Below are 72,089 nucleotides of genomic sequence, written 5' to 3' on the forward strand. Positions count from 1 at the left end.
GGGGATGAGGAGGAGGAGGAGAAGGAGAAAGAGGAGGAGAAAGAGGAGGAAGAGAAAGAGGAGGAGAAAGAGGAGAAGGTGAGGAGAAGGAGGAAGAGGAGGAGGAGGAGAAAAGGAGGAGGAGGAAGAAGAAGGAGGAGGAGGAGGAAGAAAAAGAAGAAGAAGAAGAAAGAAAGAAAGAAAGAAAGAAAGAAAGAAAGAAAGAAAGAAAGAAAGAAAGAAAGGAGTAGTCAGAACAACAGGTTTTAAAGATGATTCCCGACTGTAACTGCTTCTGCAAACTATGTCTTTGTTTTACTCCAGCACTTTCAATGCTCACCCAAATGCTTCTTGCATGTGTTTTCTTGCATGTAGGGTAGAATGGAAGCTAGTAAACAGAAAAAGCAGCCATTCACTATTTTCCAGTTTTAAAGAGATACACATACTCTTATTGTGTGGATCAATAATTCCATCCATCCAATGCCCTAGTCAAATCAAGTTTCATGACTCAAAGATATCGGTTGCACTTCCTTGGGTTGTGTCCCATTTTACATGTGTCCTGGTACACAGTTGGCCACAACCAACTCTGATAATCATGGTTTTAAAGTGTACAAACATACTTGTTACGAGCTCAACTAGCAGGGCTGTAATCTTAAGCAAGTGTTCTCAACTCAGATAGATAATCAGCCTGCTTCATCTCACTTCCCAGATGTCCAAAGTCACATCTTATATCATGTGCCAGACATTTAAGCCTTATGCTTTTGATACACAGGGCACACACACACACACACACACACACACACACACACACACACACACACACACACACAGAGAGGGGGGGGAAGGAGAGGGAGAGAGAGATGCAGAGAGAGATGCAGAGAGAGATGCAGAGAGAGATGCAGAGAGAGATGCAGAGAGAGGACGTAGACAGAAAAACACAGAGAAAGAAATAGAAATTTCAGAGATTCAGAAGTTCACATAATACTTTCAACATATTTTTATTTGTTTTATTTTATTTTGGCTTTTTGAAACAATGTTTCTCTATGTAGCCTTGACTGTCCTGGGACTCACTCTGTAGACCAGGCTGGCCTCAAACTCAAGATCTGTCTGCCTTTGCCTCCCAAGTGCTAGGATTAAAGGCATGCACCACCACTGCCACAGTAAAACATTTAATTTTCATTTATGTGTAATTGTATTTTTCTGAGTGTGTGTGTGTGTGTGTATAAACCTGTACACTCCAGAAGAAGGTCTGGGTTCCCTCTTCTGGATCTAGAGTTGCAGGTGGTTGTTAACCACCTGATGTAGGTGCCAGAAATTGAACTCCAATCTTCTGCAAGTGTGCAGGTGCCTTCAACTGTGGCAACATCTCTCCAGCCCTTCAATTAATACATTAATACCCTCAGAGCTGGGTTCTCCCCAGTGTGTGAGGACCATATTGCACTGCTGTGAATAGAAAGCCCTCCCTCCTGTGGGAGCTCTGCATCTCCCCGAGAGAGGCCAGTGTTTCTCTGCTGAAATCTACTGCTTTCTTTATTGCTACCCACTCCATAGTTTTTCTTTACTTTTCTCAATCCATGAGGGCCCAGTCCGTTGTAAATGGTGGCATTCCTTGGCTGCTGGTTCTGGGTGCTATAAGAAAGGAGGCTGAGCAAGCCAGAAGGAGCCTGCCATAAACAGCACCTCTCCCCCGTGGCCTCTGCATCAGCTCCTACCTCCAGGTTCCTGCCTTGATTTCCCTCAATAATGGACTGTGATGTGACTGGGCTATGTGACTGACACCATGTCACCATGTGACTGACATGGTGGCACACAACTTTAATCCAACCTCAGAACTCAGTGGCAGGTGGATCTCTGTAAGTTTGAGGCCAGTATGACCTGTATAGTGAGTCCCAGGACAGCCAGGGCTACATGTTAAGACTCTGTCTGAAAAATTAAAAACAAAGTTTCCTTGTCACAATTCCATGGTTACCACAGCACCTTAGCTTCTAGAAAGTGACTTGGGGAAGGTAAGTGACAGAATTGCTGAGAATGCTAATTCACACCCATGACATCATTATTTCCCATTTTCTTCATGTTTATGGACATCATTGGTTGGGGGAGAGTACATTACAGTAATGTGTGTGTGTGTGTGTGTGTGTGTGTGTGTGTGTGTGTGTGTGTGTGATCTAGTGTGGAATAATTGTATTCATAATGTTAATGCATACTTGGCAAATATGTAGGCTGCATTTTGTCATTGCACATGGGGACAGTTACATCCTGTTCTGTAGGTTATAAACCTGTGATAAGGTTCTGGGAAGATCTGCATGGGTCTATCCAGATAAAAATTAAGTTTCAAAGTTAGCGCTAAATATATTTGGGGCAACCTGGAAGAGTATAGGATGAGATATATATTTCACGTGAGTGGTTTCCTGTGCGCAGTCCTTTCTGTTGGTGCTGACTACAGTCACGCAGAGCCCTCTGCAGTTGTGAAGTTATCCTTGAAGTTTAATTTGCTTGATTATTTTGTGAGTGGTACACTTGCTTTTTCTTTTCCAGCACTTGGGAGGCACAGGCAGGCGAATTTCTGAGTTCGAGGCCAGCCTGGTCTACAGAGTGAGTTCCAGGACAGCCAGGGCTACACAGAGAAACCCTGTCTGGAAAAAACACAACAAACAAACAAAAACAAAAAACAAAAAACAAACCCTGTATTGCATTTAAAAATTGTGTGTGTGTTTGTGTGCATGCATGCATGGGTGCATGTTTGTGTTCGTGTATGTGTGCACATACCTGCCACTCACTTGTGTGAGGGATAGAGACATCTTAGGGGTAATTCTCTCCATCCACTGGGTGGGTCTTCAGGATCAAACCTGACTTGGCAGGTTTGGTTGCAAGCTTCTTTCTGCATGGAGCGTTCTTACAGACCTGTGGTGCATTTTGTTTGATATTCCATGTGTCTCTACTATTAAACCAATAGGTTTGTTTCTGGAGCTTAGATTTAGGTACCATCATCTTTTGAAAAAAGGACTGACTGTGTGCTTATTCACCTTCACACCCAGCTGGTCTCATACAGTGTCTGGTGTCCCACAGAGGCTCAGCCTGGCTGCCTAAGAGCCAGAATAAATGTGTCTATAACACAGATTTGCCGGCGTTTTATTCCTTTAAGCTAGGAACTCATTCATCCCAATTCCCTTTGTGGTTATTTTACAGATAGTTACACTGAGCCTCTTTAGTCATTCATCAAAGTGTTTGTAATTATGCCCTGCATCAAGGTTTGTAGCTACAGTGAAATATTCACGCATTCAAACAGTCATTGCTACATCCAAACTGCTCGTACGCAGGAGTTCTCGTGCCATTTGCTATGTCTACAGAGAGGCACAGGTGAAAATCTCGGGACTACCTTCATCTTCAATGTTCCTTCTCCCTCATCCATATACGTTACTCTGAGTCATTGCAGCAGTGCGCTGTAAAGATTGTTAATCCATGCAATGTAGCTTATTAAGGCTACCAGAACAAACGAGCCCTGTCTTTCTGAGTGCTTGCAATACACGTACTTACCGGGCATAAAGCTTTCCCCAGGTGCCACCATCCCAGAGTACGTTTTATTGAACTGACTTACAGCGTAGTCTGCTCTCTAAGAGAGTGCTGCAACAAGGCAGGGATGAGGAACACGGAGAGCGAGCTCTGTGTGCACAGTGCACGGCCCGCCAGCATTAATGAGGGTTGCGATTGTTCTGGGGGAGAAAGTACGGGATGTTTTCACTGTCCTTATTCATGGGACAGTCGGTGCCTGTGGCACTTTTAGATACGTTTCCCGTTCTGATAAGCTTGGAGTCTAGTCCTGCCAGGTGACAGCTCAGGCTTTGCTTTAGTGAGTCCACAGCTCTCGTACCTATCATCGCACCCCGAGGACAGCGGAATGTGGTCCCAGCCTCTGAGGGGTTCAATTCATTGCTGGAAAGCAAGTGATATTTTAGAGGGAGCCCGACTGCAACCACTGCGCTTACATTATGTGGGTAACACTTCTGTCTGGGAAGGGAGAAGATAAAGAAGCCTGAAGTTGGGAAAATAGTGGAAAGCAAGTGAAAGACAATGCAGGAAAGCAACACGGAGAGCTTCCAGGTGCTGGGCTCCGGCCATATGAAACTGTCCAATCTGGGACTAATCATTTCAGTCATTTATGGGTCGGCGTGCGTCTCACTTCTCATAAGCGGCTCGCCCCGCTGTAAATGACATTTTGTTTTATGAAAGCATAATGTGAAAATCCACTGATAAGCCAAATAATAAAAACGTTATAGCATGTCAGGGCTTTTTTATTATTATTATTTAACCTCAATCAAGTTATAATACTGAACACATGTATCCTCGGCCTAAATCACCTTGTCAGGTTTAACTGTATATTCAAGGTCATTTACATGACATATGATCTAACACAGGAGAACAACAATGCTATTGTAGTGTTAATTGAAAACTCCAAACTGGGAGCCAGAGGAAACCACCGGGCTGATTGCTGAGGGTCCCAGGGAAGGGATCTATTCCCACACCTGCAGTCGGTCCATAACACGGACATTGTTACACACATCTGGGTCTAATCAGTCCAGGGGCCTTGATACGCTGCTCCCGGGGCACATAAATTCAGCATTACATTTATTTTAAAAGCTCCCTCTTTCAGTTTTTTAAGGACAAGATAGATTCATGGCTCCACAGAGTCTGACAAAGTCGAAACCACAGACAAAGTAAGTTACTGCCACAAGCCTCGTAGACTTAACTTACCAGTTCTTTGCCACTTCCATAATGGAATTTTATATCCAGCCTTGGCTAGCAACCGTGCATTTCCACCAACAGTGAAGTTTGACTGAAAAGCTGCATTAAAAATGAAAGCAGATCTTCAGAACGGGAGCCAGTTTGTCTAAATCAGAGTTTCTGGGTGATATTGTAATATGGGACAGAGAGATACAAATTTAGGGATCTATCATTCCCCCCGAGAACCGGCTCCTCTCTCGCATGCTTTAGGGAGCGTTAGATCCACGGTGGCTTTTTGGAAGAAAACCTAGAGATTTTCAGATTCCTCCCTGCAGTGTGGTGAGCTGGCGACTAAGGGCAGAGGGTCAGCTTGACCCGGCAGTTACGTCATGCGATTGCCCCACAACGCATGGCTAAGAGCTCTGCTGCCATTCAGCACGCGGAAGCGCCTCCTGCGTCCTGTCCACAGGCCCCAGGTAGCCAGCGTTCCGAGAAAGGAGAGGCTGGTGCGCCTTCCACCACCACACTTACCATGAATGATATAAATATGAACAAAGTCAAAATGAAAAAAAAAAAAACCAAAACCTTTGATAGCCTTGCAATCAGATTACCTTGCGTGCCTCAGACTGATTCGTTGGAGTGCAGAATTTTTAAGAACTCTGTTGTTGTTTTGGTGGTTTTTTTTTTTCTCTATTTTTCTTTTATTCTTCTATGTTGTCCTGCAAAGAATTGGCTTACACATCTGGAGAATTACGGAGGAATTCTGTGAGTTCATGCAGCTTGTGCACACTAGCTGTACTGACTTCTTATTTATTGGCTAAACATGGTACCTGGCTTACAGGGTATTTATTAAGTGGATAAATCACCCATTAATAAACGTTCCTAAATAATCTACCTCGGGAGTGATTGAGTTTAATGTTTTCCAGATAGAAGAGAGAAGAGGGTAGGTAGGCATTGTTCCCTGCCTTTACAGGCAGTGAGAAGCCAGAGTCCCTCTCTCCCCTCGCTGCCTGGAGGAACACTTCCTGAGACAGACCCCATCTGCACACACCCTGTCTCATGAATGTAATAGTTTGTTTCATGGTCAGCCATACTGTACAGAAGTTTGCATCCAAAGGGAATTTCAGGGGGGAAAAGTCACTTTTGAGTAACAAAGAAGAGATTGTCAGAGTTCCTGGGGAGGCCCAAAGGAGGAAACTGATTGTCCCCTAGAAAGACATCAGATGAACGAACATATTTATAAGGACAGTTTACCATGAGGAAGGGTTTGAAGGAGGCTCTGCTTTGGGGTTTAAAAAACAATTCCTCTAAAAACTTCTGATTTCAGAACAATGCTTTGGGTTCCCTAGAGAGGCCAGCGATATAAGGATAAATATTTAACAAAGCTGTTCACATAACGTAAACAACACGGGCATTTGTTTCTGTGACCAGAGTATTAGTGTGTTTTGGATATGATACATTCCCCCAAGTCATATGTATTGAGGACCTGATTTTCAGTGCAGCAATATCTGGAACTGGGGCCTTGGGCAGGATTGGATCATGGGGGCTCTAACTTTACCAAGAGACACACGGGTATATTCATAGCCCATTAGTCTATTAGCAGGGGGCCAAGTTGGAGGAAAGAGGTTGCTGGGGCCATGCTGACACATCTTGTCCCAGCCCCTCGCTTTCTTCCTTCTCAGGTGCCATGAGGGAAGCAGCCCCCTTCCTCCAATGCTCCTGTTGTTATGGTGGTCTTAATTATCGCAGGACATGAAATAACAGAACCAAGGCACGGTGGATAGAAATCTCTGAGGCCACAAGCAAAATAAATCCCACTGAAGTGAATTGTTCTCAGACAGTTTGCCACACTGATGGAGAACTGGCTTTTCATGGATGGCTCTTCCTCTTTTTCAACCCGACTAGACTTGAATCACCTAGGAGACACACCTCTGGCTTCATCTGTGAGGGCTGATGCAGACAGGGTTAGCGGAGACTGGGTAGCATAGAGACTGGGGACCCGGAATGAACATAGGGGAAGTGGGAGCAGGCAGCTGAGGACCAACATTCGTTGCTTCCTGACTGTGGCTGGGACTTAAGCAGTTGCTTCATGGGCTTTTTGCCACAGCTAGAGCCAGCCTCTGCCATGCCTTTCCACACAGTAAACTGTGGCTTTAAACCGTGAGCCAACATAACCCCGTCGCTCCTGACATCGCTTTTGCTGCAGCAAGGACTGAGTAGGCAATGGGGAGATCCTTCTGAGAGAAGGGCCATGCCCATTAGACCTATAGCAGCGTCTGCTTTAGTTAGTAATGGTTAGTACTTGTGGCCTATTCTGCTTTAGTTAGTAATGGTTAGTACTTGTGGCCTGCTCTAGTTAGTAGTGGTTAAGACTTAAGGCCCATTTTCCAAACTAGCGTCATTACTTTGGTTATCTGGTTATTAGTCCCACATCCCTTTCATTGAGATGTCTGTGCTTGAATTCTCTGGTATGGCTTCTAGAAGCTGAGCTGTGCTCACAGCCAATGTGTTGTGCTTGACACGGTGTAGTCACAGTGCACACTCTGCAATTTGTACTTGAAGAGAGCTTAAAGCTGGGTCAAGGAAGCCACATCTGTTTAAATATAATGCACACTCACAGAAGTATAGAGTTCATTTCATTTGTTTAATGCAAAGTGATGGGAATCGTAGGTAATGGGAGGATTTCCCATGAGACAGATTGGAAGAGTGTTGACAATTTCCCATTTACCAAATAATGCGTGTGGGAAAGCCACGTGGAGTCTGACAAGGGCCTCTAACATTTGCTTCCGATGTGATTTTAAATACCTTGTTCCCGTAAGCTTCATTTTGTGACTCGGAACACTTTCAGGAAGCGAGTGTGTAGTGTGTTAGCAGTGCTCGTGTGCCTGGAGGTGGGGGTGTGGAGCAGAAGCTGTCAACATTAAGTTCCTTGACAAGCTCTGGGATTCCTAGAGCTGTCCACAGATCTGAGTGTGTACTCATTCCCTGGGGGTGTGCTCTTGAGGGAAGGGTGGGGTGCCTGCCCGGAAATCTGAGCTGTAGCTGGATCCCTTAACTCCTGTGTAATCTGCATTTCCACAGACAAAACCCAAGGAGGGCTCTCAGCAGCGTTCCAGAGGCAGTGTACAAAAGCCAGAGCTTCTAGATCAGCCATGGCCTCGACAACTACAGACCTCTCTTTCTTCCTCAGCATTGAGCAGGTCTATTATGAGGTACGGACATGCCAAGGAGTCTCTATACATTGTCTTACTTGATTACTATGGCAACAAGCAAGCAAGGAAGGAGGTTGTGATTCATAGAGATTAGCATGCCCAAAGGCAAACAATGCTCAGGATCGCCACATAACCGCACAGTGCTTCTTCCTACCACAGTTTGTATTTCCGCTGCCACCACGATCGATTCATAGCTTACATCTGCTCTTTGAGGGCATGGCCAAGTTCATTTCACTTCTGGGGTCTGGCAAGTGTGCCCAGCACGTACTTGGTGCTCCTACCTTCTTGTCCTCATCCTGGCCTGGCAGTGGTTACAATCTAAGTGGATATGGTGGTCTCTACTTGCCTTGATATGTTCCCGTGAGATCAGCAGTAAATGCTAAAGGAGCTTGTGGGTGTGTGTGTGTGTGTATGTGTGTGTGTGTGTGTGTGTGTGTGTGTGTGTGTGTGTGTGTCTCCTTTACTATTGATGACTATCAATCATTCTTGTGCTAACTGGATTTTGTACTTCAGCTCTTTTAATTTACCTAAGTCACCTCCCGTGCCAGCCACACCGTATCCCTGCACAGTCTCCATGGGCAGCAGGACTTGACTTTCCATACTTTAATTCTGCCTTCCCTTAGTCTTTTATAAACTAACATTGACATCTTATATTCTGTATATTAGCAGGGAGAGTCATTACCAAGTGACTGTCTGCTGCAAGTTATATCCCCATCACCATTCTGGACATATAGTTCTGTCTGGGCCTTGTGTTGAAGAATAGCTATTTCTTTCAGGCATGAACTGGCCACCAGTCACAGTGGAATTGAAGCTGTGAAGATCTGCAGACTGCTTGGTCCGTCATCACGGCAGCAGGGTAAGCAGAATAAGACACTGATGGGCAAGCTCATGGTACTGGCAACGGAGCTGGTGTCAGCTGTTAGAGCCAGACTCTCACCTCGGATTACAGCTGATGCACCCTGCTCACCCCCCAGCCCAGCTCCATGTGGTCTTGGTGGTTGCTAGAGAATATAAGAGACAAAGGTTTAGCTGAAGATAGGACTCCATGGTGCAACATCCATGAGGTAGTGTGGGATTTTATTGCAATGCCACTGTTTTGAGATCATTTATGTTCCTGTTAGTAACCCCATATATTGTATATATAGAGTTAAACACACAGAACACAGAATCCTGCCCTGTGTCTCTATAGCTAAGTCAATGGCAATAATAAACTCAATGGTTCACATAAGAAGTAAAATAACTTGGATGAAATAACTTCTATAGTCTGTTGTTGGCTCCCCGTCTGCAAGGAGGTTGTTTGCTGCTCTTGTCCTTCAGGAAATAAAATACCTTTCGAGCCTTCACTCAAGGCTGTCAAACAAGGACTGAATGCATTCTTGGCTTTGCACTGATGCTCCAAAGAGAGATAAGCAAGAAAGAGATGTTGAGCCAGCATCTGATTCTCAGGACATCTTGCTTTGTTGCTAGGGAAATGGCTTAGTGAATTGGAGCATTGGCTGTGCAAACATGAAGACCTGAGTTCAAATCCCCAGCCCCTTTGTAGAAGGTAAAGAGGGGGGCAAATGGAACAAAAATTAGAGAACTGATTGAAAAATGAAAGAGTAATATATTTTAAATCGCACCTTAGCCAGAACTAATGTCTATTTTTTACTGTTCTTTGGCCTTACTCAATGTGACCTGAGGTCTCTCTCTTGTCTTTGAGAGCTTTGTCTTTGAGTTCTTGCAGCCTAAGGAATAGTATGCAGGGCATTTCATCTGCTTGGTGACAACATGATATGGTATATATAAAATATGCAATATGCATTATATAATACACAATATGCATTATGCAAGATGCAAGGTGCAATATACAATAACCCATCCCCTTATTCTATCAAGTCTCATCAGTGAGGGAGGTGCCAAGATAGAAGCTATAGCTACTTATATGAGTAGCTGTCTTTTCTATCAAAACCGTGTCTCCCATACAGCACCTGCCGTGGTCTCTACCTTTCTAGGGTCTTGCTTGCTTATCACGAGACATGCGTTGCTCTCTCTCCAGCTTACTGGGGGTAGGGCCATGCTTGCTCTGAGGACCTTCTGGTACCATAGTGATGGGGAATAGGGACTGGAGGCTGAAACACCAAGGCTAATCCATGGAAGAAGTTCCTCTTCACCTGGGTCTGATCTGAGGTACAGAGCCTGTTCCAAAAGCCCAGGTTCTGTCATTGGGAAAGGCTTGGAAAGGGCTGGACACTGTGTGACCCATTGCTCTTTGGCTCTCCCCTCGGTTCTCTAAGCTATTCCTATTCTTGGGACTTCTTTCTCCTTCTTTTTAAAAAAATGTATTTATTTATATTTTAATTATTCACTTTACATCTCACTCACTGACCCCTTCCTGGTCACCCCTCCCATAATTCTTCACCCATCCCCTTCTCCTCTGAGCAGGTGGGAACCTCTTTGTGTATTCCCCTACGCTGGCACTTCAAATCTCTGTGAGGCTAGGTGCTTCCTTCTTAATAGCGTTCGTGCGCCCGGCCAGGAAGAACACAACAAACCAGAATCTTCTGCGGCAAAACTTTATTGCTTACATCTTCAGGAGCCAGGAGCGCAAATCCCCAGCCCCAAAAGCGAAAGCCACCCCAATAATGAAACCGAAACCCCTTCCCTATTTAGGAGAGTTATATTTCGCCTAGGACGCATCACTCCCTGATTGGCTGCAGCCCATGGCCGAGCTGACGTTCACGGGAAAGGCAGAGTACAAGTAGTCGTAAAATACCCTTGGTACATGCGCAGATTATTTGTTTACCACTTAGAACACAGGATGTCAGCGCCATCTTATGACGGCGAATGTGGGGGCGGCTCCCAACATCTCCCCCTTTTCTTTTAATAAGAGCAAATAGGCCACCCATATTAATGAGAGTGGAGATAGAGGTCAAATCCCCAGTGTGCAGGTAAAGGAGCCATGTACAGGATTAGCTCTTAGGCTCACAGGCTTTTACCCAGAGCAACCCTGACCTGCTCCCGTGTCGTTTTGCCTGGAGAGAAGGACACTTGGACACTCAACCTTCTTGAAAGATGACATGTCTCCCTAGAATAGGCTCATATATGCCGCAGAGCCTTTCTACTGCAGTGCTTAGCCGTGCAACTCTCTCGGGCTGCTGAAGCACACTCACTCTATCCCGTGCAATGAGACTAGCCTCGTGAGATGTAAGAGCTGAGTGGCCAGCGACCTATTGCCTAAGCATAGATAACCATATATCAGGGGAAGCACCATGTTCTAGAGCTGCAAGCGCCTGGGCAATAACCACCTTGTCTCTCCTAGTTTAGGCCTTAAGCTTACAGACCAACCAAAGAAGCAACACTAATCCACAGCAAAGTGTATCTCCAAATAATATCAATCCCACCCATTCTTTAAAGAAGGAAAATGTTGAGGAGATCCAATTGGGTAATCCTTTGGTCAGGGACAGGTCCAAGCGCGTGGAGTTGACCTGAAGTCTCAATTCCCGAAGGATCTGTTCAAATTCAGCCGTCCAATTCTGTAACATATACTGAAAAAGACTTTTTGACAAATTAGCTGTCCTAGTAAATTTCTCATACTGAATGGAAGTAACACACAATCTCGGAAACTTTTGTTTACATCCCAGCTGAGTTATTTGTCATAATACATCTAGTTGTATCTGGACAAGATCTATGAGTTGATTAACCAGCATGAGACCTCTCTGTATCTTGACATTAGCTGAGGCCTGTTTATCTATGACTGTAGTCACTGAGGCTGACAAAGTGTTAATGGTGTCAGTCGTCTGGACCTGTCCAGACAGAGCCAAGGCTGTCTGAATCAAGGCTAAACCCAGTTCCTAGTTAGTGGTAAAAAAGCAGGAGAATACTTGAGCATTATACATCACCGTCATTGGGAGTGGAAATGTCGACATTATCCCCCAACGCTGCTCTCTCTTTATTATTGACGCCCTGGACATCACCAAGACGAGGGACATCAGTATTCCCTTGGTCAGTCTGGATTTTTCGGGTGAGTCTTTCTGGTATCCAAAATGGGTTGTCTTCATTCTGTGGGAAAACACAAACCGCTCCCCTGGATCTTATCAAAATAGGATCCGGGCCATACCATTTATTATCAAGGACATTTTTCCATTTAACCATCTCATTGGGCCTATCTGGCTCTGAACAATGACGTTCAGCCGCAGTATGGCCATGAACATCAATATTTAAAAAATTGAGTGTAAAGAGTGCCATAGACACAGACACTCTTGGTGCTCGGAGTAAAGTCTCCTCAATTCCCCTCTTTTGCTTTATAAGATAGGCTTTGAGGGTGCGATGCGCACGCTCAACAATACCCTGTCCTTGAGGGTTGTATGGAAGTCCAGTCAGGTGGGTCACGTCCATCTGACGGCAGAACTGCTGGAATTTTTGAGATGTATAAGCTGGTCCATTATCAGTCTTAAGGAGTTTGGGTTTCCCCCAAGCACTCCATGCCTCAAGACAATGTTGAATCACATGTGAGGCTTTTTCTCCGGTTAACGGAGAAGCAAACATGATGCCAGAACATGTGTCAATGGACACATGGAGATATTGAAGTTTTCCAAAGGAAGAAACATGTGTAACATCCATTTGCCAGACCTGTAGAGGTCGAATACCGCGTGGGTTAATTCCCACATGAGGAACTGGCAAGAACTCACAGCAGCTTTGACATTGAGTAACAATGTCACGGGCTTCTTTTCTTGTCAAGGAGAAACAACTGCGTAATGTTTCAGCTGTCACATGAAAATTGTTATGAAAATTTCTTGCAGCCTCTACCGGGGATGATAGGGCAGCAGCCACCACTTTAGTGGCCTTATCTGCCAAATCATTTCCCAGAGCCATGGGGCCAGGTAGGCCTGAATGGGCTCTAACATGAGTAATATAAACAGGAAATCTTCTAGATAACAAAACTAATTGTATCTGCTGAAAAATATTGGCAACTCTACTGGAAGGCTTAATCACTCCAGCCACTTCTAAAAGATTTACTGCATTAACCACATAACAGGAATCTGACACAATATTAAGGGGTTCTAAAAAGGTTTTTAAAACTTCTAAAACCACTAAACATTCTACCACTTGAGGTGAATTTTCATTATATTGTTTGGATACCACTTTACCATTAGCCACATAGGCACCTATGCCAGTTTTTGATCCATCAGTATATACCACAATCCCATTTTTAAGTGGGTTTCTTACTGTTATTTGTGGAAACACAACAGATTGATTTTGGGCAAACTGTAAAATTGGATGTTTTGGATAATGGTTATCTATTTGTCCTGAAAAGGAGGTAACTAAAACTGCCCAATCATTAGATGTGGCTGCCAAGGTTTGAACCTGTGCAGCGGTATAAGGTACAATTAAAAGATATGGACTTTGCCCAAAGTGGGTGATTGCTGCTTTTAGGCCTCTAAGGGCAAGCTGTGCAATTGCATCAGGATACCAATCTATTATTTTAGCTGGGGATACGTTTGGATGGATCCACAACAATGGCCCATTCTGCCACAAAACTGCGGTTGGCAATTGTGCTGTCTTAAAGACACACAAACTGAAAGGCTGCGAATCCTCAATACGTTGTAATTGTGCATTCTGTAAGGCTTTTTCCACCTTTTGTAAGGCCTGGTTAGCAGCTAGAGTAAGAGTCCTAGGGGAGGAGATATGAGGATCTCCTTCTAAAATACCAAACAAAGGCCTTAACTCAGCGGAAGGAATCTTTAAAAAAGGTCTGAGCCAATTAATATCTCCCAACAGCTTTTGAAAATCATTTAAGGTATGGAGGTGATCTCTTCTTATCTCTACCTTTTGGGGCACAATCTTATTTGGGGACACCACAGAGCCCAAGAATTGTCCTGTATCAGAAATTTGGACTTTTTCTGTGGCTATCTGTAAACCCCACTGACTTAAAGTTTTAAGTAGAAAAGGATATGCCTTTTGTAGCATGGTAAGGTTTTTATGGCACAGGAGGATGTCATCCATGTAAAGGAGCAAAATTAAAGAGGGGAATTGTTCCCTCACTGGCAAAAGAGCTTCTTGCACGTAAAGTTGACACATAGTAGGACTATTGGACATTCCCTGTGGTAAGACCTTCCATTGATACCTCTTATCAGGTTCCATGTGATTAATAGAGGGGATGGTAAAGGCAAATCTGGGCCTGTCTCTTGGACACAAAGGTATAGAAAAGAAACAATCTTTAATATCTATAATAATTAAATTCCAGCCACGTGGTAAGGCGGAAAGTACAGGGAGACCCCTCTGTACTGGGCCAAATAAGTTCATTTGCTCATTAATGGCTCTGAGGTCATGGAGCAGTCTCCACTTTCCTGACTTTTTCTTAATTACAAAAATTGGAGTATTCCAAGGTGAGGTAGAGGGTTCAATATGGCCTAGTTTTAATTGTTCCTCTACCAGTTGAATCACAGCTTCTAGTTTTTCAGAGGATAGGGGCCATTGAGGAACCCACACTGGGTCCCCTGTTTTCCATGGTATGGGTCGTGCTGCCCCAATGGCCACTAAGGAAAACCCAGACCCTGTCTGTCTTGGTTTCCATTAGGTGAGATGGGCTCTATCTTTCCCTGTTCTTGATGTCCTAACCCTTTTCCTTCTTTATAACCCATCTTTGCCATGATATTTTTTGCTTTAGCTGAATACCCTCCCGATGGGGCGTTTTCATTGGACAAAATAAGGCCCAAATGCTGCATAATATCCCTTCCCCAGAGGTTAACCGGGAGTGGGAGCACATAAGGTATGAATTTCCCTTGCTGCCCTTCAGAGGATTCCCACGTCAAGGCAATGGAGCTTATAGTGGGACATGATTGATAACCTAGGCCCTGTAATGAATGAGATGACTCTGTGGTGGGCCATGCTTTGGGCCACCAATGTGTAGAAATTATACTTTTATCTGCTCCGGTATCAAGGATGCCTTCAAACTCTTTTCCGTTGATCTTAAGGCGGAGCTTAGGTCTATCATTCAAAGATACAACCAAATAGGCAGAATCATTTCCTGAGGAGCCCATTTTCTTTATCTCAGGTCCTGCAAATTTCTCCCTGGTATTATCAGGGAGGAGCAGCAGCTGAGCTATCCTATCTCCTTTACTAATAGAAAAAACGCCTTTAGGGCTTGAGCACAGGACCTGTATTTCAGGGGAATGTTGACAATCCATAACTCCAGGGTGGACTACTAAGCCCTGTAAAGTGAGTGAACCCCGGCCGAGAATAAGGCCCATGGTTCCCGGGGGCAAGGATGGTATAGGCTCCACTGGCACCGGCTGAATACTCATTTGAGGCATTAATAGGAAGTCGGAGGCGGCACGCAGGTCCACCCTTGTGGGTCTTCCTGGGTCGCCTCTCTGACTGCTTCCTGGGTCCTGACAAACCGGTTCCCATATCTTTGAGGGCCCTGGGACCGAGGGCCCGATGACCCGTTTTTTGGCACATAAGCTGATTGACTATCAGGTGGGGGAAGGATTCTGCCCTTTATCCCTCACAGAGCGACACTGGTCGGCTCTATGATAACCCTTGCCACACTTAGAGCAAAGAGTGAGAGTCCCTCCCCGTTTTATCTGGAGCTCTGCAATCTTTCTTAAAATGCCCAGGCTTTCCGCAGTTAAAACATGTCCTCTGATTATTTCTGCCCATGGAGCGGTTTTGGGATTGAAGGATGGCAGCCGCTAAACCTGCATTGCTGAGAGGTCCCCCAAGCTCTCGACAGACCCTGAGCCAGTCTTGTAAGCCTTTGTTCTTTCTTGGGGCTATGGCCGCTCGGCACTCCTTTGTGGCTTGCTCATAGATGAGCTGTTCTACCAGAGGCGCAGCTTGCTCTGACTCTCCAAAAATACGCTCTGCTGCCTCTGTCATTCTGGCCACAAAATCTGAGAAGGACTCCTGAGGTCCTTGGACTATCTTTGTTAATTGCCCAGTGGCTTCACCTGCTCGGGAGAGCGCCTTCCAGGCCCTAATAGCCGTGGAGGAAATTTGGGCATAAGCTCCCCAATGGTAGTTTGTCTGATCAGCAGAATAAGCTCCCTGACCCGTTAACAAGTCAAAAGTCCAATCTCTCTGCTCTGGAGTCAAAGCAGCTGCGTTTGCTCGGGCCTGCGCTTGTGCAGCCTCGTGCCAAAGCGCTCTCCATTCCATATATTTGCCCATACTAGGGAGAGCGGCTTTTACAATCGTTTGCCAGTCAGCAGGAGTTAGTGCCATGCCGGCGAGCCTGTCTAACTGCACCAAGGTAAAATTAGCATTGGTTCCGTATTTACGGACCGACTCGGCGAGTTCTTTAATCTGTACGTATTCTACCGGAGCGTGGACACGCCCACCCTCGGCTCCTTCAAAGACTGGAAATGCCTGTTGTATTTTCCTTTGTTCCTCTCTGGGAATGAATGAGTCTGCGCACTGCCTCTCTGCGCACTGCCTCTCTGCGCACTGTCTCTCTGCGCATTGCCTCTCTGCGCATTGCCTCTCTGCGCATTGCCTCTCTGCGCATTGCCTCTCTGCGCATTGCCTCTCTGTGCATTGCCTCTCTGCGCATTGCCTCTCTGCGCATTGCTGACGCACTACCCAGGGTGGGGGCTCCGCATAGGGCGGACCTTGAAACCGACTGCCCGGAGGTTGAACAGTACGCTGGCTTTCGCCAGCCGCTTTTGGCTTTTTTCTTGACCAATTAGCTGGCTGGTAATGGGCTGCTTCTTCCTCCCAGTCTGTTTCCTCAGAGGAGAATTCTTCATCTGCTTCAGAGCTACTAAGAGCTGGCTTCCTGAGCTCATCTAGTGACGAGTATCTCCTAGAGACCTCCGCTAATCGATCTTTTTTCTTTTCTTTTTTCTTTTCCTTCCTTCTAATCTCTCCCCAGGTATTCTTACCTGACCTAAACTTTTCCTCGGGTTCAAGACCCTTGGAAAGGCCTGTATACTTATTTTGTGTACCATATTTTCTCTTTGCTCCTACTCTCTCTCCCCGCTTTACTTCTGATAGATTGCCCTGAATTTCATCCAGAATTTTCAGCCCTATCTTAATCACCTGATAACATGTGAAAAGGAACAAAAGGGCTCCTAACACTAGAAAAAATTCAAGGCCAAACATACCTTGTAAAGCCATTTTCCACTTTACTTCTGATAGACTGTCTTGAATTTCCTTAGAAAGTTCAAGACCAGACTTACCTTGTAAAGCTGTACTCACTGGTACTCTGTTCCCCCAGCTGAAAAGTTCTGAATTCATGCAGTTGAATCCTTCTTAACAGTCTGTTTTACGGGAACCTTTATTACCGCGACCCGCAGTTCTGGTTCTGGAATGAGGGATCTTCCTTGCGCCGGTGATGGTAATTTTCGTCCCAGGTTTTCTCTTCCCGGGGTTTTCTCGTCCCGGGTTTTTTCTCGTCCCGGGTTTCAGCACCAATTCTTAATAGCATTCGCACGCCCGGCCAGGAAGAACACAACAAACCAGAATCTTCTGCGGCAAAACTTTATTGCTTACATCTTCAGGAGCCAGGAGCGCAAACCCCCAGCCCCAAAAGCGAAAGCCACCCCAATAATGAAACCGAAACCCCTTCCCTATTTAGGAGAGTTATATTTCGCCTAGGACGCATCACTCCCTGATTGGCTGCAGCCCATGGCCGAGCTGACGTTCACGGGAAAGGCAGAGTACAAGTAGTCGTAAAATACCCTTGGTACATGCGCAGATTATTTGTTTACCACTTAGAACACAGGATGTCAGCGCCATCTTATGACGGCGAATGTGGGGGCGGCTCCCAACACTTCCTCTCCCTCCAAGTCAGATAAGGTAGCCCAGCTTGCAAAGCATATCCCACACACAGGCAACAGCTTTTGGGATACTCGCCACTCCAGTTGTGTGGGACTCACGTGAAGACCAAGATGCACATCTGCTACATGTGTGTGCGGAGGCCTAGGTCCAGTCTGTGCGTGTTCTTTGGCTCAGTATGTGAAAGCCCCAAGGGTCCAGGTTAGTTGGCTCTGTTTGTCTTTCCGGGGAGTTTTTGTCCCCTTCAGGGCCCATTATCCTTCCTCCTATTCTTCTATAAGTCCAAGCTGTCTCTATTTCAACTTCTAACTGAGTGTCCCTGGTGGAGTCTTTTGACCAGAGATACCAGAACCTGGAATAAGGCACCATCTCAACTCAGATGGCCTTTCTGGACACGGGGCTTCCTCACCATCACTCAGATTCCATGCCTAAGTGAAGAGATGGGCATTTTTCTCCATCCCCTCTTCCTCTCAGTAGCTGCTGAGATTTTCTGCTTGCTTGGCCTATGGTTTCTCTTCTCAAACTTTATTAAGATTGTTCTGATATTTCCTTTGGGTTCCATTTTTAGAGTCTCTTGCAACACACAAAACCAGGCAACGATGGAAGATGATAATTGCATGCTGGAACTGCCGTCATGTTTATCAGAGAATGTTGTACTGCTTAAGCATCTGCAATAAAAGTGCTGAAAGTCCACTGGGTCAGCTTAACTGTTACTCATTGCGACAGCTAAGGTCACTGAATGTGAAGGTTGATGGTTGTCAATGATCCCATGTGAAAAGTGGAAGAGACAAAAGTCCAAACCAATGGCCAGACCCCCAAACGCATAAAAGATAATTTCGAACAATTGAACAGTAACCTTCAGTTCACCAAGAAAACATACTGATCTTAAATATTTATGGTAGAAAAGCTGTAAATGTCAAACACTAGGAAACCTGCTCTTAGTGAAAGGGAGAATCAGAAACAAACTATGATCGAGATAGAACATTTTGGCACTTTGTTTTCTGTTTGCTTTATAATTCATATTTTTGTTCACATTACATTCCATCAACTCCTCCCACTCCCACCCTTTCAGGTCTGTCACTCCATTACCCCCTTTCTCCTCAGAGAAAGCCCCCTTGGCTACCACCTTGTGTACATCAAGTCTCAGCAGGACTAAGCACATCCTCTCCCACTGAGGCCCAACAGGCAGTCCAGGTAGGACAAGGGGATCCAATCCACAAGACAGAGCCAGCTCCCGCTCCAGTTGCTAGGGGACCCACATGGACACCAAGCTGCACATCTGCTACAAATGTCAGCAACTTTTGTTTTCAATAACCGATACATTCTCTCTCTCTGTCTCTGTCTCTCTCTCTGTGTCTCTCTCTCTCTCTCTCTCTGTTTCTGTCTCTCTCTCTGTCTGTCTCTCTTTCTCTCTCTGTTTCTCTCTCTCTCTCTCTCTCTCTCTCTCACACACACACACATCCCAGTAAGAAAAATATTGAAAACTGACAACCACTTTATCTTAACTTGGCATTTACATAATAGTTAATTCAACAATAGGCTCATATTCTTTTCTATAGCACAAGGGCTGTTCAATACTGTATGTTCTAATCTGAGTTATAAAAATGATTGTCAATATATTTTACAGACTTAATTAAATGTTTGAGCTACAACAGATTAGTCATCAGTGTTAGGTATTAAGAGAAGTTCTAAATACTTGGAAATTAAATAATATAGAGCTAAATAAACCATAGGCTAAAGGGGACAGCACATGAAAGTTAGAGTCTTAACAATGTAATAATTGTAAAAGTTATTTCTACTTTATTTTTAGAAACTATCAAATTCTGTGATACATTGCTAAAGTGATATAGTAAAAGACAATTGCAGTTTCAAATGATTATCATAATATTACATGGAATTTAATTACATATTTCTGCTTTAGGATATAGCAACTAAAATGACCCAAACTAAAAAAATACGCAATCAGAAGTCCATTGACAAACTGCACTTGTGTTTGGAAAAGATTGCTAAAATTGGATGCGTTCATTTTCTGTGGCATTGGAGTAGTTTACAGAAAGTCTTTTCCTAAGCCTATGCCCAAAGTAGCTTCTTTGAGTAGTTTTAAGTGGCAGGATTTATGCTCCAGTCTGTGGTCCATTTTGAGTTGACTTTTGTACAAGGTGAGAGATGTGGATTAAATCATTCTTCTGCATGAAGATGTCTAGCTTTTCAAGTTCTGTACTTGAGGAAGCCGTGTTACCTTTCAGCGCTTGTTGACACAGTCATGAGTGATCAGGTGCACGTTACCTACCATGTGGTAGAATGTCTGGGTCTTCCATTCCATCCCACGCATGCCTGTTCGTGTGGCTGGATGTGCAGTTTATCGTTGCTATGGCTCCCCAGCACAGTTTGAGATCAGGTAACGGGATGCCTCGGGCACTGCTTCTACTGCTTAGAGACCTACGCAGAGAGATGGCTTGTCTAAGTCAGCGGAAGCCCTTGTTAGCGGTAAGCATTCTTCCCCAGTTGAACTGTAGAGCCATTTCGCTTCCAACATTTTTAAAACAAAAGTTGAATTGGTGATCTTTTTAAACTACTCATGAAAATATAAATGCTCCAGAAACTCAAAACATCTTGAAGAAGGAAAAAACAAACGCAGAGAAATCATCATTACTTGGTTAAAAGCAGTACCGTTAAGCAGACTCCTTTGGGTAGTGTGCTAATGGCTCATTCCTAAAATAGATTCATGGAGTGGATTGAAGAGTCTGGAGATGGAGCAAGTTTATTTTTGACAAAGATACCAACGAACGAACGAAGCAGGAATAAAAAAATCGTGTTAATACCAGCGCTGAACTCAAAACTGCAGGAAAAGGGTGGCTTTCATTTCTGTGCAATGGCATCACAGAGGTCATCCTGGTGTCCCTAGGAATAATTATTAAAAATAGAAAAATCAATGCTACTGGAAGGGAGCATAGGGGAATAGTCTCAGAAGCCAGTTGTGAGCCACGGTTTTGTATGTGAGACAGACAGACAGACAGACAGACAGACAGAGCCAGTGAGGAGGCTTCAAGGTAACAGAGCAAGTCGGATGACCCCAGTTTGACCCATTGAACTCACAGTGGAGGGGGAGATGACAGAGAGGAAACAAACCCTGGAATGTTGTCCTCTGACTCGACAACATGGTATTGCACCTCTGTGTCTTGATAGATGATAGATAATAGCTAGTGATAGATGATAGATCATAGATAGGTAACAGATGATAGATAATAGATGATAGGTAGATGATAGATAGGTGATAGATAACAGATGATAGACAGATGACACATAGATGATAGATGATAAATAGATGATAATAGATGGTGGTAGATAGATGATAGATTGGTGATATGTGATCAATAGATAGATAGATAGATGATAGATGACATACTGAGCTACTGATATTATTATCAATCAGGCATAAGCATTGCATGTCTTGTCTGCTTTGAAATCAACTGTCTCTATGTGATCATTCCTTCTCTACATTTCCCTTGCCTGCCTGACACACAACAAACGCACACTTTTAAGATGTGTCAGCAAACTTAAAAGACACGGTTTTGTGTGTGTGTAGGATGGCCGTGGCAGGACACACGAGGGAGCGCTCACTTGATAGACCCAGCTTCAAACCCTGGGTCTGTTACTCAGTAGCTGGGTGACTGTTGAAGGAGCTCACATCCCTGGGAAGGCCTCAGAGGTATCAAGGGTTCATGTGCAAAATCACCCAAAGAGGCAAATTCAGGACTGGCTGTGTACTTTGAAAGGGCATTTATATTCAGAACATAAAGTGCTTCCACATTGAAACAATAAACAGAACAAGCTACCCTCTTAAACAAATGAACAAACAGGCACTTGGGAGTGGAGTGAGCATGAGCAGCCAGAGGAAACTCAGGCAAATATGGGTTAGGCAGCTCTCCCAATGGTTTAGGGTTGGGTGATACCAGGTTAAAATTGGGGGGCGTGGCAGAGATACTGGAATGTATTCTAACTCTATGTGTACTTCAGAGGTAAAATAAACAGAACCTTGTGTGAGTTTAGATGTTAGTGTTGTCATAACATAGGCAGCAGAGATCTTTCTGGCCAAAGAAGAGAGTGGGTGAAGCTTTCTCAGGGAAGGGATATAGCTGGGGTCATTCTTAAGTATCATGGTGACCACCAAAAACAACTGTCAAAGAAAGATGTTTATCATACAATGGAAAAGCCAGGTAGGTGTAAGAGAACATTTGTTGTGTTTGATCTTTTGGATCAAGAAGGTATGTCCCAGCTACATGTGGCAATGTTGTCTCACTTGGGCACATGTCCTGTTGTCCTCTTGTAACCAGGTTTTGTGTGACAGAAACCTGCAGAGCTAGTGACACGACCAGACAGTGATGGGATGACTTAATGCACCTGGCTATTTACTTCATGCTTTGAAACCTGAACTAAAATTCTTTACCACGAGGAAATCACAACAGCAACAGGACAAGAGCTGAAACCCTGGGGAGATTATTAACAATTTTGCTTTTACACCTCCCACACGGCTGTAGACACGTGGGCTCCACTTTCTTCTGAGACTCTTAGGCCCGTGTTTGGTACAGCTGCTGCTATGTCAACAGAAAACATTGGGAATGACAGGGGTCCTTCATAGATCTTGCCCTAGAAAATGAAATGGTAAAAGCAAAATATGTTAAAGATATTCCTTAAGTTGGGGAAACTTGGCTTCCTGTGGAGAAAGGGGGACATGGTATAACACATGTATAAATAGTGCTGAAACCTGGTAGGTACTAATTTCATTCATAATAGGTGAATCAAAGATAAAGATTAAGAAGTAATATTTGGCCTGGGAAACACAAGGTTATATAATGCAAAGATGACGGTAGACGTTTGTTATAAGATACATGAGCGTACCCATAGGACTGTGGAGATAAGAGGATCACGCATGGAGGAGCAAGGGAAGGTGGCCTCCAGAAATGTCTGTGTGGGCGGTGGAGAAAGGTCTCTTCTTAGTGCAGTATTGACTTATGGGGAGTCATGAGCATAGACGTGAATTAGGGAAGCGTTATCTCTAGTGCTTTTGTACTTTAGAGCCCCAGCTCAGTTTCTTGACAGGGCTTTAGAGAGTCAACTTCAGGTATGCTCAGGAGTGCCTTTAATGCCTTGAATCCAGAGTTGGCTTCTGAAGGTTTTAAGTTGTGAAGGAGTAGAAGAAGTGTAATGCAGGTTTCTGAATCAACCATGAAGACATTTTAGAGTCTCTTTTTTTTCTTCCCCACCCCCATGGAACATGAGCAAAATATTAGAACAACAACTTACAAGCTTAATGAAACACAGCCAAGTTTGATAGAAAGCAGATTCTAGGACAGGTTGTAGTTAAGTTTGTGCAGTTAGCGATGAGCTCCTTGTAACATATGCTCTGGCCCGAGTCAGTCCTATCTATTGGGAGATGCGGGATGGAAATCTTATTTTTGTAAGCTATTAAACTGCAAATAGGAGACTGAACTGGAGACAGGGCTGTATCATTGTGAGACGCTAATACATCAGGGCGGGAAGACATTCCGACTGGTTTTCCAGCACCGCAACAGTTGAGAACAGGAAGGTTTTGGCCCAGACATCTTCGTAAGTCCCTCTGGACTCGGAAGTGATGAGTGGGATACTGCCTGTAACTGTGGCAGCTGGTGAGTAATTTGTAGCCTGTAGCCGCCTCCCTCTAAGTGTTTACAGCAAGATTTTTGCTCCAATGCTTGGGTCAGAGCCATTCTCCCTGGACCCATTATCACCAGGCCACACCATATTTATGGCATGCGACCAAGGGCTGCAGATGTCTGGAGACATTTTAGCTTTAAGATATGCTAAGTTAGGAATTAAGATTCTTAGAGCAGGACAAGGAGAGGATTCCTGGGTAGATGGTGCTGCTTTGGTGACCCAAGTGCTTGATAAGTACTTCTCTTCCCGGCTGTACCTTAATGGAGGTGAGCATTGGAAGGATATCTGGCAGGACTGGCTGTGGAGGAGACATTCTTGTAACAGAGCCAGGAGACCCCATTGGTCCCTCATAGACTGAAGAGGGCCAGGAAAAGTGTCACCCATTGTTGCATAGTTAATAAGATACTTTTCATTGTTCAGGGATATCCTAGCAAACAGTAATAAATTGGTTCCATCAACCCTTTCTCTAATTTCTCTCATTAATAGAACAAAAGACAGGACTGGGATAGAGTTCAGTTATAGGCAGTTTGTTTAGCAAAGATGCCCAAAGTTTGACCCTTAGCATGTAAGTAAGGAGAGAAAGGAAGAAGGAAAGAAAGAAAGAAAGAAAGAAAGAAAGAAAGAAAGAAAGAAAGAAAGAAAGAAAGAAAGAAAGAAAGAAAGGAAGGAAGGAAGGAAGGAAGGAAGGAAGGAAGGAAGGAAGAAAGAAAGAAAGAAAGAAAGAAAGAAAGAAAGAAAGAAAGAAAGAAAGAAAGAAAGAAAGAAAGGAAGGAAGGAAGGAAGGAAGGAAGGAAGAAATAAAGGAAGGAAGAAGAACAATTCCCAATTGGAATCCTAGCTCAATGACTTGTAATCACGGTCTCCTTCCTATGTCCCCACCCTTTGAGTGGTGACTGTCCTTTTCTCACCAAAGGGATAAGTATCGTTCTCCATACACTAACTATGTACTGATCTTGTGACAAAACTTTGGTCAACCGAATGGACCAGAGGGAGGATGTGCCCATTCTGCTAGAGTCCTCAAAGGTCTCCGTAGTTTTGCTTATTCTTTTGGATCTGTGCCACTACTCAGTGAACAACCCTGGATGGGCCTGATGGATGATGAGAGATGTGTGGCCCTGCCACCTCTATCACTCCAGCTGGCAGCCAGGAAGACAGCAGATGTAAGGGAGGCCACGGAGGCCAGCCAGCTCCTTGTTAACCTGCCAGCTGATGGCAGGTGCATGAAAGAGCCAAGCTGAGATCAGCTAAACCTGGCCGCGTACACAGAACAATCCATCTGACCTATGGGATAGTGACCAATAACACCCTGTTATACTTTCAAAAGAGAGGTTGACAATGATGGCCAATGAGCCAGCTGCCAGCTTTTGTAAATAAAGTTTTATTGGCACCCAGCCATGTCCATTTGTCTTTGGGCTGTCCATGGCTATTCCCATTCCACAGAGCTAGAGATGCTAGGAAGGAAACTTCATGGTTCACAAAGATTGAAATACTTTCTATATGGCTCATAAGAAAAGTTTGATGTAATATTGTTTAAATGGCTAAATTTTGGGGGTGATTTGTTACTCAGTAATGTCTAACTGGTACACTGTCACTATGAGAGGTTAAGAAGTTATTTTCTTCATTCTTACAAAAACAATTGCAGAATCTCCTTGGGTTAAAGAGTAATCATTTTATTGTTGCTCACAGGTCTGTGGGTTGACTGAGCTCAGTTGGATGGTGCTGCTGTACTTGATGTCGAGGATTGCTGTGGCATGGAAGAGAGGCGAGACTAGAATTTCTATATTGGTTCATTCACTCCAGGCTGACTGATTGCTGTTGTGGAGATCAGCTGGCAGCCCTTGACCTGGGACATTCATGTGCAGGCTACATTCTAAGGGGAGCTCTCTAGTCAGAGAAGTGAGTTTTAAGAGAAGCACACCAAAGCTACAAGACTTTCTATAACCAAGCCTTATTGGATAATTATTGCTGTCATTATCTATTGGTCAGAAGTGAGTCACATGGTCAGCTCAGGGTCTAGGGGAAAGATTACACAAGGAGTAGTTTCACTTTTATTATGAGAGCAGGCAGCATCTTGGGAGCTTTGCCATCTTACATATAACTTTTTCTTTTTCTCCACTTTTGTCCAACACCACCTTTATTGTTTTGAAGGGGGGGTGTTCTTCATCTTATAGTAAGGGAAGTACTAGACTCCCAAGCAGATTTGATAAGCATATATATGTGTGTAATATATGCAACTGTGTGTGATAATGCTACTTAGTCACAGTTCTTGGACTGGTATATTGGGCTGACTTGAATTGCAGCCAGGTGATGTTTACATCGCTACCTCTGGAGCCGGTCAGTACAGAGGCTCTTCAATCAACATACTGATGACCCTTTAACCTCGCTAGGTTTACAGCCTTAAGTAATATTGTATCACCTTATTCATCTTTGGCAGGGGGATGGTGTAGAGTGGAAGGTATCCAAGAAGGAAGTGTATGCAACAATGTAACAGCTTTCCACGAGTCCTCATTCTCTCTTTGGCAGCCAGCACCTTCCCTGCACCTGTGTCCTCATCCAGAGCTGCTGGCCCGGGCAGGGTCTGTGGGAAGTCAGAGGGCAGGTGGCCTGTGTCTACTGACATTGCTCACTTAGGGGGTTCTTCTCTCAATAGTCACATGACATCATCCCAGCATTAGAAGCTCTTAGTGCATTCTCTTAATTTGCAGGTCCGTTGTTTTAACAAAATCTCTGCTGTTTGCTTTGTGCTTTTGATTCTCAGAACATTGGCTTTCTCCTTAGAACCCCTTTGTCCCCCTCAATGTGTCTGTGTTGAGTCCCTCGCACCTTTTTTTCCTTCAGGCTCCTTGGCTCGGTGCCTGTGTGGACACCCCTCAGCACAGACCTGCGTGGTGCAAGCAAAGCCTGCCGTGCTTCGCTTGGCTTTGTGCTGGGAGTCACATTGAGGGAGAGAAACAGCACAGATGCCTATACTTTCAGTCAGGCCTTGCTGTACAGCCACACCTCAAACATTCGCTTATTTGTGGACTTCACATATGAAAACTCCTGCACTCTGTGTCTCCAGACTTAATGAGCTTCTTCTGTGCGTCTGTTGAATGTTTCCCCTTCTCCCCTTTGAGAATATTACTCTGATACCTTAAATCCAGCGACTCCTGATCAACATTCTTTCTTATGCCTCCGCTTCCAGATCTTCCTTAGTCTGTACTCAGTTCTCTCCCTGATCCCTCTTGCTTCTTTTCTTATCCCTACCGTCCCACACAGTCCCAGCAAGTTTGAGGTAAAAGCTCTCTCCGTCCCATCCAGGGCGTGTCTGGTAGGAATATGGTTGGTGTGTCAGAGAGGGCACTTACGTTCTAGTCATGAGGCACGCGCACATAGTATGTCTACAGCCAGAACATAACAATGAGCTGAGTGTTGTACATGGCTGCAGTCTCAGAATAGAGGAGGGAGATGAGCAGTTTAAGGCCAGCTTGCACTGTAAGGTACAGGATGGGCTCAAGAGCAGCATGGACTCCATGAGAGCCGGCTTTGAAGGAGAGATGGGGGAAGAGTCAGAGGAGGAGCTGGAGGAGGCTTGGAGGGAGAGGAATCAGTGTTCTACTCAGGAACGAGAGTTTATGTTGAGGAACAAAGTCCAGGCCCAGGAGAGAGGTTCTTGCTTAAACCATCAGAATAGATATTGTTAGGATTTGGTCTGGTGCAGTGTATACAGTTGCCAAATTCTTTTTTTCCCAATTTTTTATTAGATATTTTCTTCATTTACATTTCCAATGCTATCTCAAAAGTCCCCTATACCCTCCCCCCACCCTGCTCCCCTACCCACCCACTCCCACTTCTTGGCCCTGGCGTTCCCCTATACTGGGGCATATAAAGTTTGCTAGACCAAGGGGCCTCTCTTCCCAATGATGGCCAACTAGGCCATCTTCTGCTACATATGCAGCTAGAGACATGAGCTCTGGGGGTACTGGTTAGTTCATATTGTTGTTCTACCTATAGGGTTGCAGACCCCTTGAGCTCCTTGGGTACTTACTCTAGCTCCTCCATTGGGGGCCCTGTGTTCCATCTAATAGCTGACTGTGAGCATCCACTTCTGTGTTTGCCAGGCACTGGCAAAGCCTCACAGGAGACAGCTATATCAGGGTCCTTTCAGCAAAATCTTGCTGGCATATGCAATAGTGTCTGCATTTGGTGGCTGATTATGATATGGACCCCCGGGTGGGGTGGTCTCAAATTCTGAACCCCAAGATCTGATTGCCGCCAGATGAATGAATTCTCACACACATTGGCCTTTTTTGGGTAAACCTTGCTCTCCAGTATAAAGCTATTCATTAAACAGAAGTGGCTACAGCCAATTACTGGGGAGAATAGAGGTAGGTGGCATTTCTGTTACTGGGCTGGGGGACATATATAGGTGGGGACTGCGAGGAGAAGAGAAGGAAGGAACGAAGAGAAAGAAGACAGGAGAACATCTCCATTAGATGTAACGGACCTGGAGAAATCCTTCCTGAGGACAGACTGATGGGGCAGAAATAACCCAGGCGAGGCTCAGACAGCAAGTACTTGGGGAACGCAGCTGGGAACTGCCAGTCTAGCTCATAGAAAAATAGATTAGGCGCAACCACCCAGTAATTGTGCTAAAACTGATTTAATAAATCCATAGGATTCTGCCTTGATTATTCAGGGGCTGGCTGGATCATCTTAAGAACTACTCGAGTTAATTAATAGCATTCACAACCAGTACAAGGGATGAAAATAAGTCAGACAGGAGGGTGGAGTGAGAAAGAGGAGAGTAACTTGTGTCCTGCGGTTTATATCCCATCAATGGCATGTGGGTGTCTGGTCAGCTGCTCTGGCACCCACTGAAATGGCTGGAATCAAATCACCTCCTTCTATAGGTGTGTGGCCTTATTGTTCTTCTGATTTCTTCTTGCACATCCTGCCCTGTTGCTTCTTCTCATGGGCAGCCCTTAGAACTCCTCACGGTGCTGGGCACCTGGCCTGTGGGCATAACTGTATGACTTTACCAGAGCTGCTGCTCAAACACAGGAACATCACAAAACTAGAGTGTGTGTCTTTGTGTGTCTGTGTCTCTGAATGTGTGTATCCATGTTTATACTGCATGTGAGTTTGTATGCCTGTGCCAGGTGATACAAATATTGCCTTCATGTCCCTTTGAAGAACTGTTAAATTATGAATTTAGTTTATCCCCTTGACAGTTTTAAGAGAGCCCCACAAATGCAGAATAGACAATTTTCTAAGTTGTAGCAGGCATATAGTGATGAAAAGCATCGACCCAGCCAAATAAGGAAGAGATCCGTCATGCCGCACCTCTTTCCCCGTTCCTAACTCTCTGCCATCAATCCCAGGTAAGCACAGAGTGATCTGTGATGGAGTCACAGAGCACAACTTGTACCACCTTGCTCCCTTTGTTCCACACAATTACTCTCTTCCTCATCCAGGGCTCACTGAATTTCAGTATTTCACTCCTTTTGTTGCCTCTGTTGAGTAGAATTCATAGTGTAGCTATCTGACCTCACATATACCCACAGATTTAGTAAACACATGTATGATATTTGAGCTGCTTCGCTCTGGGGCTTTTACAAATGAAGCAGCGGTGGGCATTATTATCACGTTGTCCTCAGCGGTGAACATCTGCATGCATAGATATGCATGTAGGTATGCATAGTGGGTGTGGTGCGTGTTGTTCTCATGGGTGAAGGTGTTCTCATGCATAGAGGCTTGATCACATGCTATGTTTACGTTATTTCTTTTAAATGAAACTGTCAAACTTTTAAAAGTAGTTGTTATCATTCCTACCAACCAGCATATGAAAGGCTCCCTTCTGCAGTTTTCTTTGTTATCCCTTGGTATGGGAAGTATTTTTAATTTTAGCCATTTTTATAAGTGGGAGGGAGTGTTTTTTGGGTTTTACCTGCTTTTCCGATGGCTAATATTAGCAGCTTCTTTTCCTGTGCTTATTTTCGGTCCACATACCTTGGTGAAACATTTGTTCAAACCCTTCATTTAGTTTTATGGGTCTTTTTTTTTTCTACTCTTGAGTTGAAGGTTCCTTATGTATCTTGGTACAAGTACTTCGTCAGCCACACTCTCCAAATAGTGTCTTCAAACCTATGGCTTGCCAACTGTTTTCTAAATATTTAGTATCTCTAGAGGATCACGACTTATAATTTTAATGAAATATAATTTACTGTTTTTCACTTATATGCTTTGTTTTGCTGACATACTGGAGGCATCTTTGCCCAGGCTTCAGTCAGAAAGGGTTTCTTCTGTGTTCTCTTCTAGAAGTTTTACAGTTTACAGGTTTACATTTATGTCCAATGGTACATGGCATAATCTACTTTGGATTAATTTTTAATATAGCATGAAATTTGGATCCAATTAATCTTTTTGTGTCTGAGTTGTTTTAACACTCCTAGTTGACAACACTACTCTTAGGTGTTTAAAGCTTTCTGTAAGGGATTCAGCAGTGTGACACTCACAATTGTCTCTCAGTTCCTTTTTCCCGAGGTTGTTGGAATTTTATGTCTTAGGAATGGACTTTGTTGCCCTATGTGTCATCATCCCTTTCTGTAGATTACTTCACTGTACAAACATACCACCATGCACACCTCACATGGACTGCGTGCTGAGCCTGAAGGCTGTTCCTGGCTTCTTGCTCTTGGGGGCATTCTGGCCTTCTGAAGGTGTGTGCTCAGACCTCAGTGAGCCACATCATTGGGAGTGGGATTTCTGAGTCATAGGGTATGAAAATTCTCAGTGCTGTCGACGGTGCCAAGAAGACCTACAAATGGGTACAGCTATGTCTCATCAGCAGGCATGAGAGCTTCACTCACAACCACTCGACACAATCAGCCCTTATTTCAGTCAGTCTGGAGGCAGAGAGAGTCCCTCCAACATGATTTCCCTAAGTAATAGCAATATCGAACCTATTGCATATGTTCTGAGGCCATTTGGCTCTCTGTTCTGATACAACGTTTCAAGATTGCTTTCATTTCAAACATGTTTGTTCATTATTTATCTATAAAAGTTTTCATGTTTTGAGGCTGGAGAGACGGATCAGCATCTAAAAGCATGTGATGTCCTTGCTGAGGACCCAAGTTTGATTCCCAGCACCCACATGAGGAAGATCTGACCTGTCTGGTCTCCAAGCCCACCTGCATTCGTGTACCCATACCCTCACGCACAAACATAAATATGAAATCACTTCTTAAAGAGTCGCATGTTTTATGTGAGTTCTTTGTTGAATACATCAGACTTATTTATTTTTAGATTTATTTTCATTTTAATTATGTGAATATTTGTGTGTCTATGGGTATGTACATGTGAGAGCAGGTGCCCTGAAGGCTAGGAAAGGGTGTGAGACCCTCTGGGGCTAGTGGTATGGGTGGCTGTGAGTACTTGTCATGGGTGCTGGTGACCGGATTTGATTCTCTCAGGACTGGTAAGCACTCTTAACCTCTGAGCTGTCTCTCCCACCCAGAAAACATTCTAATAACATGCTGAACCTTTCATATAGTGGCTGGGGCTCCAAGGCTCCATTTTAGGACTTCATGCAAGTTGTCGTTTATGTTCTCCTTCAGAAGTTCTGTCTTTGAAATTTAGGCCTATGCTGTATCATGAATTAAGTTTTCTACGATGTGTAGAAGTTCTTTCACCTCTAGATATCAGTGCTGGTGTGGGTGAGAATGGCACCCTTCGGCTCACAGATTTGAATGCTTGGTCCTCAGTGAATTGTTTAGGAAGGATTAGGAGGTGTGGCCTTATTGGAGATTGGAGAAGGTTAAGTTGCTGGGAGTGCTTCTCCCTCCCCCTCCCCCTTTCCCCCTCCTCCTCTCTTCACTGCCTATGTGTCAGGATGTAAAGCTCCCAGCTACTGTTTTAGTTGCATGTCTGTCTGTTTCCTGCCATGATGATCATGGACAAACCATTGAAAACTGAAAGTAAACCACGATGGAAATGTTTTCTTTGTAGGAGTTGCCTTGGTCATGGCGTCTCTTCACAGTAATAGATTCCTGACCAAGACAATGTCCAACAGACGTAGGCTAGTTACTATATGGAATGTCTTTTGGCCACTGAACCTTAACATACCTCAGCTCTGTCTGTCTGTCTGTCTGTCTGTCTGTCTGTCTTGTGTGTGTGTGTGTGTGTGTGTGTGTGTGTGTGTGTGTGTGTGTGGTGTGCATCTTTTATTGATTTTATTGACTTTATTTTCATCTTGTACAGTGCCCCAAGTACAGAAATCCACTAGGGAAGGACTTGTTCTTCAAAAATACTCATGACTGCCTAGATCCTTTCCATTTTTTTAAAAATAAATGTGGGAATAGCTTAGCAATTTGTACAAAAGTCTTATTGGGATTTTAATTGTTACTATGTCAGTTCTGTAAGTTAACCTGAGAAGAAATGCTTTAAAAATTACTATCTGGCTGGCCTAACTCATGAACTGGGATAGGCCTCCACCCTCTATTTTTACCTCATAGGATCCCTTCATTGCATTTATTCCTAGATGTTTGAATATTTTGTTGCAATGTTGAACATAATTCAAATTTTATTTTACTTTGGAGCTAGAGCATGATATAGTGGACAAGAACATTGGCTGCTCTTGCAGAGGAACACCCACATGTGGTGACACATAGCCATATATAACTAAGTTTCAGGAGATCTAGTACACTTTTCTGGCCTTGGTGAGCACTAGGCATGTACCTGGTGCACATGCATATATGCAGGTGAACACTGATGTATATGTATAGGTATAGGTATAGGTATAGGTATAGGTATAGGTATAGGTATAGGTATAGGTATAGGTATAGGTATAGGTATAGGTATAGGTATAGGTATAGGTATAGGTATAGGTATAGGTATAGGTATAGGTATAGGTATAGGTATAGGTATAGGTATAGATATAGGTATATGTATATATATAGTGTGTGTATGTATATATGTATATACATACATATATACTACATATATATTATACATAATAAAATTTTAAAGAATTTTAATTTTTTTCTACAAGTACATGAAGATAAAGTTTTCATGGCAACTACATGGCCAGTTTCTCTCAGGAAGTCTCCTGCTTCTCATCTCTGTATTTAGGTATGTGTTTTGCTGCTCTGTGACCTAATACCTGGCAATAAACAATTTCCAGGAAGAAGCCTTCCTCTGGCTTACAGTTCAAGGAGATACCAGTCACCGTGGCAGGCATTTCTGTTGGTATGAGACAGACTGGCTGGTCATGTCCCATTGGCTGTCAGACAATGCACATTGAATTGGGTACATTATAAAGCTTCAAGCCCACCCACAGTGAGCTTCTCTGTCTGCTGAGGCTTCACTCCCTAAAGACTTCACAACGTTCCTAAACAGCACCTGCATTAGGGCACCAAGTGTTCAACACATCAGCCTAAAGGGGACACTTTACATTTAAGCTACAAAATATTTTATTGTTCCAATTATAAGACTCAAAACCCAAGTAGATACTTTTGTATCTTGTGCACTAGAAATAATATTTGCAGGGCAGAGATTATGTTTCTTTAATCCCTTTATTTTGGGGATTAATCACATTGTGTTGGTTCAGAAGTGATATTTGAGGACTATTTGATAAATATTTGCTGAATGAGAAGGTGTGCTTCTCAAACCTCGAGCTTCGGTGAACCTTCTACATGCAGTTATTAACTAGATGTGTTCCTTTGGCTCTGTGTCCAGTGCGACACTTAGGCCTTGAATTCAATGAAATAGACTTCCCGTTCCTTCTGTGTTCCTTTCCCAGTGACTCCACTGTCCAATTAATTCTCCGGGACATTCATCGGACAGTTTTTTTTTATTGCTTCCCTTTCCTTATTTGTGAGCGCCCAACTCACCAGCTAAGCAGACGCCACAACAGGATCCTTCTGCAACACATTTATTGGGAGAGCATTGACTGCATAGGCAAGAAGACCCAGAGCCCAGAACCAGTGCTGCTTATATAGGCCTAGGAGAGGCGTGTCTCACATCCGGATTGGTTATGCATCCTACCTTATTTGCATGTCTCTCATCTGATTGGTTATACTCTCTCAGTACCTCACAGAGCCTCATTATCATACCTCATTTGCATGTCCCTCATCTGATTGGTTGTTCTCTCTCAGTACCTCACAGAGCCTCATTATCACACCTCATTTGCATGTCCCTCATCTGATTGGTGATACTCTCTCAGTATCTCATGGAGCCTCGTTATCATGCCCGGGCCAGGCAGTGACTTGGTGAAAAACTTTACTGCATATGTACACATTGGTTGTTTGCTCAGACTTATGCGTGGTGGCCAGCGGTAGCCAGCGCCACCTTGTAATGGCATATGTGGCTTCCCACACTTATTTGGCTGCCTGTGTCCAATCGGCCCTCATGAACTATTCATCCTTTCTTGTTGGGTTTGCTGGCTTTGAGCCCTTCCCATGATCAGTAGCCTGTCCCAGAGTGTGACCTCTTCATTCCATGACTGAGTTTACTGTCTTGGGTCTTCTTCCCATACACTAACAAACCAGCCTTCTATAGGCGGGCATTTTAATTATTCATTTCCTTAAAAAACAAACTACTGTAGACTCCTTTACCCTCTAACAATCTTCTGTCATAATTATGGCACCTGTGTATAAGGTCCAACCTTGTCCCTAACACACTCCCCCATCCAGCCTCATCAGCTGCAGCTTATCCCCACTCTGACCACTGCTTTGCCATGGCTCTTTTATTCCCACAGAATGTCTTCTTTCCTTTGTGGTTATCGTGCCATAGCTACAACCTTCTGTAAGACCCAGCTCCAGACTCACCTCCTTCAAGAAGATGTCAAAGAACTGGGCCATCTCAAAGGAAAAATTCTCTTTACTCTCCACCCTCCTGATCTTTGTAGTTTAGAAATACTACTTTTAAGATTAAGTTATTTTGTTGTGTTTTATTCTTTAGTGGTGTGTGTGTGTGTGAGTGTGTGTGTGCGTGTATGTGTGGTATGTACATTTGGGTATAGTGTCTGCGGAGGGCATTGCATCCCTAGCTGTTGTGAGCATCACGATCAGTGGGAGTTGGGTACCAATTTGGGTCCTGCAAGAGTAGAACTCTGAAGGTTGTCCTCTGACCTCTATATACTTATCCACACACACATGCATACACTCACAGTAAGAATGTGTACACACAAACACAGTTGTGTACACACATGTACACATACATCACACAACAAAAAGATACCCACGCTAAGACCAATTATTTGTCTTCATAGTTGTAGGTTATCATAGAAGACTGATAGGTATTTTAGTTACAAAAAGGCAGATTTCCTGAGCAGGGCAATTTTTTCCTTTTTCCCTAGAGCCCCCTTTCATGATGGGTGCTGTACAATCCATAGGTGAAGTTCAAACATGTCACAGCAAGCATAGCCTCCCTGCCGCACCCCTCATTATCTTTAGGTTGCCATTCGGAATGGCCCAAGTCAGATTCCTTTGCAGGTTTAGGATGCCCTGCAGATCAGCAGAGAAACTAGATTATTAGGTGGGGAATCTCAGGGACAGGTTCTAGGCAGAGTGGTAAGTAGTTGCTACATAGTCCTTTAGTTTTTTTTTTGTTTGTTTGTTTGTTTGTTTTTTTTTATTTCCAAATCCAAGTCCAGCCAACCAGAGGAATGAGAGATGAAGGCATCTGCGCACAAGAAGAGAAATGCTCATTTATATGGGGGCAACACATGAAGCTTAAAGACCGAGAGGCAGTTAAAAGTATGGTCCACTAACAGCTGAGGCGCAGGCACAACCCGAGCAGCGTCTGGCAGTGTCCATTTGAGTGGGGCAGAAGTGGGTGGGCGGAGGTTGGGGAGAGAGCCCTGTTTTCATGCCTTGGCACTTGTGAAAAGTTATTTGCAAGCTCAGAACCTGCCTTCATCATGTGTGTTTGAACACTGTTAATTTGTTTCAAGCACTTTCTGTTACCCACGAACCCCCTATTACATAACAGCTGCACTTTGGTCATCTGTTTACTTAGTTACTTCATGAAATTACGGGGACTATAACTTTCAGGCTTTATAGACTTTCCCCATTTCTGTTTTATGCAAGGAAAACCCAAACAAATGATTTCTTTGTGAGGAAGGTCCCGTCTGAGCCCCACGATGCCAGCCTCGAAGTTTTGGTTTCCTCCTTAACTGGAATAGAGCAGTGGTTCCTTTTTCTCCTTGAATGTGCATATTCCTGCCGGAGTTAAAAAACTCCCATAAATCAATAAAGTAATTGCTACATAATGACCTATTGTTAGTGTTCGTGCCCAGAATGATGTCACAAGGGGGGAATGGAGCTACTGAATCAAAAAAAATGGCAGCTGTTTCCAATTTATTTGAGAGTCAGTTGGACAGAAAATTAAATAAACACATAGACAAGAGGACAAGGGCAGGCCCTTGTATTATTCTTATGATAGTTTTAATTCAATTGCAAAAGTCAGCAGGCAGCTGATACTGTGGCCCGGAGTTTCATTAATTGCTTGTCTCTCTTGTCACCAGGACTGCTTCTGCTCATTCCATCCTCCTTGGTTTCTGTTATTTGCATTTTAAAGCATGGGTCAAACTTTTCTCTCCTGAGTGTGTGTTTTCTTCTTTTAATTTGTTAGTACAGCCCTTGAGAGCTCAGAAATGTATGACTGGAAGGAGCCATTTAGTTAATCTCTCTCTCTCTCTCTCTCTGTGTGTGTGTGTGTGTGTGTGTGTGTGTGTGTGTGTGTGTGTGTGTGTATGTGTATGTGTGTGTTTTCTCCTCCCTCAGGGATGCCAGTCTAGAATTTTTAAAACAATCGCTCTCCTCCTTGGGGGAAGGCCTGGAGACTGGTGTTTGTTGTTGAGCCTGAAGAGAAACTCAACCACTAGGTTTGCAGAGCTCCCTCCACTGTGACCGGACCCTTTGATGTGAGCTTTTGAAGTTCCTGCCTGGGGGCTGCTGGAGAGGATTATCAAAAGTAGCCTTAACAGCCCAGGTTGGAGTTGGGCGAGCAGCACCATCCACACCAAGCTTCTCACTGGCTTCGGCAGGTTTTGGAGGTGGGGGTGGAGCTCCGCAGAGGAGGTTGCCAAGGCATTCCAGCAGCTGCCTGTGTGGGCTCTCCCCTCCACAGTGTCCTGTTGGCAAGACTCTGCTCTCCAATAATTGGGAAGTTTGATGTTTTGTGTGGTAACCACCACCGTTATTATTATTGTAATTATTTTCTCTTCTTAAGCGATGAGGTTTGATTGCCTTAAGAGAACTATTTTAATTTCGCATCTAAAGGGAATTGTAGTTCCCTCCTAAGAACCACAGAGGTCATTTTTACAAGATTCTCTAAAGTCAGAGGATCTATGAAATACACTCAGAGCCTCTTTGTGTTAGAGGTTAGCAAAGCTGGCATCGGATGTCTCAAGGATTCTTAATATAAACTGATGGGGGGAGGGGGCACTGAGGAACTTGAGGGAGAAATCTACCAAATGGACACACTGAGGAGGCTTTGCAACAGAAGTAAGGAAACCTCAGAGGTTCCAGAGCAGAAAAGACGAAAGAGGAATGTACAGGAAGGGAGGAGCTGGAAGAGATGGCAGGGCAGTGACCCAGCCCATGTAGGAGGTTAAGCACCACGAGGAACAATGAAGTCTGCTTTATCATTTCAGAGAAGTTGCGCGCACAGGGTGATAGTCCGTTCAATGGGTCAGATGTGTCTTAATAATAATAGTAATAGTAGTAGTAATAATAATAAGTTGTTTAATGGAGCAGACCCGGTAGATCCCAGGATGCCCGTCCTCCCTGCAAACACTAGGCAGAAAGTGGAATACAGCAGGCGGAGCAAAGTAGCTCAGGGCCAACATGGGCTCCCGCGTGGGCTTCCCAGCTTAGAGAGGAGGCTAATGGGCTGAGGAGGCCTGCGCAGGACGCTTGTGCTGGAGGCCTGCGCGGGAGGCTTGCATAGGTGTAAAGAAGGCCTGTGGGCTGCGGAGGGAGGCCTGCTGGAACCGAGGCAGGAAAATTGGGCAGAGTGGGAAAAGCAGAACATAGCGGGATGCACAGGCCACTTAAGAGTGTGAGGTTTTCTGTAATTGCAGTAATGGCCCTAGGAATAAGTAGACGGTGTGTCACACATGATGAGATGCTCTTGTAGGGAGGTTGGCAGGATCCAGTGGTGAGCTGGGCAAGTGACCACGCCCTAAGTGAACCCTGCGCCTCACCCACCCAAAGTGCACATGATTAAGCCTTAGGAGACTTCTGGCGGGGGTCCCTGTGAACCCCCAGAACCACAGACAGGAAATCTCCACATATAAGTCTCTACATTTAAGGTTTTTCTTTTGAAACTTTGGGAGATAGTCACAAGAAGTTAAGTTTGTCCCAGCTGGCAGTGGTTTCTCATGTGCAGTGCGGTTTTGAGGTTCCAATGTCGTATACTCAACAGCAAATTTCACGGCTTGGAATTCATGTTCATAACTTTTTTTTTTAAATCAATAACTTTCACCCGCACCAATTATCCAAGATTTAAAAGTAATTTTTATGCATTTTTTTAAAAAAAAGGTCTTTTTGAAAACAGAAGGTAAGTATAAATTCATAGGTAAGACACCAGGTAAAAACATGTTGAATTGAAGTTCAAAGTTTTAATTTCATTATTTTATTAAAATGCCGCCAGCAGAAGCCAGGAGTACCTCCACAACACAATGGGTAAGTGTTATATTTAAATGAGTTCAGGGGGGAAGGGTGTATCAGGTTACTCCTATGGAGTAGAAGAATAATTCTGGCAGACCAATCAGAGTTAAAAGCAACCTGTAACGGGGGCATAGGGCAAGCAGATACAGAGCTGAAGGTCTATGAGAGCTTCTTCTGTCTTTGTTATAGACAGCACTGTGCCTGGCACAGGAAGATGGGAGGAAATGTGGCACGGTGACTATGGGGAGCCAGCCTAGCCTGTTAAAGCAAAGTCCGTCCCTCCATGATCAGCTCAGAAGATTGCAAGCAGCACAGTCAGGGGGCTTCTGCTGGGACAAGCTGAGAACAAGATGCAATGCAGGTGCTTGCTGTTTGCAGAGGCCACAAGAGGGAAGCCACCTGGTTCCCTAATGCTGGAGTCCCAAATGGTTGTGAGCCACCATGTGGATGCTGGGAATCAAACTCAGGTCTTGTGGAAGAGTAGCCCGTGCTCTCTTCACTGCCGAGCTATTTCTCCAGCCTATATGTGATTATTTATGTTATTTGTGTATATGGTTATGTATATGATTATGTTAACATAAATACTATTTGCATATGACTATGCATGTGATCATTTATAGTCATCATATGTATATGATGCATTTTGAAAACCCACCACCATTGCCTTCATTCCAACGCCTTACCCCATTCTAATTTCCCTATTATTCACCCCCCACCACTCTTCCCTTTCACACTCCGGTGCTCCTCGTTGCTGAAACCCCCTGAGTTCAAGTAGTGATGAGTTCTCGTAGTGATGCTGTTTGTGCACAGGTATGGGATGATCCAAGCTGATTCTCCATCCACCGGCAGGGCAGCCATCAGTTGCCAGAATCTCCTCCGCTAGGGGTGGGGCCCCAAGAACCCTCCCCATCCATGCTGGCTGTGTCTTGTCAGGGTCTCTTCATGGAGCCACCACCTGTGAGAGTTCCTATGTGTGGTGGCATTGCTACATTTTTCAAATACCACTTCTCTGCACATAAAAAGATAAAGAGGTATTAATATATGTTCTATGGGGTGTAGGGGAAGGGGGTGCCTCAGTGGGCCCAGGCCAAGGCTCCCCCCTGCCCCCAGAGACCAGCCACAGGACAGTATAGATTAGAGTCTATTTAGGCCACGAGGAGGGGAGTTGAGTGTAGTAGAGGCAGAGAAAGGCAGAGAGAAGGAGAGAGTAGAGAAGTAGAGGCTGGCCATGACCACGTGGAGAGAGGGGTAAGGGAATGGGGAGAGAGGCAGAGCAAGGGGACAAGAGGCAAGAGAGAGGCAAGACAACAAGAGGGTAAGAGAATAAGAGAGACAAGAGAATAAGAGAGAGAGAGAGGAGGGGGCAAGCAGCCCCTTTTATAGTGGGCCAGGCCTACCTGACTGCTACCAGGTAACTGGGGGTGGAGTCCAGACAGAATACCAACATCTCCTGCCTCTGGCTTTTGTAGAAATCTTTTCATCTCCATTATTGCCATCAAGTAGATAACTTACACTTGATTTAAGCTATTTTTTTAACCCTAACTTGGAACAGTTGTTAAATTAAAAATGGGACTTTCAGAATAAAATATTTGTGAGTTCATATCCCAACTCACTCAGGATAAATGTTAGGACTTTAGAAAGTGACTTTACCTCACTGTATTTTGTTCTTCATCTGCAAAATAAAGTCTGCTGTGACATCTAGTTTTAGGTGTTGTAGATGCCTTAGCCATTATTGTGACTTAAAAATAGTGCAAGGTTTAGATATGGCTCAGTGGTATATCATTTTTCTAACCCACATAAGGTTACGGGTTCAATCCCTATTACCACACATATACACAAATAGGGGAACTTGGGTAGAGTGTGCGTTCCAACAGCCTTGTAATAAATATACACAATTGGTGGCAGCTTATTTAAACCACCCGGTCAATTACTAAGACATGAGTAACCCCCTGACGTAGCAGAGTGGAAACTTATCATCATCCATAAGCATCATGACAGGCAGAGGGTTTAGTGTGGGGCGTGTTTCCTAGGATAGAGAATTGCCTAGGAAGCCCGAGGCAGACACTCAGCAGGGACTTGCTTACCAAGGGCGTTTCCATGCCTGCTCCCACTCCCTTCCGGGCCAGGCGGTGGGTGTGGACCATGCTCCAGGAGCCTCTGGAGGAGTTGAGGCGTGGAGCGCATTCATAAATCCTTACCAACCATATGTTTGTTATACTGGCCTACGATTGTGAGGTGTCTACATCACAACCTTTGATTCCCTTAGCAACGAAAACAGATCACCAGATGCCTCTCGTTTTGTGATTTCCCTGGGAAAAAGTGGAAGGGTGAAACATATTTATGACAAAAAAAAAATCATGTATCTCTATTTTACTTTAAGAAATACTTATTTAACAGTAAAGAACTGTATTCATGAAAGCGTCAAAGTCCCCTTCCCTTCCTCTGGGGGCTGGTCACACTTCAGTCATCTTTTCGTCACCCCAGCTCTTCTCACAGTGGCTCAAAGCCTGTCTCTTAGGCGTAGTTTCAGCAACTGCTGCGGATCATGCTTTCAACTAGGTGCCCGTGGAATCATGGGTACACTGATTACACTATATTCTTTTAAGGAGATAAAGGGAGAGGCTAGAATAACGAAGTCGGAGCCGTAAAGAGAGAATAACGAAGGGTGTAAAAGTCCCATACGGCCAGCAAGTCTGTACTTGATACCGAAGCGTCTTCTGAAGTGCTCCCTACCCCCACGCCACGCCAAAAGCGCAGGGTTTGTTTTGCTTCTGGTTTTCAGATCCCTGTTTATACAGCGCGAATCACTTTGGTGATATGAAAAGCAATGTGTGCCCCTCAGTAACCCTGTTGTCTTTCCATCTGATCCCCTCTCTTAAAGCTGCTTCATTTGGTATGAGATCAGCCCGTAAGTCAGCTTTTATGAATCAAGCGGGCTCGGGATGGTCTTGCTACAGCAGCTTGTACAGCTAATTTCTTTCTACACTTGCACTCTTCAAGAGACGTGCATGCGCTTATGGTGCAACTACATACCCTATTAGTTTCTTAAACCTAATAGGGCCCTTGGCATTTTCGAGTCTTAAGCTAATTTGTTTAATTCCTACCTCCCTTCTGTTGTAGTCATAGAAGAGAGTTGCCTTAATGTTAAGAGACTTAAAATCACCCTTTGTGAAGGCGGCTGTATAAATCCCACTCTCACTAGGTCTTGTTCTGGACTTCAGAGTCCTTGTGCTCTCTGTGCAAAGAATTCAGAGACACACAGAGCATGCCATAGAAAGCAAATAGATCTTATTAAAGAGCAGGGCAGGGCTTACCTGTGGAAGTAAGGCTGGACATGGCCCAAAAGAGCACTGAGCCAGTCTGCATTTTAGGAAAGCGTTTACGCACACTACCTTTAATGCCTCTAGAGCTTTTCCTGAAGTGCTTTGTCCCAACCAAGTGATTGACAGACAGATTTCTTTGCATTGACTCTTATAGGAAGGCGGAGGGCATTCCCGCGTTCTTTATAAATACTTCTGTTAAGCATCACTTTGGTAAGGTACAGGGCTCTCAGAAACAGACTGTTCAGGATATCATGTCCCCCACCCTAACACCCAGAACTGGACATATGACTCCAGCCTCTCCCACTGTTCCCACCAGTCACAGTTCCCATTCTCCATTCTGCAAGATGCTAATTATGGGGGAGTGGTCCAGCCCCGAAGACCACAAGCCTGCCAATGCCCAAGTACTCTTTGAACTACCGGTTGACAAGTGTCTCTCGTCCCTGAAGTGCCTTCCCAGCCCAGCAGTTTAAACAGGTTCAGACTTGATCTACCATGTGTGTTCAGCTCTGCCGGTGACCTTATGCTCTTTAACTCACCAAGCCTGTGAATATTAAGATCTTCATACAGATGTATAAAACCAAAGAGGAAGAGACACACTCAGCAAGCAAGCTGTCGGAGTGGGTTTTTCTATGGCTTCTATTCTTGAATGTACATGACCTGATATTCAGGTGTTAAGATGTTATCTAAATGCAGGCAGGGCATGTATCTCAATGGTGGAGTGCCTGCCTAGCAGCATGTGTGAGAGGTTTGGGGTTTGATATTCAGCCCTGAATAAAAACAGATCCTAGTTAGACTAATCCTGACCTCTATATTCTTATGACTACACTAAATAAAGGTCAAGCCCACAACATCAGCTCCTGGGAAAGCGAGGCAAGAATGGGCTGTGAGGTCCTCAGGAACTCTCAGACTCTGCTCTTCTAGTGAATTGGGGTCATATTTTGTGTCAAGAGCTGAAAGTATTTAATAATCTTCTGACCCACTAGCCACCATCTAGAAATTCTACCTCAGTATTTCATAATACTTTGTAGTGTTCTGAAAGAGCCAATTCAATGCCTAACATATTCTTAAAAAGCATGGTTTAGCCATTGGAATAAATTAGTTATAGTACAATAATAATAGTATTGAACGTCCCTCATTTTCTGTGTTAGTGTTGAGTTCATTGAATTGCCGCTGGTACAATCTTCAATTTTAAAAAAGTAGATTGTATTAGGTGAATATTATAGTGTGTATATTTAAGTTTTATCTTTAAGTACTTATAATTCATTGTTTAACATTTTTATAACATGTTTTATTAATATAATTCAGAGCACATGAATGTGTTTTTAATAGAGCATAAGGCATTTGTTGCTATTGGGATTTGCTATTATTAAGATGTAGCCCTTTAGTTATTTTGAGCTGTACATGATTTTATTCTTATGAAGAAATAATGTATTGGCTTAATAATAATGCCCTTTCAAATCTCCAACTAAACTCTGAGCATTTTTTTTTTTTTGTCACCAAGGCCGTTGTTCTTATTTGAAGGTGACACATGCCTATGCATTGACTGTGGACATCCCAGACCAAAGCTTATGAATTCTTTTTTGAATATGCTTGAGTTTCAAGCATTATAATATTCTCTTTTTAAAAAATCACCATTGTTGCTCACAGCCCTCTGTCTGAGATAAATCTTTCTACCATTTTTTTTTTTTTTGCAGTGAATTTTTGCCTTGTTTTTCCTTCTTTACTCTTTTTTTCCCTAGGGGGCAATAATTTCACCTGGTCAATATGTCAAGTGCAAGATGAAATTACCTATCAACTAAGATAATGAACCTTTCCCCCCCTCAGCTTTTGATTTAAGATTTACTTTTGTTTTCAGTTATCTGTGTGTACGTATGATTGTGTGTGGTACACACATGTGAGTGCTGGTGACTGAAAAGGCTGGATGAGGGCAGAGAATCTCCTAGACCTGGACCTACAGACAGTTACGACCTGCCACGTGGATGCTGGGCCTTGACCTCAGGTCCTCTTCAAGAGCAGTGAGTTCTCTTACACTGAGCTGTCTCTCCAACTCCACTTCTTGCTGAACAAATGAGATGTTTCAGTAAATATAATACTGTTAGAAATTATATTTGTTTAGATGAAGGATTACTTAGTGTAAAGGGCTTTACCAACAGTACTGGGCATTAGTTACTCTGTCATTGCTGTGACAAACGAAGTTGGTAAAAACAGCCTAAGGGAGGAATGGTTATTTCGGCTCATGGTTTCAGAGAGCTCAGTTTGTCATGGTGAGAAAAGTTTGGCAGAGGGGTTCATGGCTTCATGACATGATGGAGGGGTAGGGGAAAGAGCGAGAGAGAGAGGGGGGGAGAGAGAGCGAGAGAGAGAGAGAGAGAGAGAGCGAGAGAGAGAGAGGGGGGGGGTTCTAACGCTTTCCCTTTCTCTTCTTATTCCATCAGGGTTCCAAGCCTATGGGATAGAGGCACCTGCATTTAGGGTGAAACAGCTAATCCCTTGGAGATCAGCTTTACAGAACCACCCAGAGGCAAATTTTACCAATCTCCTAGGTGATTCAAAATCCAGTCAGGTTGACAAAGGAGATGAACAATTATACTATGCTTCTTCCCCATACCCCTTTCCCCATCCCTAGCTGAGGCCACAGCTCTCAAGGAACCTGCAGCAAGGTGGAGTCCTTGCATGCTTATGTCACTATTCCTCTAGACTGGTGTAGAGACTCTGAAGGTGGAGAGCCCAAGAACGTAAATAAAGCTATGTCTGCTACCAAGTCCTCATGCCTATTAAAGGACTGTCAATGAGCCACGTTCCTGATGCTGCACAGTTAAGCATTCATATATTGGTTCCTTTTCTTGTGGACTCAGAGATTCACCCTCTTCTGGCTGGCCTTCACTCTTCAGGCTAAGTTTATCATGGGTTTGGAGCTACAGGGAGGATCAAGGGATAGAGCTACTAGACGCTGAGAATGAGATTAAGGCTGGCAATTGAGATTAAGCCTCCAAACATGCTAGCTTCCAATTAGGGGATCACTAGGGGTTGAGTGTCTTCACTCAGCTCTGAAAACAACAGTAGGTGAAGATTTATATGCCCAGAGAATGCAGGAAGCCAAGAGACAAAACCACACAAGTTAAGGATAATTAAATTAATAATAAATAAAGTAACTATATTTTTCTTAACTTTTGAGAAGATATTGTTTGATAGTGACTTTTTAAAAAAAAGTTAAGTTTAAATCTCAACACATACTTATAATCCTAACTGCTCTGATCTTCATATATACAGGTATGAAAGCTTTATATATTTATAAAAATTGTATTTGTACATTACCTATTATATTAAGAGTATACAAATGATTGCTATATATGTGTATATATCATACATTTATATGTATAAATAGATAATTCCAGTTAATTAGCTATACGTTAAACCAATTAGAATATCTATCAACCTTTCGTATTCTAAGTTAGACTCAGATAAAGTAACCTTTTCCCTGCTGTTTGTGACAAAGAAAGGGAGATGGGGAATATCAGTAAACAAATGGGCAAGATGATACCATGCTGTGGTGTGAATACAGAAAGCAAAACATGGAGGTGTGCGGGAGAGAATCAAGTGGGAGGAAGACTCCAAGGAGGGGGACTAGAGATAAGATCAAAGTAACACAGAGAAGAGCATGGCACCCAGGAGAAGTGATGCGCCAACTAGAAATCAGTGAACAGTTAGGCATATTTACATAGAAAAGGCTGGGTCTGGTGAAGCACAGGGGGAGGACTGCAAGATAAAGTCTTGACATTTCACAGTGACTTGGATTCTGTTTCAGTGTGTAGCTGTTTGAATGAGAATCACCCCCAAGCTTATTCTTTGAATGCATGATCCCCAGCTGGGGTGCTGTTTAGGAAGGTGATGGAGCCACGAGGAGTTGGAGGCTCACTGGAGGAAGTACTCACCTCAGTGGGCTTTAAGACTTTAGAACTAGGCCTCATTTCCTGTTTTAATTCTCTGCTTCCTATGTATGAATGACATGTGATCTCTCTACTTCCCAACTGTTGGACTGGCTAACATTCCTGTTATCATGATGGACTCTTATCACTGGAAGTGTAAGCTAAAATAAATCCTTTCTTCCATATCTTGCCTTTTATTTGGGCTGTCTGGGAAGCCCTGGCTGTTTGACTGTGGTGAAGAGAGTCTAAGAAGGGACATTGTCCGGTTTTCACATGAGAGGTTTCGAGAAAGAACTGGGAGGGTGCGGTGGAGATGGAAGACGTTATGGGGGTCAGTGATAGAGATGAACTCTGTAGCCCAGGTATCTGAGAGTGGTTAGAAGGGAACAGATGAAGGACACAAGCTGGATAGAGGGAACAGACTGTCTCTGTGTCATCCAGGAAGCACTATCTGGGATACGCTTGAAGCTGTGAATTGATCATCTGAATGGATAATGATCTTGCTTACTGAAATGAGGTAGACCAGGCTGTGGAGAGTTTATCATTGACATCTTGACTTTGAGCTACATCTTGTCTTCTGGAGGGCTGATAACATATATGAGTTGTGATCTTCCATTAAAGATTTAAAAAGTAGGTGCTGAGTATTAGCTGGATATAGTTGTATTTAAAACTATGGTCTGACTGATCACCTAGAAGCCCTGAGAAGAATGAGACACATGTGTCACGCCTTGGGAACACTAATACTTTAAAGTTGAACAGTGAAGAAGTCAACAATGGGAAATGGAATGAATCATCTGTGAGTAGGTAAAGAAAGAGGGAAGGAGGGAAGGAAAGAAAGAAGAGAAGTATATATTGTCATAGTGTCTCAGACAGGAACAAGTCTCTATGAGGTTGATGGTCCTTACTGAATTGACAAGAAGGACATCACCGGTAACTACAGCAGAATTGTCACTCGGAAGTGAGAACAGAAGTGTTTTTTGAGATAAATTATTCATTTCCACAATATTCCTGCTTAAGGAATGAAGACTAACCTAGCAAAATTCAAAACTCTTCCTTTCTTCTAAAAGAATGAAGACCCTCAAAATCAAATTATCAATTTTCTTTGTTAGTTAAAGTAGTACCGATTATGCCGCAGCCCTCCTAATCATCTCTGAGCTCATTGTGGCTTTCTTTAACATTTAGGCCCACCATTTTCTTATATGAGTCAACTATACGTTATCTTTAATCTACTGTTGATTTATACAATGCTTTTAAACTAACAATGAACAACTCAATATAAAATTTAAATTCCCACAGAGAGAGGCATAGGCATTTGGAGGAGTCAAGCAGCCCTTCCCCCAGTACACAGAAATTAGTAAACTGAGCCACAATGCTGCATTGCTTTCTTCTAGCCTAGTCACCCTACTGAAATTGAACTTTATTACATTAAACTTAGTACGGTGATCCTGTTCATTGGAAAGCATGAGATTCAAACTGAATTTATACTTGAAAATTTTGTGATGTCTTTAGTAGCTAAACGATTATCCTCCTGCTATCAAAGATCTATAATCATACAGTGAAATATTATAAAACACATGTGGAATCTTCCACAGAATACACACATGGGCATTCAGTATTCTTAAGCTTCAGGGGGTAATAATGTAATGTCATGACAGAGTTCTTAAGATCCCTAGAAGGTACTTTCTTGGTATTGAGCACATCCTTATTGCGTTCCCAGAGACGAAGCCCAATATTCTGTCGCAAAGCACATCTTGGATATTCTAACCTAAATACTTGTACACATGGACGATAGTTTGACTAGTTGCTAAACAACATGATTAGTTACCAAAGTGAAAAGCCCTGCAAAACCTGCTCTTTGTGTAGATGACATAGAACAGATCATGTTAGATGAGGGCAGAGGACATTACCGTCACGTTTCTACCACTAAAATTGATTGGTCACTGTCACCTGACATCAACCTTGCCTGAAGTTGGCCATGTTTTTCTGATGTGGTCACCTCGATGCGTTAAGGAAACCCTGTGGCCTTGACAGTCAAATCAGAGCAACTGGGGACCCTGGGGTTGGCCTTAAGTTTTTATACCCTGGAGCTGCTTCCTGTCTGTCCTCTGCTTCCTGTTTCACCAAGATCTGAGCATGTGAAGAGTCCCATCTTCATATTCCTGCCACAGTGCCACTACCTGACACCTTTGAGTCAGTCACTAGCCACTATCTATTCCCTTCACAGAGGACTCTATCTCCTTAAGCTGTGATATGGTTCCAAAAGTTGAGGCCAGCTTGGTCTACACAGTGAGTTCCAGGATAGCCAGGGCTCTGTAGAGACCTGCCTCAAGAAACAAGAACAAGGAAACAAGAAAAAGTGGCTTCACACAACTACTTTATCCTACATGACAAAATAAAGCTAATGTCACTCCCAAACTCTAATGGCTTCCCTATTTGTCACAGCAGCCTGATTCTAATGAAAGGAAAGAATTCTTGGCATGGGCGGCAGTCCTATTTTAGACAGAAAAGGCTTGGCGCACACTCTGGAACTCACTCGATCTCACCTCTATCTTGTCACCTTTCTCTCATGCTGTCTTTGTATATAAAGCACCTTCCCTGAGTTACCTCCCTCTCTGAGGCCCACATGTTCCTCAAAGCTGTTCCCGGCTGCTCTGTGCTCCTTCTCTGCCAACTTTCCGGTCCCTCCCTGTGCTCCTGACATCTTCCTTTCTCCATGATGTATATATTTTTAAGACATTAGAGGTCTTACCGTCACCAAGTAGTAGGGAATCGGAGCCTCTAATGAATGGAACTTCAGGTTAAATTCTTCAGGAACAGTGAACATCTTTTTTACAAAGAAAACTTCAAAGAGCCATTCATTCTTTTAACCGACCACTTCTGGTGTTCTTAACTGATAAATGTATTAAATTTGAAGCACAGATAGTTATCAACTTTGCAGATGTAAGTATTTTCCACATACTACATTGTCAACTTCTGTCAGTCTCTGATAAAAGGAACAGGACAAGGAAGTTTGTGTGATCACGTGTTAAATAAATGCATACTTCAGAGATGTGGTATTGTAGCAATTGAGTTATTTCTGTCTTAGAATTTTAAAGTAATGCATAAAAATTGTACTCAAACATCACATATATTTAAAAAGCTTTCTCTGTACTATTATACAGAGGATAATGACATATATTCAAGGTAAGCAACCCATACTGACGTTCAGAGGATAAATCTTTAATGGTGTTCTTCATGCTATACTCAGTAATACTAAATTTTATTAAAGATAATTTGCAGATATACATTGGCAAAATATAATTAAGTTATGAATATTCAAATTAACCCATGAAATTTAAATGGTTTAAATATTCATTTAATCCAGAGATGTGGGAGGTAATTGGTATATAAAGGACACCACATTGGAAGCTCCTTGAGGGCAGGACTGTGTTCTCTGAAATACTTCCCATGTTCTTGAATATAAATGCACCCTGTTAATAGATCTTCCTGTTCTTAGAAATACTGTGAATAGATTGAATCAATGTGAAATAAGGTATAACATTTTTCATAGTCTTGCAAGGAGTACTATTCTCCATTCATCTTTAACATCAGAGCAACACTGTGGGAGATTATAACTTTATCTCTATCCTTATCTCTATCTGTCTATTATCTATCTATCTATCTATCTATCTACCCACCTATCTGTAAATATACATATATATACATATTTGTGTCTCTGTATGTGTACACACACACATACACACACACATATATTTTTTTCAGGGTATATATATATATATATATATATATATATATATATATATATATATATATCAGGATATGTATATATCCTGAATTGGTCAGACATTAGACAATGTTTAAGGAAGTTTTTTGTAGTATCTCATGGATCATAGAATATCAGTACAGATACCTAAATTGAAGAATTTGATTTATGCTTAGTAAGTTTTTGTTCAACTACATCACATACACAAGTGTCTTAGTCAGGGTTTCTATTCCTGCACAAACATCATGACCAAGAAGCACTTGAGGAGGAAAGGGTTTATTCAGCTTACATTTCCACATTGATGTTCATCACTGAAAGAAGTCAGGACTGGAACTCAAGCAGGTCAGGGAGCAGGAGCTGATGCAGAGGCCATGGAGGGATGTTCTTTATTGCCTTGCTTCCCCTGGCTTGCTCAGCCTGCTCTCTTATAGAACCAAGACTACCAGCCCAGGGTTGGTCCCACCCACAAGGGGCCTTTCCCCCTTGATCACTAATTGAGAAAATGCCTTACAGTTGGATCTCATAGAGGCATTTCCTCAACTGAAGCTCCTTTCTCTGTGATAACTCCAGCTGTGTCAGGTTGACACAAAACTAGCCAGTACAACAAGTGATGTTTTTTTTGTTTTTTTTGTTTTTGTCCAAGACAGTAAATACTCAAAACTCATCTGGCATAATCCAACACTGTGGCTTTTACTGAGAATATCAGTATTTTTCTTCTTATTTCTTTATTGAATATTTGAAGGTAAGACTTGTGTCCATTGGTGTTTCACAGACTGTTTTAAATATGGTAGTTATAAATATTACAAGATGAACAAACTTCTCAGTGGAGCAGAAATAGACAGGGTCTGCAGGATTGTCTCTATTCTTACTTCTGGCCAATCTCTTCATGTCCATAAAACCTCTTTCAGTGTCAGGCTCCATTTCCAGAAGGGACAGTCATCACCTGGCTCAGTGTCCAGAAATTTAATTTTGCTGCTCCCTGAGTAAGTCTCTGATTTGTGGTAGAGAACTCAACCCCCACATCCGTTCGGAACAAGATCTGAATCTAGTGATGGACACCACATACTTTGGGCTGGGAGATGACTCTTGGGATAAGGGCACTTGTTCTTACAGAGACCTGTATTTTGTTTCTAGCACCTACATTGGGAACTTTACTCAGAATCTCCTGCAACTCCAGGTCCAAGGGAGCAGACATCCCCTTTACAACTGCACTGCCTGCACATGGTGTGCATACAGACAAGCAGGCATGTGGGTAGTTACATACATAAATCAAAAGAAATAATTAAAAATCCTAAAGAACAAAGACTGGAGTTTCTGGCGCAGGCACGTCTTCTTTCCTGGAAGTTTGGTCTTTGACAGCTCTGTCCTTAAATTGCTCAGGATGTTATCGTTGATGGCAATCAGCAAACTCTCTACTGTTTATATACACAGCTCAACTGGGATAATGCACATGAGACTTTGGATGCAAGAGCTGGCACATGCAGTGCGCCCTCACTCACCATCATTCCTATGCTGGAATTGATCATATTTTTGCTTTGCAACAGAAAACATGGCTCTTCAGTGATTTTAGCTACAGCACTTAGACAGGGAAAAAAAAAGTCATGGCGGTGGTTTATTTTGATTCCATGAGGTTCTAAGAAATTATTGTTAAGGTCTGATACCGGGTGAGATGAAGTGGAATGAGGAATAACACACTGAACAATGAATGACCCAAGGAGTGCTTTAGTCCTAGGGAGCAAAGCTCAGTTTATAGAGTGCCCACCTAACACAATGCAACCCTGGTTTACTCCGGCCCGTTTGCTTTCTATTGTCATGATGAAGGCAACTAGGTGAGGAGAGGGCTTATTTGGCTTATGCATTCTAATCATGATCACAGTCCATCATGAAGGTAAGTCAGTACTGGGACTCAAAGAGAGGGACCTGGAGGCAGGAGCTGAAACAGAGACCATGGAGGAGTGATGTTTACTGGCTTGCTCCCTTGCCTTGCTCAGCCTACTTTCTTATAGAATCAGGACCATGACCAGTGGTGGCACTACCTGTAGTAGGCTAGGCCCTTCTATATCAGCCATTAATGAAGAAAATACCACACAGACCTCCCCATAGGAAATCTTAGGGAGGAAATCCTTTGATTAAAGTTCCCACTTTAGATGGCTTTGTGCCAAGTTGACAATCTAGCCAGCACGGATCATGAACACCAGGCATTGAATGAGCTGAATATGGTGGCAGCTGTCCTGAGTCCCAGCACTCACGAAGGAGAAGCAAGAAGATCAGAAACTCTGATGTATCCTTCCTTGCCTATACACTGAGTCTTAAGCCAGCATGTGATACATGAGTCTGTGTCTCAGAAGTCAGAGAAAGGAATCTCTTACTTCTAGTTCCTCTACAATCAACACCATTTACCACTGGCTGTGTTTATACACGGGCGATGGACCAGTTTCTACAGACTCACATCTCACATCCAGGAATGGAGAAAGACTCTAATCTTACTGTACCTTCTTCAGCATTTCAGGCAATGGATAGTTTTTATTAAATAATTCCTTCTCTCTAGTCATGCCTAGACTCCACCAGGTGAGCATTTAAAAAATATTTAAGTGATATCCATTTAAAAACCCTCATGTTATCCATCACGATTCTCTTTAGAAGCTCCTGATAATTTAGTGACAGGGCTTAGGTATAGGATAAACATGTAAGAGAAAAGATATTCGATTACAATAAAGAACAAAATGGAAGCATGCGTGTAGTAGTTGGAGAGTCGACTGGATGATTGCATTAGGAAACTAATTCTTAATATTAAATATACTGACTTTTTTACTTGCTTAGTTATAAATCTCATCCTTTAAACTTTCATGTGTGTTTTGCATTTAATCAACCTGTGGCTTTTACAAAGAGTTCAAGTGTGTTTACATTCCATCCTACACTTCACCATTTACTAAAGAGCATGTCACTGTCTTTACAGAAAGCTAGGAAGAGTATATTTCACCTCTCTGTGACATCTGACTACATAGATCTTATTTTCACGACTGACAGAGCATTGCCTGCCAGGTGCTCAGACCAAAACTACTGATGTAAAAATGGTTGTTCACAGCCTCGGCGACGATGAAGCAGCCCAGTGACGTGTCAGGAACGCTCTGCCAGCTCAGGCTTCCAGGAAAAATGATCATGTCTCGAGAACAGAAATATCTCAATTTACAGCACACATGATTTTTTATTTCCCAGCAAACATTTAGCAATGCAGCCGTTTGCAGAGAACGCATTTTCTCGCTAAACATTTTTCTAATTCTTCAGAAAGAATTATGAACCGAGATTTGCCTGACTCTACAGCAGGAACCATAGCCCACCCAAGTGTAGTTTTTACAAGGCCAGATTTGTAAAAGAATGTTGACTGAACTTATCAGAAGGAAAAAAAATATGGAGTTATTTATGAACTTATAATGATGAAAAGTACTGCTGGCCAGTCATGCTGGTTTTCTTACAATAGCTATATTTTGTCATGATTCATGATTCTTTTTACTAAAATACTTAGTAAAATTTGCAGTCCTGAAAATGCAGATGTAGAGGGGTTGGAAACTAAACAAAACAAGCAAACAGATCTCCTGAGCTCTGCCTTAATTCTAACGTCACATGTTGGAGGCTGAGAAGGTCGGTGTTTTCTACATAAGTGCACAGAAGCACAGTGAGGGTTCTGGGCATCGCGTGTCTTCAAAGGTGCAAATTGTTGATTGGACATCAAAGAAATGAAGCTATTTCTTTGTAGAGGTGCAAGTTGGTAGTTGGGTCGCTGACATCAGCAAGGGAGGAGACAAAGGAAGGGACTCCACAATAATAAGTTATGTTGCTGTGAAGGACTAGGGAATCTCTGTTTCAAAGAGAGTGATACAGTCAAAAAGAAACATTTCATGGAACACATGGTGTGTGTGTGTGTGTGTGTGTGTGTGTGTGTGTGTGTGTGTGTGAGCAGTTGTGCGTGCATGCTGTTGTGTGTGCAACTATGTATACGTATGCATGTGCACTTGGAGGTCAAGCTCACTATCAAGTGTATTCCTCAATTACCCTCACCTCAGTTTTTGAGGCAGGGTCTCTCCCTTAAACCTGGAGCTAGCCAATTGGCCTCATTGTCCTAGGGAATCCTCCTGTCCCTGCCTTCCACATAATGGGGTTACAGATGTATCAGCCTTTGTAAGTGGGCCCTAGGTACCCAAACTCAGGTTCTCAAATTGGCAGTGCAAGTTGAGCCTTCTTTCTGGCCCTGAAATTTCACTTTTAAAATGACCTCTCTGGATGGGAGACTTGGAAAAGTTTTAACTCCTTATCTGTAACTCATCTTATCTGTATTATATCTTTACCAATGTCAGGGTCCATGTAATAACCTTGGTACTGATCACCAAAAATGGGTGTTTGCTTTGCAACCAAGGAAGTTTGTGAGTACCACCTCCCCACTGCTCTCCCTTTATATCATAGGAATGCATACAGCAGGAATGTTTAGTAGATGCTTACAGATACACTTGAAATTCCAATGGTGACTTCAAAAATATATAGTCATGTGTCACTATAGTAGAATTGGCTGTGTTATTAAAATATATACACAAATGAGACATGGAGTCATAGAGAAAAAGGGAAAGAGGACATGAGATTCCTCTAGAAGAAAAAGACGACCAACTCCTGTACCAATAGGAAGAGGATGAGCCTCGCTAGAAACACAACTATAAAGACATTGTAAATCAAACAGCATAGAGTTTAGAACATCAAAACCTCAGAAATTTTCATCTATTATTAATTATGATAAAAAATTCTATCTCAGAATATTTTACACAGCAACTGTTGCTAAGAAAAATCTACATCTTCCCGAACGGGGAAGTTAGAAAAAAAAGAACTGAAGTTCCAATGTCCAACAAAATAGGAGAGCTATTAATAAAATAGCTCAGGAGCCTTTGTAGTTTCTTCTTTCAATTGAAAAGCCATATTTTAAAGAGAAGACAATTTATTATTTCAGCAGCATTTAAATATTTAATGGGTCTACAATTAGAACGGCCACTGATCATCTGGGAAATTAATAAGTTTTCTTTCAAAAAAAAATCCCTTTTTGATATTAGGCTGTTACCTTTTCACCTGTGTGATACATAAGCTTACTCGTAACAGCCTGAAAAAAACATTAGAAAAAACTCAGTACTATAGTTTTTATTCTGAATTGCTGATGGAAGACCTTCATGGGCCTCCTGAGTAACCTTTTTATTAACCTGTTAAGTAAGCTTCTTATTAGCCTGCACAGGCAATAGCAGGGAGGACTTCTCCACACTGCCTCCAATGGTCTTTGAGGAGCTAATTAGTGGAGCGAGGCACCCCTAGACTTTCATCTGCATCCAATCCATATTCTATCCACTGAACATCTGTATCCCAATTAACACTGTAACCTTATCTATCCTCCATCCACATCTGCACCACGACTCGAATGGCAATGGAACGATACAGGGGCATAGATCAAGGCTAATCTCGAGAGCCCAGAAAGATGATTTAAACTTAGCTTCAGCTGCAAAGCTCTAGATGGAGTTGGGCTTTCTTATGTCACAGTTGTCCAGGTTTAGAAAGGGACAGAGTTATATTCTTGTTCTTGCTGTAATATTGTCTTATTGTGATAGAGCTGAAAGTGACAGAAAATCAGCGAGGAGAAATATTTTGGAATCAAACCCAGTGCTCATCTTTGAGGTGATAGTTATCGAGTGCCGTGTAGAAGCCTTCTACCCACACATCGAGCATGGAAGACAATGAGCCCTTTAAGTCTAGAGTTGTGAAAGTCTGTCTGATGATGGCAACTTTCTGACTCCCCAGCCACCTCCTCTATCCACAGTGACACTGATAACCACTTAACTGACACTTTCAGAGCATCACTGACTTGTATGTGAAACTGAGATAATATTTATTTTGTTATGTTGTTGAAAGAGGTAATGTACATTTTAAATCTGATCTAGGAAGGGATTAGGCCTAGTATTTTATTAAAATTTTTGAGAGTTAGGCCTTGGACTTGAGATAGCACTTTTTTAAAAATATATTTTTTTGCAAATGACTGTATTTTAAAACTGCTATCTAGGAATTTAAATCTATTATTATTTATTCATTTGTATTTATGTGCACATGCATAACCACAGGTATAAGGGTGTCTGCAGAGGCTAGAAAAGGACCCTATGGTGCTGGAGTCACTGGCAACTGTGAGTCCTACTCAACATCCCAACCTCAGGCGGGTGCTGGGAGCTGAACCTGGTGCTCCTGGGTGAGCAGCGAGTGCTCCGAAGCACTCACTCAGCTTTCCGACTCCCTAAGTGTTTTAGGTTAGCAAAATATTGTGGGAAATCGTTTGCCTCCCTGTCAATTAGTACAGTCACACTGAAAATCAAATTTTACAAAAAAAAATTTATTGAATACATACTGTAACTGTTCGGCTCTTTAATACTGTCACGGAATGTCTTCATTAAATTATATCAGATCATATCAGATAAATAGCCATATCAGAATACATTACTGTGGAAATATTAGGCAGGTAGACAGACCTACTCTGGTTTTATGAAACAGATTATTTAAATGGCTCAGTGGAAAATATAATATTATCAGTAAAATGTAAAACAGGAAAACAAATTCCCACAGTTATGAAAAGAGAAAAAAAACTATAAAAATAGTTCTTAAAATTCCTTCACATTGTGCCACATTCGATATTCAAGTTTCTACTAAAAGTTATGGCATTAGTCAGCCACTGATGTCAGCCTGGGTTACAAAGTGAACTTTATGACTGCTTGGCCTGAGTACAAGACCAAGTATCAGAAATAATAAATAAAAACAACAAAAGTAGGGATCATTCATGAACACTTTGAAATGAGGCCTGCGTCTCTCTTGGGCTTAGTGGAATTACAGACAAGTGGTGGCTTCCTGAAAGTTCCACTAAGCAGGATCCATCTCACTGGGTTAGATGAGGATCACTCTGTATATGGACATGTGTGTTCTCAGTGCACACATATAATGTTACTGGGAGAAGATTTAATGTTGTCTTAGTACAACTTGCAAGTTAGCTAGGTTTACAGGATCTATTGGAGCAAGTGTGTAACTCTCTAGTGCACTCATAGAGAAGGGCCGTCTGCAATAAAAGCTTAGACTTAGTCTATTGTGGTCCTCGGGGCAGCAGGACCCACTGCTGTGGTCTGGCTTTAGGAGTGAACTCAAATAGAAAAGGAGACCCCAGGATCAGTTCATTGGTCAATTGTTATATTTGGGTTGATTTCCTGAAAGATTCATTTATTGGTTTTATTCATTGAGTGAATGAATGAGTGAATGAGTGATTGAGACAGGTCTGACTCTGTAGCCTACAGACTGACTGGCCTGTATTTACAGGGAGGTCTGACATTTATTACATGGCCAAGATTGCCTCAAATCTACGCACTCCTCCTGCCTAGGCCTCTGAGTACTGGATCCATGGGCACAAGCTGATACATCCTTGGTATTTTTCTTTTAGAATTATCTATTTTATGTGTATGATTTTTTGCCTGCATCTATGTATATGTACCATATGCATGTATGGTACCCAGAGAGATTAGAAGAAGATGGTGTTAGAGCCCCTGGAACTAGAGTCACAGATGGTTTCGAGCCAGCATGTGGGTACTGGGATGCTGGGATTAGAACTCAGGTCCTGTGCAGGAGCACACAGTGCCCTTATCTGCTGAGCCGTTTTATGAGTCCTGACATATAATATGCAGTGACATTGCATTGTCGAATCAAACCCTGTCCATGCCAAACATGTTCTTATTACCCTGCTTGCATCTTGGATCAGACTTTTGGGTGTGCCTAAGTTTTATGGGCTCTAGTTGACAGATGATAGAATTAGCTTGCCTATTGACATTGCAATGCTGTCAAGGATGACAGAAACAGACGCGTAAGAGTGTGGAGTCTCCTCCAGGGCACCTCTGCATCCTTCCCGAGGATTTTAGATTAGACTTGCTTTTATCCCATCTATTATAGTTACATACACTTTCACCACTGTAAATTAGCGTAATTCAGTTTATTAAATAACAACAAACGCAAGGCTGAGAACTTGGCCACCAGCTTTTTATTTGTACATATCGTAGAAATAAAAAACACTATGATATACAGATGAAAGAGTATTTCAGCACAAAATAGTTTACTTTTAATTTATTCTATACTGTTTTTAAACCAACACTTGTACTCAATGCTTTTTTTGTTGTTAGAATATTTATCTCCCACTACAGTAATTATTTGTTTACATATTTAACTTGTTACGAAGGCAGCATCCTTTGAAAGGGCAGAGGTTCCTCTTACTTAGTTTGTAGGTGTGATTTGTGCACATTTCATTGATACACATAACTTCTCTAATCTTTCTGTGGGTTCTCCCTATCTTCTCTGTCTTTAGAAGTTCAAGAAAGAATTTAAAAAAAAAAGGGCCCCTGTCTTTATTTCACTGGTGCTAACTACAGCGTCACATTTGACTGGAGACCCGTTTTATGAGGACTTCAGGTAGAAGCAGGAGTGGGACCCACATTAACACTAAGTATTCCACATAGGTGGAATCCGTGTCTCAAGTATGTTTTACACTACTTGTCACATGTACATTATGGTTTGTCAGCATCATTTCAGTATTTTTAAATTCCCATTGATGGCTCATACCTGCATTCCCTAGCACTCAGGACGTAGAGGCAGGAGTCATGACGAGTTCAAACCACTTCTTTGCAGAGTAAGACCCCGCCCTAGTAAACAAACAAACAAAATGTATCTAACAGAAGTCTAATGGGTATTTTTAATTGCAGACCTGAATGGAAATGACTCCTGACGTCTTTCATCTCGGAAGATCAGCTTATCAACACCCTGCCTCAGTGTGTGTGTGTGGACGTCAGTCAGCGTCTAACTAGAGCTGTGTGCAATGAGGAGACATGACAGATTTTTAGCAGTTATGTAACAAGTCAATACAATCCATGGAAGAAAAGTGTTGTTGAAAGACGCTAGAGCTTGGAGGAAATCAAAGAGATTCTTTTTAAGCAGACATTTTAAAATGAACTTTACATTTTTAAGTTATTTCCACGATTACAGATGAGTTTTACCCAAAGAAACGTGGCTCAGGCTGTGCCTGAGATTATCAACCTTTGTGATTCCACCACATACTGTGCCTCATAGACACACAATGCAGACAAGGGCAAGGCAGGCATCTTCCTAGAGGTTCTGGAAAGATTTTATTCAACCTTGATTTCATATAATAATGTCATTGCCAAGGTATTATTTGAATCCATAACTACTGTATGAGAGGCAGCTCTCTTATACACTATGTCTGTTATACGATGGATGCTTTGGGATTTCTCAGTGGAGAGTTCATATTTTACAGAATTCCACCCCCCTTAATATTTCTTTGGTGATAGGACTGGTTAGTGACTGAATTCATGCACGGTGCATCCACCATGGCAAATGGGACTGATACATCTCTTGTTGACACTCATCCTGTGTTTTATTCATCTAAAAAGCTCTGGGTGTCTACACTGTGATGATGCTGTTTTAAGAGGTAAGGGTGCCACACACATAACTGAGTCCTGTCCACAGCAAATTTATGCCTGGAAAAATGTCAGGAGAAACAGAAAATGAACCTGACTGTTATCAGGGTTGTTGACCCGACAGCTCATTCCTCCTGGCTCTTATTTGTCTCCTGGTTGGATGTTCTGTTGCTGTTCTACAAGGAGTGTGGCTTATACTGTGATCCTCTGAGGAGTCAGTGTTAAATAATGTCTTAACTATCTATAAAGAGTAAAATACAATATAGAAGTCATTTCCATGACTAAGAAATATGTAGGCATATACATAGTAATATAGACCTGTTTCTGTTGGGCATCAGAATCTAATACATAAGGAAACGAAAAGCAAGTTTGGGGGAGCCCTCATATAAACTGTCCTTATAGACCCATGGTGGGTCTGAGGGTGTTGCAGTTAGTTTACAAACCAGAATCACGTGGAGAGAGAGGTGTTGCCTCTGAACAGGTCTGTGAGAACTTTCCTGATTGTCCTAACTGATTTTGAAAGACCCAGTCCACTGTAGGTGGCACCATTACCTAGGCAGGGGGTCCTGAACTGTAGGAGACATCCATCTGAGCAGAGCAAGTGAGCATGGATGTGTTCATTTCTCTGTGCATGGGATGTGGCTAGCTGTGTGAAGCTGTCGTCTTGATTTCTTCATAATGATGAACTGTACCTGAGTTTGTAAACTGAACTCCATTCTTCCCTAAGTTGATTTTTTTAAAAAAGAGTATTTTACCACAGCAACAGAAATGAAGCTAGGGCAAGGGGTCTATTAGTTATATACTTTTCTTGTTGCCATGATGAAATATCTGACAAGAAGAGAATATATACATATACATGTATATATATTTACTGTCAATGACAGGGAGGCAGGAGGGCAAGAACAGGAGGCTGACTGGATACATCTACAGTTGATAAGCACAGAGAGGATATGAGCTGGGACCCTGCTAAAAATTCTCAAGGCCATCCCTAGTGTCTTACTTACTCCTAAAATTTTTGCTACCTTCTCAGATGGAGTCCCCAGATGGGGGCCAAGAGTGTTCAAATCTACAAGTCCGTGGGGACACTTCACATTCCAGCTACCACAGAAGGCATAACTCTATAAGGACACTTTATGAGACACTATACTGAGAGTGCTATAGAAAATTGAGGTTGGAAATGCTGTGGTAGGAGAATTGTCTTGGGAACTGTGATATATTTAGCACCTCTGGCTTCTACTCATAGATGCTAGTTGTGTCTGCCAAATTCTGACAACCAAAAATGTCTCATTTGCCTGATGTTCCGGCAGGAGGCAGGCATCCCCTTGTTGAGACCATTTTATTGACTCCAGCAGTTTTTCAAGCTTGGCTGTTGTGGCCTGTGGTGATGCTCATCACAACGACAGTTTCTGCTTGAGAACTATGGAAACACATGAGTACTGAGAAGGCAGTTGGTGGCCAGATAGATGTTACAGCAACAACTTACACAACAAGGGAAGGAATAAGTAAAAAACTTTAGTTGGTGTTTGATGGTTGATGAGGGCTAGGGAGATGGCTAGGCAAATTAAGTGCTTGCCAGACAAGCTTGAAAACCAGAGTTTGGATTCCCAGAACCCATGTAAAGCTGGATGTGATGGCGCACATGTACAGTTCTGCGCTCCTACTGCGAGATGAGAGATGGAGGCAGGAGAATCCATGAAAACTCATAGGCCAGTTATCCTTGGGTACATGTGGTAAATAAGGGATCTTTTCTCAAACAAGCTGGAGGGTGAGGACTGATACCTGAGGTTTCCTTCTTACCTTTACACACAAGCTGTGACACACACACACACACACACACACACACACACACAGAGAGAGAGAGAGAGAGAGACAGAGACAGAGACAGAGAGAGAGACAGAGACAGAGACAGAGACAGGTATTTAAAACATCTATATCTGAGCAATGAAGGAGGTGAAGGATACCATGACACAGTGAAGTCTAAAATAGGTGGGTGATGGTGCCCTCCTCTTGTAGATGAAGCTCAGAAGGGGCAGCAAGGGAGCCTAGAAACTATATATAAAGTTCTACTCTGAGACTTGAAACATATACTTGATAATGCAATAGCAGTAAGGGAGCAGTTATTTAAAGACAAGGAAGGGCTCCCAGAACACAAGGGCTGGAATAGACACAGAGGAGGGTGAACGTGTGCCCCGGTGCTGACTAAACCTCTTAGTCGGTAGCATAGGCAGAGGTGGAGGTGGGAGCAGAGCTCACTCAGCCCTGGAAACTCTAGAAGAGAAATGTTAGGAACATCAGGTTTAGCTTCCTGGGTAATGGCTGCTGGAATTACAATAAGATTAAGATTGTTGTCCCTGAACCCAGTCAACACTTTCCTCTGAGTTGGACACGCCCATAGCCATCTTGAATCAGAGAGTCTGTGATCACATGAGACCCTCCAGATCTGGCCTCTTAGTATTCCATCATTGAGGAAGATGAGAGGGTTGGGGGCTCACCAGACCCTTTGATCCTGAGGTTATATAAGTCAATAGCCGTGAGCACTTGAAGGGCAGAGCTACCTGTGGGTCTGAGGTTCTAGGTTCCCGTTGCTGTGACCTCTAAAGTTGGACAAAACCCTTTCTTTAGTCCATCAGAGCTTTCTCTGTCTTGTGTAAGTAGACAGCACCCTATGAAAAGTCACTCAACATCCAATTATGATCTCTGTGTATGTTAAAATTTTGAAAAGGCTGCCTTAGAACAGCAGTTTTGAAGCTTGGCTGTGCTACAGATCCCACTTGAGTCCCCTGGTATAATAATATATACTATAATATAATAATAAACAAACTATAAACTATAATTTGTTTGTCTGGGAAAAATGCAGTGAAACCCTGACCCCAATAGAGTATTAGCATTGTCCTTCCCAGCTTTTAGTGAAGAATATAGATATCGAAATTGCACATCAAAAGTTTTTCAAAAGCCCATTCTCAATATCATAGGTGTTGAAATATGCCATACTTTCTTGGATTGTCAAAGTTCCCCACATTGGGGTCAGAGGTCAGGAGAACGCTTGCTGTTCTAGACTACCCCTGGGTCTGCTGACAGGACTCTGGGTTAATCTTTTACATCATCTGCTGGATCCTCTGGAGGGACCACCTAGGATTTCTCACTTGACACTAAGAGTGTGTGACAGCCAGAACAGAAGTAATGGCTCTATTGTCACGAGTATAGTCAGGTTCTCAGTGTCTCAGGGACACTCCAAAATGCCATTTGTAGAATGTAACAGGTTCTCTTCTCAGGAGCCAATCCTAATGGTTGGGGTTGGTTGAATGCTCAAGTGTATCTTCTTTCTTTCACTGACAGGAAAGTCAAAGTTTCTTAGCTGTATTTTCCTTGGACCGTCCCTACCCCCTTTCCTTTATTCCCGTTATTTTCTATTTTTCTTTAATTTTACATTATTAATATTTGTTTTTTATGCCCATTACAGCTTTCCTTTATATTACAAAATTCCAATTTCAGTTTTTGTCTACTCAGGATACTATTTTTATTCCTTCCTTTTCAAGTAATGTTGTGGAGAACTTTTTCTTGTGGTCACCACAAGGCTGAATTCTTGGACTTTGCTTCATAGCTAACAGAATGAACCCAGTGGTTGCTAGATCTTGATCCTGGTGATGGAGTTACTGTCAGTCTCTATGGAAGTTCAGGAAACCCTGCCTGGGGTCCCAAAAGCCTTTACCCTCTCACCTCAGTGCCAAGAGAGCTTGAGAGATGCTGGCTTATATATAGACATGAAAGGCTGGTTGAAACTGAGCCACTATAGTGTAGCTACCATGAGGTCACCATGAAAGAGTGGAACTTAGTGGTAACGCAGCTTGTTTGGGGGTCACCCATACTCCTGTAAAGAATTCCACACCTATCCTCTGAAAGAAAGCACAATAAATTTTTTGGTCCCACCAAGTTGGACTTTGATGAAATCATACTTTGTCTGTGGGATGACCATCTGTGGTGGTTGTATTTCCCCCGGAAAAGCTAACACAGCATGTGTTTAATGTATCCTGTTGATGTATTAAGTGAAAACCAGTAAGTATCAGGACTGCTGGGGCCTTATTGTCAGATCTGAATAACTGAACACTATGTGTGCTTTTCCTTAGGACATTGGCAGCCTTTAAGACGTGTCTTGTACATTACACTTAACTAAGCATAACTTTTCTGTGCTCTTTGACTCTGGTTTCTTTCCGTAACAGAAGCAGGCACCCCAGATATTTGATCGAACTGACAGTGCATTCATTTTGCAGAGTTCTGGTTTCTGGAAGGTTGCCTTCAAAGCCACAATGGTCTTTAACTGTGTGGAGCACCTGCTTCTAAATACCTCAGTGTTAAACTATTTGTTTCCCCCCCTTGGAAGACCGTAGTATTAGTTCTGTTAACACTTTGACACCATGCCAAAATATACAACATTCATTTAAGATTGGGCACTAAAGGACCTATTCACCAGTTTTTAAGAGGAGGAAAAAAAGGAATAAGGGTCTTTCACACGTTCTCTCTGTAATTATAAATATAAAACTATTCTTGATTCATCTATCCAACAGATGGAAATAGTGTAAGGGTTTACTGTATAGCTCTCGTATTTTCCAGTAAAAGAAAATACTGATTTTATTCATTTACTTTGGATTTCTTTTGCCTCTTTTTTTCATGGTCTCCAAGGTGCAAAACTAAGAAAGAACTTGTTATATTAGTTAAATCAGTCATGCGTATAGGTAGGTGCCTCCATGCCCAGAGTAAATGCCACTGGCGTTTCACCACGGCTCTGGCCAACCGCACATAGCTGCCCTTGTTCTCAGACTCTCCCCCCTGTGCCGCTCAATACCCCTACAGTTTCTGGGTCCTGGTGCCTCTGAAAGGAAGGTGAGCTTGCTTTGTGTGATGGCTGACTGGAAATTTCCTGCACCGTGTGGGCTTACTGTGCCAGCTATTGCCTCTCCTTCTGGCTTTATTAAAATAGAAAACCATGGTGCATAGCTTTGGGAAGAATGCTAAAGACACTTCCACTGGGCTTGGCTTGGTAGAATTAAAGTATATGTGCAGTTGTGTGCAAAGGAGAGTAGAGGGAGATCACACACACAGGCACACACACTCAGGCATGTGCACACATGCACACACAGGTTATTGCATTAGTTGCCTGCAATGACTTACTTGTTTTGGTCTCAGACAACACTTCATACTCTGTACAATCTCTCCTGGACACACCAGACCAGGGATGACTTAAAGACAGTCACGAAGGGAAGGACTGACCAGTGACCTAAGCTGTGGTGGCCCTGAGGTCCCATGTCTGGATGAGAACTATGGGGCCAACTCTCATAAGTCCAGTCAGAAACAGTCTGTGCCCAAGATGCCATGTATGCTTCAGGATAGAACCAGGAAGGAGATGGAATCTCTATGGTGGAGTTGCCCTAAATCCAGGGCAGATTAGATGCCCACACAAGTCGCCCCACTAGCCTAAACCCCTGACTTCTCTCCAATCTTTCCTATCATTCCTTGCCCAGTTCCCACTTTGTTCCACATCAGGTTCCTGCCATCATTGTCAACTCTGTGCTTCTGTTTTGCCTTCAGCTCTGTGGGTTCAGACGAGGCATTGAGTCAGCAGGGCACACAGCCCACTTTTACAGTGGACGCTGGTTAACTGTGTTCCTGAAATCCGAAACCTTTCTTTCCAGGCACAAGAATCCCTGTGGCTAGTCCTTGTCACATTTTCTATTCTGAGTCTCTTGCAATATGGTCCCTTCTACTTGTAAGTGAGAAAATGGGGCATGGTTTCCTAGGGTGAGGGCTGTGGTCTATATATCATAGCCACAGAGGCATATGCATATATCATAAACTCAGCAAATGGTCAAGCAAAGACTTATGAATGTCGCTGTGTGGGATTGTATGTGTGAGGTGGGTGTATGTATATATGGTATGTATCTCCATGTTTACATGTGTATGTACATTTACATGTGGGTATATGTGTAAAGGTATGTATGTGCATTTTTGTATGTGTGTATACATATGTGTATGTATGTGTGTGTGTATGTATGAGTGGTGCTGGTGCTTTGCGTTTGTGGTGTTGGGTGTGTGTGTGTGTGTGTGTGTGTGTGTGTGTGTGTGTGTGTGTGTGCATGTGTGTGTATGTGATGCATGCATCCATGTTTGTGAGTACATATGCCCATGAGAAGGCCAGAGTAGGATGGCTGGTGTCTTTCTATCTTACCCTCTGTCTTATGGCCTTGATGGGTGTCACTGACACAGCAGATCGGCTTTGACTAGAATGTACACCAGGGAGCTCTTAGGTCTCCCTGTGTCTGCTTCTCCATTTTCCCAGAGCTGGGGTTACAGGCATGTAATACCATTTCCATCTTTTTGGTATTTTAGATTGATTTTTTTTTTATTAAAGTTTTGGTTAGCACATAAGTCAGTCTCACTGTGGCATGCATTTTCATTAATATATAGCATCACAATCTGTCACTTTACGGCCCACAAGTAGTGCTTGTACCTACTATTTGAACAGGTCTTAAATGGTTTTTTAATTCTTTGTCAGTTTCATAATATAAATAATGAGTTCTACTCACGTCCATTCCTCTTTAGTTTCTCATTCTTTCTCCATTCTAGAAAGTCCTCTTCCGTGTGTGTGTGTGTGTGTGTGTGTGTGTGTGTGTGTGTGTGTGTGTGTGAGAGAGAGAGAGAGAGAGAGAGAGAGTAGGTGTGTGTCTGTCTGTTGGTCTGTCTGTTGTCTGCCTGATTTGTCTGCATAGTCAGGGGTAGGAGCATTCCCTGGGGCATGGGCAACTTGTTAGCATCTCCATCACTGAAGACTGACCTCCTGACCCCAGCACCATCAGACTTAGTCTCTCAGACAGAGGTGCCTCCTCAAAAAGGCTTTCCTCTTCATGAAGAGATGCTGCTGTTCCCAGTCTTGTGCATCTCTTCCATGGGTAACCATAGCTACAGTGAGATAATGAGTGAGATGCCATGTCCTGTCCAGAAGGCATCCTTGTTTTATAGCATACTTTCCATCCTCCAAGCCTGTGTTCTTCCTACTTTCTTAGGAAAGCTTCCTGACCCTTGATATGGTGACCCAGGTAGGGTCAAATAGGCCACTGTAGACCGGAATAATGATTCCTATCGTCTTGACCCACTGTGAGCCTCTGCACTAACCAGTGCTGCCAATCCCTGCAGTCAGAAGCCTCCCAGACAAAGGCTCAGAGCAGCAGTGATCTGTGGTTTTCAGAAGATCACCTAGAAGGCAGTTTAGTGTGGATGCTGGGAAGTCCGTCTAAGACCCTCATGCTAGCTGAACAAGCACTCTTAACTCTGAGTCATCTCCCAGCCTCTGCTGTATGTAATTTTCATATCAAAGTAGGAGATTATAAACAAATGAATTTAGTAATGAAAACATTCAAGATATAAAAGACAATATAACACATACCACTTGCCCACTTACTCAAATTAACAAACATCCAAATCTAGTTTCATTCATTCTCTTAGATTCTCTAAGACTTCCAACAGTTTTAGTAATATGCTCAGTGTGTGACTGTGCCCTTTCACCCAGTGCTAGGTTGTAAAATCTACTCAGATTGATAGACAGTTCCAGCAAGGGCAGAGCAGGTAGATCTCCCTCTGTCTTTTTTTTTTTTTCCATCAATCGATGTGCCTGCGGTGAGTAGCCCTGGGGTTGGAATGTGAAATGTCCCCACAGGCTTCTGTGTTGAATTCCTGCTTCCCCAGGTGGTGGTTCTTTGTGGAGAGGCTGTGGAAACTTTAGGAGATGGAGCCTACCTGAAGGCAGCAGGTGGCCAGGGAGTGTTGTCCTGAGGGGCTGTGTCTTGTCATGGCTCTCTTGATCTTCCTTTCTCTGCTTCCTATCTTCTGTAAGGTCAGCAGCTCCCTCCATGTGCTGGGCCTTAACTGGGCCCAGAGCCATGGAGTCACGTGACCATGAGTCAAAACAAATACCTTCTCTTTGAAGTTGGTTTGTTGCAAGATGAGAAAAACATATTCATACAAGTGCTTGCTTTGACGACTGGCTCCTTACCTGCTGCTTGCCAGACACCTTTCTCCTTATTTCCGACTTGATTTGTCAGTTATTGAGGTCAGCAACCAGGTAGGCTCCTCCCCATAGTTACCTGGCAACAGCCAGGTAGGTTTGGCCCAGTATAAAAGTCGCTGCTTGGTCCCTCCTCTCTCTCTCTTATACTCTTTCCTCTCTCTTGTCTCTTGCCCCCTTGCTCTTAGGTCTCCCTGTGTCTGCTTCTCCATTTTCCCAGAGCTGGGGTTACAGGCATGTAATACCATTTCCATCTTTTTGGTATTTTAGATTGATTTTTTTTTTATTAAAGTTTTGGTTAGCACATAAGTCAGTCTCACTGTGGCATGCATTTTCATTAATATATAGCATCACAATCTGTCACTTTACGGCCCACAAGTAGTGCTTGTACCTACTATTTGAACAGGTCTTAAATGGTTTTTTAATTCTTTGTCAGTTTCATAATATAAATAATGAGTTCTACTCACGTCCATTCCTCTTTAGTTTCTCATTCTTTCTCCATTCTAGAAAGTCCTCTTCCGTGTGTGTGTGTGTGTGTGTGTGTGTGTGTGTGTGTGAGAGAGAGAGAGAGAGAGAGAGAGAGAGAGAGAGAGAGAGAGAGAGAGAGAGAGTAGGTGTGTGTCTGTCTGTTGGTCTGTCTGTTGTCTGCCTGATTTGTCTGCTCCCAATCTAATGTTTCCTTTTATCAACTGCTGTGGTCCTGGTGGTTTTTCGAGCAAATGAACAGCAATCAAGATAGCCATTTACACAAGGGCCACTGTTTCCTGACCCTTCATAACCCAAACCCTCCAGTTTATGTCCCTATGGTATACACCCAGCAAAACAGCTTCTTCTGAATAAATAGGCCATGAGACACTGAGGTACATACTGACCCAGTGAACGGTATGTGAGTTGTACATTGCTCTTCCTCCTTAAATCACTGGCTCTAACATTTGTTTAAATGGAGGCCACAGAGTGAACTCAAAGGTGCTGTGGATATAACAGCTGTGGCACAACTTTCTAGGTTTCCATAGTCAACTTTTAAAAAGTCTGGCATCTTGTAGGGCGTAGGAATCCTTTGCCTAGGAATTTCATAAATTCATTCTTTTTAATAGCTGAGTAGTACTCCATTGTGTAAATGTATCACATTTTCTGTATCCATTCCTCTGTTGAGGGACATCTGGGTTCTTTCCAGCTTCTGGCTATTATAAATAAGGCTGCTATGAACATAGTGGAGCATGTGTCCTTCTTACTGGTTGGAACATCTTCTGGATATATGCTCAGAAGAGGTATTGCAGGATCCTCCGGTAGTACTATGTCCAGTTTTCTGAGGAACCGCCAGACTGATTTCCAGAGTGGTTGTACAAGCTTGCAATCCCACCAATAGTCGAGGAGTGTTCCTCTTTCTCCACATCCTCCCCAGCATCTGCTGTCACCTGAATTTTTGATCTTAGCCATTCTGATTGGTGTGAGGTGGAATCTCAGGGTTGTTTTGATTTGCATTTCCCTGATGATTAAGAATGTTGAACATTTTTTTTTCAGGTGCTTCTCAGCCATTCAGTATCCCTCAGTTGAGAATCTTTGTTTAGCTCTGTACCCCATTTTTTAATAGGGTTATTTGTTTTTCTGGAGTACAACTTCTTGAGTTCTTTATAAATATTGGATATTAGTCCCCTATCAGATTTAGGATTGGTAAATATCTTTTCTCAATCTGTTGTTGGCCTTTTTTTTTTTTTTTTTGTCTTATTGACAGTGTCCTTTGCCTTACAGAAGCTTTGCAATTTTACAAGGTCCCATTTGTCGATTCTTGATCTTACAGCACAAGCTATTGCTGTTCTGTTCAGGAATTTTCCCCCTGTGCCCATTATCTTCGAGGCTCTTCCCCACTTTATCCTCTATAAGTTTCGGTTTCTTTGGTTTTATGTGGAGTTCCTTGATCCACTTAGACTTGAGCTTTGTACAAGGAGATAGTTATTCAGCTTCTAATAATGAAAATATGGTAGCATTTTCTCTCTATATGATTACATCCTCACCGAGGGACATTCATTTAATTGTGTGCTTTCTGTTTGTTTTATAAATAGAAGGAGGAGGATATCCTTTAAAATGTAAATGAATAAAATAATTAAAATATATATTTTTATCATGAGAGTGAAGTTTCATCCTATTTGTCCTTAAACTTTTTGTTATAATGTTTAATCTTATCAAAGGTGTTTTCTATATTTATTGAGATGATAATGTGAGCTGTTTCCATCTTTTCCTGGGGGGGGTGGTGGTGGAGGTGATGGTGGTGGTGGAGGTGATGGTGGTGGTGGAGGTGATGGTGGTGGTGATGGTGATGGTGAGGGTGAGGGTGATGATTTTGATGATGATGGTGACAATGACGACAACACATTGACCCAACCTTGTATTTCTGAGCTAAATCTGCTCTGTGAAGGAACACAGCGTTTTCTTCATGTCCCTACATTTAGTTTCCTAGTATTGGCTTTTATCAGTTTTAACGTTAAGTGTAGTGTTAATTCTTTCTTAAAATTAAAACATTTTTCAGAAACCGTCTGATCCTGCGCTTTCTTTGAGGACAGTGTTTACCATGTCCACCACTGGCTGATTCATTCAGTACAACTCTGTGTAGAATTTTTATTTCCCCACCAGTCAAATTCAATAGTTTGCTCCTTTCTGAGGATTTATACATGTCATTTTTATCATCTCATTTGTTAGTTTATGATTGCTTATGATGTTCATTTTTAATTTTCTCCCAGAAAGATTAGTTGTAACCTAAACCTTTTTTTAAAAATTAATCTTAAAATTATTTTAATTTCAGTAAAAGAGTGGGACCATTGTTTTCTGATTGTTTTTATAGTTTCATGAGATAATTTCTATGTCTTTCTGTCCTGGTTTTATACAAGTTCCATGTATTATTGAAAATAAAGAAATTATGTTTAAGAATATTTCAGCTTACAATCCCCAATTTTTTGAATTTCCTGCATTCTCTCTAGACTAGAAGCATTGAGTAGGTTGGCTGTGTATTTAATAGCTTATTGATTTCTTAATATTCTAATATGCTAATGAGAAAAATATATAAACATTGAGCACAATACATGTAACTCATTAATTCTGAAATCACTTATGATTTTTGAGATCTATAAATGCATTTTATAATCATTTGACTTTTCTGTCTCATACGCTGCTCTTTGCATCTTTATTGAATCTTTCTAGTTAACAGAATTAGTGTTCATTTTATTTTTATTCCTTTTCTATTCATCAATATGTTAAATATCAAGACTAATTGTCTCTTCCTGTTGCAATATTTCAATTTTAATTTTCACACGACCAGAAGGTTTAAAATTAACCCATAGCTTTCTCTTCTTTCTAATTAGTACAAAGAAACTTTAAGTGAATTGTAGTGTATTCTATCCCTGTCTAGGTATTTAATTTACAAGTTTAAGTCAATATTACTATAACGGTCTCAAGTAAAAATTTATACAATTTAAATGGTAAGTTTTACATTTAATTTACTAAATGTATCTTTCTTCTTAATATTTATTAATTTTGATCTTTTCATTCGTTTTAATTTCATTTTTAGATAATGGAATTGACACGTATTTCTGTAACCAATTGTTTTTTTTATGCCATATCTTTTTGTTCTTTATGAAAATAGTTGTGCTTCATACTTATTCTTAGTTTAGCAGGGTATGAAATTCTAGGTTGAGGATTATGCTCTCTTGACCAATATTCTTTTGATTTGAAGTTTTGGAAAAAAAATCTGTTTTTAGTTTAATTTTTTAAATGTGTCTAATTCAAATTAAGGTACCTATTCTTTTGATTGTGTTCTCTGTCTTTAAGTTTTTGTCAGTTTGTTAGATTGTATCTAGAATTATCTAGACCAGTTCCCTGAAGCAGATTTGGGGGTACATATTTGTATGGTGGTAGTCTGTTATCTTTCATTTATTTTACAGATATCCCCTGGGGAGTAAGGAAAAGAATAGGGTGCAAACTAAAGAAATCTGTGACTCCCAATTAGGCTTCAGAGAGGGTAGTTCATTTATTAATGTTTATGAATTTTATTCAATACATTTTGGTAATGATACTCCCCTTCCCCAACTCTTTCCAGAGCCTCCTTACCAACCCAACTTCAAATTCTATATCTAAAACGAAAATAAAAACCCCAAAACAAACAAAAATTACAATCAAACAAACAATACCCCCAAATACACACAAACAAACAAAAGACAAAAAAAATTGCCAAACCAAAACAACAATGAGACAAAAAGCCCACCCAAACCCATGGATTCTGTTTTATGTTAGCCTACCATTCCTGGGTAAGTCTATCATTGATGATAGACTTGTTGAGACTCCATTGACGAAATCTGACTCTTCCCCTTGCCAATAGGTGTTGATTGCAGTTAGCTTCTTGGCTAGGGATGGGAGTTCATTTCCACTTTCTCCAGAGAGGGTTTAGTGTCAACCTCACAGGATAATGTTCGCCTTGGCTGGAATAAGTGACTCATTGGCCAATCAGAGATAAGGGCAGAGATGAAACTATCCATGCCTAAGCTGCTGGTGGGTTAAGGACTGGGCGTCCATGGACAGATGGTGAGCTTCTAGGTACCTAGTTCTTTATGGACAAAGGCCATTAGGTGTCTCACTGAAGCACAGAGCAAGTTTTGCAATCTGAAGTGAAGCCATACATGGAGGCTACTATGGGGGATGAGGCTGGGAAGAAGGGAAGGAAGTGGGAGTAGATGATCACAATGTTCAGAGTTATTTTGATTGGCTCAGAGTGTACACTCCCTGAAATCATGTACCCATCATGTTTTAAAATGGCTTTACTTGTACCTGCTCTGCCTTTATACCATCCAGAGATTTAACGTTAATCATTTCTTCGTTTTCTCTTCCATCCTGGGGATCAAACATAGGGACTTGTCCACGTCAGACAAGTACTTGGCGACCAAGCCCCATTCCACGTCTGTTGTTACTTCTGTCTAATTTGCTTTTTAGTGTCTGAGTTTTTTCCTGTTTTCTTTTCCTTCCACTAAAACTTTGAACAAAATTATTTTGATATATCTTAACTTTCTCGTAATCTCTAATTTAGACATATTCATTTACTAATGTAGGCATGTTTCCAAAATGTTTAAAATCTATTTTATTTTTATTTTATGTGTTTGCGTGTTTTTCTGGCATGTAGGTCAGTGTCCTGTGTGCATGCCTGGTGCCCACAGAGGCAAGAAGAGGGCACTAGGTCCCCTGGATATGGTGTTACAGATGGTTGTTGGCTGTCATGTTGGTCCTGGGAACTGAACCCATGTCCTATGAAGAATAGCCAGTGCTCTCACCACAGAGCCATCTCTCCAGAAATTCCCATATATGCTTTTAAAAATTTTTGATAGTGAAGTCATCAACTGTAAGATTATATGTGGGAGCAGGGGAGAAGGAGAAGGAGGAGCATGGAGACAGAGAGGGCAATCTTCTCATAGATGATCCCTGGGCTCAGTGTG

General features: G+C 42.6%; 1 long non-coding RNA gene across 1 annotated transcript, besides 1 other annotated feature; it reads right to left on the reverse strand.

Annotated features, from left to right (window-relative positions):
• Positions 3,276-5,330: an enhancer, noted in NCBI's record as "VISTA enhancer mm1750". NCBI's record gives its function as "enhancer in: limb[4/7]" and the evidence as "EXISTENCE:transgenic organism evidence [ECO:0001131][PMID:17130149]".
• 4930579D09Rik (RIKEN cDNA 4930579D09 gene) lies at positions 38,639-40,182 on the reverse strand. Its single transcript, NR_155418.1, has 2 exons — positions 40,108-40,182; positions 38,639-39,032 (listed from the first exon to the last, which is right to left on the reverse strand). It is a non-coding gene; the product is annotated as an RIKEN cDNA 4930579D09 gene (long non-coding RNA).
• Positions 40,183-72,089: the final 31,907 nt, after the last annotated feature.

Source organism: Mus musculus, chromosome 6, assembly GCF_000001635.26.
Source record: "Mus musculus strain C57BL/6J chromosome 6, GRCm38.p6 C57BL/6J".
Lineage (NCBI taxonomy): Eukaryota > Metazoa > Chordata > Mammalia > Rodentia > Muridae > Mus > Mus musculus.